General features: G+C 42.7%; 1 protein-coding gene across 1 annotated transcript; it reads right to left on the reverse strand.

Moving 5' to 3' along the window:
- Window positions 1–10,608: 10,608 nt before the first annotated feature.
- YTHDF3 (YTH N6-methyladenosine RNA binding protein F3) lies at window positions 10,609–44,048 on the reverse strand. The gene is made up of 5 exons (XM_074987136.1): window positions 43,777–44,048; window positions 41,745–41,769; window positions 33,688–33,773; window positions 27,849–29,441; window positions 10,609–11,577 (listed from the first exon to the last, which is right to left on the reverse strand). Exons 1-5 carry the CDS (start codon window positions 43,798–43,800, stop codon window positions 11,554–11,556), a joined length of 1,752 nt encoding a protein of 583 aa, XP_074843237.1. The 5' UTR covers window positions 43,801–44,048; the 3' UTR covers window positions 10,609–11,553.
- Window positions 44,049–72,089: the final 28,041 nt, after the last annotated feature.

Consider the following 72,089-nt stretch of genomic DNA (forward strand, 5'->3'; position numbering starts at 1 on the left):
TGTGCTATGGTCAGGTCCCTGGCATTTCTTCCCTCAGCACAAAAGTTTTGTTCTTTTCTCTCTTCAAAAGAGACTGATTTGTTACTATGAGGTTAATAAGACCCAGAACTAGGACAAGATTTGAATTCAGTTTCTGCTTTCTCTGTATAGTTTCTCTCACTTTGTCTCACCTATTTCAATTAAAAGCTACATACTTATTTCAAGACCACGAACAAATTGCATCAGCTAGAAGAGCTGTTCACTTACATCCCATATCCTAGGAACTGAAGGAGACTGAACTCTGTATGTTCCATCATTGACTCAGATGCCACTGCCCTCCTCCTGTTTTTTTGTGCTAAGACCACCTTCGGTCAAAAAATCTTATTTTCCAAGCAGATGCCGCTTCATTTTACACAGCTTAAGGCACAGCAAGCTAGCACCATGATGGTTCCGCCCATTTTTGTAATGCTCAAACATCCTGTTTTTTCCTCAGTTCTTGAAGCTATTACAGTGGTTCCTCATGGGAAAACCTAAAGGGATAATTAAGCTCCTTCTCCTGCTTACATTACTGTTTTAAGTACAAGGAAATGCAACAGCATCCCTATTACACACTCTTACTTACCACCTTTAACAAAGACCATGTAGCGATGTGTCCCCCCCAGCATAATACAATGGTAAGGTGTGGGGAGAAAAATAGACAAGCAGCTCAGATTACAGCCAGTGGTTAAGCATGCATGAAATTTGTGATGTCACCTTACAGAAAACTAAGGTACATAAATGGCTGACAGCAAAAGAATGTGTGTCTGAAAGGCAAAACTTCAGAGCAAAAGAAATAGCACTGTTAAAAGATTGCAAGGATTTAAAAATATATACTAATACCTGGGGCCTGATCGAGAAATTCCAAAAAAGCTTTTAGGATCTACCTTGCCAAACTATACAATAGCGTAGGACAGGGACGTAGACATATATAATTAGGCCAGTTGCACAAGTCCCCTAATACACAGTGCACAAGACTGGTGAAGCAGACCCTTAAGACTGATGGAAAAAACCTTCAGAATTCATTTTTTCCATACATCTTGTTGGTTGGATTCTCTGTGATTGTCAATTCTTCTCACATAGGCCGTGCAGTAGCTAGACAATAACAGCTGTGTCCAAAGAGCCAGTATTTCATGTTCCTAGGCTGAGGGATAATCCAAACCTTAGAAAAGGTCCATTGCACAGTAACCAATTACTACCGTCCACAATGATTAGTCTGTGTGTCAGTGGAAGTGTTGTACTAAGGCTTGTAAATGGACTCCCAAGCCTCCAAACCCTATTTTTGTTTGCTCAGAACAATTTGGCTGAAATTTCATAAAAGGGTTTTTTTAAAAGCAAATTCCCTTATGCTTGTTTCAAAGCAAACAATAAAAAAAGTCTTCCATACTGACAATTCAATATTAGAGAGTCCTATGAAAAGCATGTTTAAAAAGTTACCATATTGGAAGAAAAAAATCTAAAAACCTTGGTACCCTTAAAGAATGGCTTCAACAGTAGCATGAAGCAAGCTTATACAGAGCACACAGCAGTACCATGAACTGCATCTTCTGTCTGCCTACTTTATCTTTCTCTATTGAGATTGGTGGAGGGAGGGGGATTTTACCCATAAAAATGGAGGAAAAGCTTGGAACCCTGATCTCCCCTCTTTCAATTTGAGCATTTTAGTTTTCTGCTTGTTTTAGTAGCTTTCAATTCAGCTAACTTATTATTTGCTTGAATTATAAGTAACTTGGCTCTATACTGAAGTAACAGTGTTCACAAAATGCAGAGTAGCATTGCATGGTACATATGAAGAGAATTCTTTATTGTGGGCTTGGAGGTTACTTTTCAGTTTATTGCAGGTACATGGATCATAAGATTCCACCAGTTTTAATTCCTCTTGAACGGTTTCTTGTTGGCCCACAACCTGCTAATCCAACAGTTGGGTTTATTTATTTATTCTTTGCTTGGCATAATAGTGTTCAATGCAACTGCGAGGAGAAAAATTAAAAGATGAGATACAAAAAAAAGCAGAAAAAAACCCCGATGGCCACTTCAGGCGAGGGAGATCAGATGCACATAGAATGATGTTTAATGGGTGCGTTATGTTATCTGAAGTTCAACATTCATGTCAAATTAAAAGTCAGCTCTGCAGAAAGCTACCACTGTTCATAAGAAGGTCCATCAGGGAGTCTCTAATATAACCAGGTGTAGATGGATGATAACTGTTTAACTAAAGGCACAATCTGTTTTTCTAAATAAATAAATAAAGGAACGGACCCAGATATATAGCATAATGGAAGCTAACCAAAACCTGCAATGCTTACACCACTGTCAAACAGTCAAGGTGTGTTCAAACTGAGCAAAGAAATTACTGGATACAATAAAGTTCCCACATTTGCGAACTTCAGGTTTGCGAATTCAATAATTTGCGAGCCCAAGGCTCCAGAGTGGGGAGTGCCGGTGGCTGCCCCTTCCCTGAGGTGGGGAGTGCCCACAACCAGGGCCCCGGGGCAGGTAGCGCTGGTGGCTGCAGCTTCCCCATATTTACAAAATTCAGCATTTGTGAGGGCTCACAACACTGATCTCTTGCGAATGTTGAGACCCTACTGTGCTCACATAACTGTTCATAATCTATCCCAGTTTTTTGCTCAGAAAAAATTCCCAATATCCATTAGTGTCACTGTGAATTACTGAACCACTGTCATGTATCAGCGGGGTAGCCGTGTTAGTCTGGATCTGTAACAGCAACGAAGGGTCCTGTGGCACCTTATAGACTAACAGAAAAGTTTTGAGCATGAGCTTTCGTGAGCACAGACTCACTTCATCAGATGCTGGTCTTGGAAATCTTGGATCCAAGATTTCCAAGACCAGCATCTGGTGAAGTGAGTCTGTGCTCACGAAAGCTCATGCTCAAAACTTTTCTGTTAGTCTATAAGGTGCCACAGGACCCTTTGCTGCTGAACCACTGGCAAGTCTCTCAGAGTCTACTGCTCTTACATGTTCCTACTTTGCACTACAATAGACCACTTACAAAGGGGTTGCATTCTCACAACCCCCAGTTAAGTCAAATTTCCTGCACAACTTGGGGGAGTGAGGAAATTGATGAGAGCACCAGCCTTGGTCAATTTCCTGGCTCCAGAGAGTGGAGGGGACTCCTGGCTCCCCTCCACTTGCAGAGCTGGGAAACTGACCTGGGCTGGTGCCCCCCTCAGCTTCCCTACTCCTGTCAGTGGTGACAGCTGAGAACCTGACTCTTAGCATTTGATTTTGTAACTCCATTTTTCAAGAAGCTATGAACACTAAACAGTAATCTACAAAGTTAGACACAGTAAATATTTATTAATATTTTAAAAAGCATAGATTTAAAGAACTAAAAGTTTTTCTGCATTATTCTGCTGGCCATTCAGTGTGGTCACATTAACTTCTCCATATTAAAATCATTGGAGGAAAATTAATACAAGTTAAAGATCTTGAATTACCATAAAAATCTGAATTTGAATGGAATACACAATTCAGGTTAATAGCAACTGTTTAAAAAATTTACTTGAAGAAATTATATGCACAATTTTACACATTTCCAGAAGAAAACAGCACAATCACAACTCCTAATGAATATGGCATGAGAAAAACTGTGAACCAGTTCAGCCCATGGAAAACAAACCGGCAAGGCAATCTGAGGTCAGAAAATTCACATTAAGTATGTATGTAATAGCAGCAGTGTTCTCTAGGCATAGGAGGATTGTTTTAACACATATTCCAGTCATGCAGCACAAATGGACATCTAAATTATAACCAACTTATTTAACAATTCTGTAGAAGTTGGGAGGTTCAACCCTTTTTACCTTCTATATCTAAAGGCAATAAACATCATTGCATTGTTGCTTCTCTGAACGGTTGCAATGTTCAGATGTTGAATGGAAATGGCATAAGCAAATAATATCTACAAAGCAGACATTTTATATAGTTGGAAAACCAGAACCTAGAAACTGCATTCTCCCACTTTTTCTAGAATGCTACAGCTGAGGCTTGTAAATGGACTCCAGGTCTCCAATTCCGAGTTTTGTTTGCTCAGAATGATTTGGCTGAAACTTCATACAAGGAGATTTAAAAAAAAAAAAAAAAAAAAAAAAAAGCAAAAGTTTTCAAGAAATTCCCTTATGCTTATTTCATAGTTAACAAGGAAGAAAACTTACATAACAACAATTCAATATTAAAACATAAGTTTACAGTGAGCTCATCTCTCAGTGAGGAAGTTGCTGCAAATCTGACAAATACTTAAGTTCCAAGTCAAATACTTATATCGCTTTAGTCAATGAAGTTACAGCATTGCTTTATATAAATAGCCTAAAGAGCTACAGAATTGCTCAGAAAGTTATGCAAGTATTAACATTTTCTAGACATGCCTGTGAGTCTCTACCAAGCAGGTGAATTTAAAACCAATCAAGCTGAATAGTTGTACAGTGGTACAACGCAGGTCTTTTTTCCTCCTTTTTGTTTGCTGATGAAAAGATACATAAACTGCCAGTGCAACTTTTAAGGCTAGGTCTACACTTACAGCTGAGTCACTATAGCACCGTAGTGTAGAAGCTTCCTAATGCAATAGAAGGGCTTTTTCTGTTGATGTAATAAAGTCAACTCCCCAAGACGCAGCAGGTAAAACAAAGAACAAATTCTTCCATCAAGCTAGCTGCACCTTCAATTGGGGGTGGGGGGTCTTAGTTGACATAACTACAATACTTAAGGCACAAAAATTTTTGACAGCCCTGAGCAAAGCACCAAGGTTAAGCTAATTTTTAAGTGTATGCCAGGCTAAAGAGTACAATCACAGAATTAATTCGAGCATTAACTTACTCACATGCTCTGTATTAGGAAGTTACCACCAGAATTACACTCAATGCAATTTTCCACACTTTTTTCTCCCCAAAAGCTATTGGGTCCCCAAACCTCATAATAAAAGCCACCATCTTAATTAAAAAAGAAAACCACTCACTCTTCCCACCTTTCTATCAAAACATCGTAGTCCCAACTGAAACAAATGGATGTTGTATGGTACTTTACACGAGCCTGAGTTTACATAAGTAGCTGAAGGAATGCTTCTCTACCGATGAGGAATAAGTCCTGGAGAAAAAAGGAAGAGCTTCTGTGCTGCTACAGGGCTGGAAAGAAGCAGATTCTATTCGTCCTCAAAAGGAGTATGCCAGGAGGAGCTGGTAATCTAACTGCACAACATGAATACCAGAGTCAGTGCTGTGCTTCTCTTGTCAGGGTCTAAACAAGGCAGTTGACAGGGATAGGAAGAGACGACCTCTTTCTCTGGAGTCCCCCATTATTTGGCACTGGGGCACAGCAGAAACTGAAGCATCTCATTCTGTCCCCATCTTAGCTGGACAAGGCCCCAGCCAACCTTAGGGATCCTGTTGTAACTAATTCAGGGAGGAGGGCTAGCTCCATGGTTTACGCATTGGCCAGCTAAACCCAGGGTTGAGAGTTCAATCCTCTAGGGGGCAAACAGACTTTTAAAGGAAAAAAAACAAAAAAACAAAAACAAAAAACCCTCAGTGATGGTGGTAGGCTCTGCTGAGTGCAGGGGACTGGACTTGATGACCTCTTAAAGACCCTTCCAGTTCTATGAGAAAAGTATATCTCCATATATTCCTTTTAATAAAACTCTTGAAGCTCGTGAATAAGTGCTATTAAAAGTCAGAGCGAGATTGTGGGTGTAATTTGCATATAAACACATGCAGCCTGCACAGCAAATAGAGGAATTTTTAAAAAAGTAACTTGCTTACCTAAAATTCTTTATGATTGTGACAATTTTCCTCGTTTTTTGGAATCTGACAGTAATGTTGCACTAAAAGCAAACATTGATATCAGGGTGCACATAACACTTCTGTAAACTGAGAAAAACAGCCAGCCACATGAACAGATTCTTTTTATTGAAACACTTGCAAGGATTAAAAAGGGCCAAACGGTGAGTTTTCATGAAAAACAGACATCCTCAACCTAATTAACTGCATTCGAATTCACATGATGGAACAAAATTCAAAACACCCATATTCTGCTGTGAATGAACTTTAATGAACAGTTCTCCCTTAAGCCTTACCTCAGTACCCAGAAAAATCATGGAGATCCTCAAGAAATCCATTTTGGAGCATTCGGAAGAGAGTGAGTGATCAAGAGTAGTTAACATGGATTCATCAAGTGCAAGTCCTGCCTGACCAATCTGATTAGCTTCCGTAATGAGGTAACTAGCTCTGTGAACATGAGGAAGTCAGTGAATGTGATATACCTCAACTTTAGCAAAGCTTTTGATACAGTCTCCCACAACATTCTTACTCATAAGTTAACGAAGTATGGATTGGATACACAGCCTGTAAAATGGATAGAAAGTTGGCTTGATGGATGGGCCCAACGGGTAATGGTCAATAGCTCAATGCTTGGTTGGTGGCTGGTTTCAAGTGGAGTGCCCCTTCAAGGATTGCTTCTAGGATCAGTACTGTTCACCTTTATTAATGACCTGGATAAGGGGATGGATTGCACCCTCAGCAAATTTGCAGATGACACTAAGCTAAGGGATCAGGTAGATACATTGGAGGGTAGGGATAGAGCCCAGAGTGACCTAGAAAAATCAGAGGATTGGGCCAAAAGAAATCTGATGAGGTTCAACAAGGAGAGGTGCAGAGTCCTTTACTTGGGACAGAAGAATCCCAAGCATTGTTACAGGCTGGGGACCAACTGGCTAAGTAGCAGTGCAGCAAAAAATGACCTGGGGATTACAGTAGATGAGAGGCTGGATATGAGTAAACAGTGTGCCCTTGTAGCCAAGACTAATGGCATAGTGGGGTACATTAGGAGAAGCATTTCCAACAGATCTAGAGAAGTTATTATTTGCCTCTATTCAGCACTGGTGAAGCCACATCTCGAGTATTAAGTCCAGTTCTGGGATCCCCAGTATAGAAAGGATGTGGATGCATTGGAGAGGGTTCAGCAGAGGGCAACAAAAATGATTACTTGTTAATTAAGAGGCATGGAGCACACAACCTATGACAAGAGGCTGAGAGATCTGGGCTTATTTAGCTTGCAGAAAGGAAGACTGAGGGGTGATTTAATAGCATCCTTCAACTTCCTGAAAAGGGGGCTCTAAAGAAGATGGAGAGAGACTGTTCTCAATGGTGACAGATGACAGAACAAGGCGCAATGGTCTGAAGTTACAGAGGGAGAGGTGTAGGAAAAACTATTTCACCAAGAGAATGGAGAAGCACTGAAATGCATTACCAAGAGAGGTGATGAAATCTTCATCCCTAGAGGTTTTAAAGTCTTGGTTTGACATAGTCATGGCCGGGATGATTTAGATGGGGTGATCCTGTTTCAGGTGTGGACTGGACTAGATAACCTCCTGAGGTCCCTTCCAGTCCTAGGATTCTATGATTCTTTACTTAAATTTTACCAGAAAAACAGATGAAGGATCTACACACAGAAAAAGAATACAAGATGTTACTGTACACAGGTGCATCTTATTTCCTTAAAATGAAAATGGAAGTAAAATGAGTTGAGATGATGAAACTGCTTATATTATTTTCTAAAAATTTTTCTAATCACTATTGCCCCACAAACAATGTTAGGTATTTGAATGCCTCTTAATTAACAAGTATCCATTTTAAAAGCCTAATGCCACAAAAAAACCCAAAACATTGCCCCCCATCTTCCTGCAACACACACACACATGCCAGGTCTGCAATGGATATTCAAATGGTTAGTAACATCTGGAGAACCATTTAAACATCGTTCTTGCTGCAGAGATAGTAACATTGAAAGCCTAGCCTTCAAAAGGACCAAAATAAGGCAGCTAGCACTGCACTGAAATTTACAAGGCAGTATTTAAATTAAATTTCTGCTGGGAAAGATCAACCAGCTTCCATATATAGAAATGTGGTATATTTATTTTTGAATTTTTGAAATTTGAAGAGTGAGTATTCCCAATTATTAAAAAACCTCATGAAGAGACATAAAAGACTTGATGAAAACATCTCAGCTTCATTATTTCAGTTATCTGCATTAGACCTAACACTCTCCTCATCTCAATTTTCTGTTTGATTCCCCAGATTTGGGCTTTGAGATCCATTTTTTTTCCCTTATCAATTTTGGAAATACTGAAGTCATGGATTCAGCATGACGTCACTGCTACAGAATCGAGCAGGAGGAAGAGACCAGCTCTAAAAAGAGCAAACCTGATCAAATGTAAAAACATAGTAAGCAGCAAAAGGATATAAGAAACCTAAGAAGAGCTGAAATTTGCTTAAGTGGTATTAGGTGAGTCTGCTCTAAAACAGAAATCCCTCAAAGGAAAATAGTACTGCATTTTGCTAGACCAGCAGTCTGAGCATTCAAGTGACTAAATGCATTTCTCAGTAAAAAAAACAAGTTAAAATTGCAGCCAAGCAATGCTCAGATGCTAAAGAATGACAGAATTATGGCTGTCCAAGCAAACTTAACATGTCCCATTTGTATGACAATCTTTAGTTACAGAATCACTTGGGCTTTGTGTATCCTAGACTAAGAAGGTTGACCACAGATACACAATTCTAGCTACACCAACTACATTGCTAAAAATCGTCATATCTGCGCTCGCCTAACCTGGCTATCTCTGCGTGAGAAGGTCAATGGGAGAGTTTCTCCTGTCAACCTCCCTTACTCTTCAAGTCTTGAAAAGTGTACATGGATCGACTGCAACCCGAGAGATGATTTTGCATGTCCAAACTAAATGTGCAAAACCAAACCCCGGAAGATCAACCCTGAGCAGGTCGATCTTCTGGGGTAGTGTGGACATAGCCTTCCTCTATTTTCTACCAGGGTAGATTATGCTCACTGAATTGGTAACTATTTCAAGATTTCATTTCATTCTAATTTTGTGTCAGACCTTGAGCCTTACCTACCATTGCACACCATCCAAACCCTGCATTAACCACAGAATTAATATTTTCTGCATGGGCTTTTCAATGCTCTTGTGAGATAGGTAGGATTTGTCATCCCCTTTTAAAGATGCAATAACAAAAGTTAAAGGCCAATAATGTCAAATACTCATGAACTGTGTGTGCACTCAACACCATTCAGGCTCTCATTTTATAGGGTATTTAGTATTTTTTACAGCACTTTCTATATTAAAAAATATACCAACTTCAATTTTAGGAGTTAATGCTCAAAAATTCTGCAAAATCAAACCATGTGTCCTAATTTGGGAACCCAAAAAGATAGAACTCACACAGTTAGTGGCCACCTGTGAAAAGTTTTTGACTTAAATTACTTGCCAGCACCACACAGGAACTCTACGGCAAATGTTCATTCTGTGACCGAATCAGGCTGCACCCTTGTGGAAAAGAATAGCATGTGATCATATAATTAAAGGTTAACAAAGGCTATCAATACATAGAATCTGAATTAAGGAGTTCACAAGTAAACTGTATTCTGGCACTTCATAATTTTTGAATGTTTGACTTGAAAATGTAACAGTCCTTCACTGTAGTCCTCCTGTAATATACATTGTTTTAAAAAGAAAAAGGAAAACTCAAATTCCATCTTGTGAAAACACCGTGATGCCTTCATGGGTCACCAGAAAGATTAAATCCGTTGAGATGCTAAGCATCACTATTGAACACTTAAGCTAAGTTGGTAGGAGTGTTTGGCTACTTTTCTCTGTAGATTAGCCAGTAAGAAATGAAAGATTTTGCAACCATTTTCTAGCTATTTGCTATAAAAATGCTGGGATTCAAGACTCCAAATCCAGACACTGTAGCGAATGTGCTCACTAGTTTTAGCTCCTTCTGCCATAGTCCCCTAGCACAAAACTCCATGTCACAAATGCTGCTTGCCCCTTTTATCTATGTCCTTGGCTCCTGGCCCCTTCCTGTAACCTTCCGCATGAGTTGAGCTGCTCTCTCCTCCACACTGCTGGGTGCCTTTTGAACTTTCAAAATATTGGGACAAGGTAACATTTGTATTCATAACTCTTTATAATCCATGTTCAAGCATTCTTAATTAAATTTTTACCGGGGAAAGAGTGTGTGTAGAGAAAAAAGGTAGTGCATATCTAGTAAAATAGCCCAAATGTCTAAGTTTTAAAACTCAGCGGACAAGAAGCTGTTGTAAATGCAAAAGATTCCAAACACACTGTAAACATTTTTGTTGGATAAGAAGATACACCAAAGGCATTCAAATCTGCAGTATTGCTATTTTAAGCTTTAACATATCTGTCTTCTTTACATGGCTGTTCTAAAAAGAGAATGCAATCTCTGGAGTCTGTACAGAGCGTTCAATATTATGTGTCATTCATACAGCTGCTTGACATTTTTATCATGCAAACTCTTCTATCAGGAAAAATTCATGTTGCTAAAAACAGGTTATCATAAAAAGTAACTTCAAAAGGTGGCTTACAATTTAACATAGAAATATTCAGATTAATATAGTATCTTAAACACTGTTAGAGTTCATACCAATAAGAGGTACACATGGATGTGAACACAGACTTGATCCACTGATCAGTCTTTTTCCAGAAGTACTTTGAATAGAGAGGACACCTGAATATAAAATAGGAGAAAAAAGTTGAGAAACAGTATATGCTTGCTAAACAAGAATTATGTTTATTTAGCTAGTGAATCACCTAGAGGAGTAAATTTCACTTCCATGATAGCAATCTGTCAGGCTTGCAAACACCCAGAAATAGGAATTAAAGGTTTTAAATGTAGTTATAAAGGTCATAAAAAGTCTGATTTAGACTGAGGTACATTTACTCAAAACTGAGATTCATTGAGTGGTAGCAAACAAACAGTTCCTCAGACAAATGCACTTTTTTCAGTATACATATTACAGAAAAAATAAAGAAGTGTGCATTACTGGTGCTGTCCACCAAGCTGCATATTAATATTCTCTTACACCAAACAGTTTGAAACAAGGGAAATGTCATTCTAATATAATTTTATGTTACGTTTCATTTGGCTAAACTGCATCTTAAAGTTGCTTTGCCATATTAAAAGTTTACTACAATAATTTTCACATGAACATTTAGACTTGAGTTTTACTCCAGAACTAAATATGGCATGATTTAGCTTTTAATCAGTTGAATAGCTAAAAACTGACAATTAAAAAAAAACTACAAAGAAAAAAATAAGTTTAAGCAATGTGAATCTCACATCATTGAATCACTTCTAATGGTTAATTGTTAGTATTTAACAAATTCAAAGAGTTAATGAATCCTTGCATTCGTTCCGTCTCCTGTGCCTTAGCTAGGATGCATAAATACAAAAGACAGCAGATACTGGTAAAAGCTTCAGGACAGAAAGTGCTTGACGAAATTACAGTTCTCAAGTGTGTTTGGTGAGAGAGTATAAGGGCAGATGCACTGATGAGAACCATTACAAGAAGAGTCAATTTTGTGTTAAAGTGTTCAAAGATGTCACCTTAAGCAGGAAAAAAAAAGCTTTAATAACGTCTTCTTAGACATATTAGGCATTTCCAGAGTCTACGTCATTAGTGTTGTAATTCTAGCAGAACATCGCCATATAGTTATTGTTTGTTTCTATTTCTCTCCTGAAAGAAAAAAAAAAAGAAACGCAGTTAAAATAAGCATGTTCACCTTCATTCTTATACTCCTCATTAGAACAAGGTTGATAATAAGTATGTCAACATAAAAAATAGAGGATACTTTCTAGGAAATGAAATCCGTGTTCTGTATCTTTATTCAGGCAAATGGAATGCTTAGTTTAGGATAACTGTTTAAAAGTTTATACATCCCCTTTACCAGCAAAAGTGGAGGACAAAGCAAAAGTCCAATTTGTGTAACTGACAATTAACAGTTGAAAGGAACATCTTCCACTGTTACATTTTGGCACCATACTTGAGAAATTTGCTTCCACTAAGACAATGCTATACTGACTGACCACAGAAGGAAAAAAAATGGCACTACAGGTTGCACCTCCCAAAACCAGGATTCTCTGGTCCGGCACTGTGTGTGGTCCATCAGGACCACAGATGTTACTGGACCAGAGTGCCTCAGGCTGGGAGGCTGAGGGCTGGTGACTGAGAGCCATGCCGGGTTAAAGCCCAAAAACAGGAAATCTGGCATCTCTGTGCAGGGAAGCCCAGCAGAACCTTTTTCCCCTGGGTTGGGGCCACACTGGCAGCCTGATGCACCTACTTGGGCAGCCCAGCAGGGGCTGGAGCCAGCACTGGAGCCGCATCTGGAAGCCCAGCCAAGGCTGAAGCTGACACCCCCACGACCAGGCTAGGGCTGCATCTTGCAGCCCCACTGGGACTGGAGCCAACGTCTGAGGGCCAGAGTCTAGGGGTGCATCCTGGATCACGGCTGTGGTCCAGAGCCTGGCCAGAGATACGAAAGCTGCTTGGACTGGAGATGGTGGTACCAGAGGCAGGGAAGAAGTGGAGCTGGTGACAGGATGGGGAAGCAGGCTGGGGAACCAGAGGCAGGGGGATCTTCCTTCCAACAGCAAATTCCCTCACTCAGGACTGGCCAGGTGCCCAGGGTGATGGACAAGGGAGGTTTTACCTCTGTTCAGCATTCATGTAAGAAAAAGCAATACCCTATATTTGAGGCCTAAAATTGGCAGCAAAAGGGACCACATAAGTACAGTTTTGAAGTTTCCCTGAAGGTTTTTTTGTTTGCTACCAGTCCTGGAGTCTGAAAGTGTTACTGATAAGGCCTTACCAAATTCAGAGCCATGAAAAATACATCACAGACCACAGAAATCTCCCCCCCACCCCACCCCACCCCAATGTGCATGCTTTTACCCCATAGGACAGGTTTCTCAGAGAAGACCAGCACTTCTCAAATTGGAAGTCCTGATCCAAAAGGAAATTGCAGGGAAGCCACAGGGTTTTTTTGGGGTGGGGGTGGAGGGTGTCCTGATATTGTCACCCTTACTTCTGAGCTGCCTTCAGAACTGCACAGCCAGAGAGCAGCAGCTGTTGGGCAGACACCCAGCTCTGAAGGCCACACTCTGCCAACAGCAGCTCAACTATAAGGCTGACATCAGCTTAACATTCTGAATTTACTTCTGCACTGCTGACTTCAGAGCTGTGTGGCCAGACAGTGGTGGCTCCTTACTGAAGGCCAAGCTCTGCAGGAAGCAGTACAAAGGAAGGGCTGCAATATCATACCATGCCATCTTTACTTCTGTGCCACTGCTGGCAAAAGCTCTGACTTCGACACTTGGCTCCTGGCCAGCCACCCTGCTCTCCATCTTCTCATCTCTGAAGACAAAGCTGCCAGAAGCAGAATAGCAACCCCTGCTCCCCCCTCAATAATTTGCAATGTCCCACAACAATAACTAGCACCCTACCAAATTCATGGTCCATGAGAAGAAATCTGATGGCTTACTACCATCTCCCCTCACCCTTCCTTAGGGACAGGATTAATTTCCCACAGAGGCAATATTAGATACAGAACTGACACTACACTAGATGCTAACAAAAAGACATCACTTCTAGGACCAAAGTGAAAGATGTCATCTATTTAATACAAAATACCCAATGGCTTAATTTGTTAATTGTTCTGCAGCTCTGCCAGCTTACAAGCTAAACTCCTTCCTCCAGACTGATGTAGAAGGAACAAATTTCAAGTGATCTATTTCAGTAGTTCCCAATCTTTTCACTAGTGCAGACCCCCAATCACCTGCTCCAACCCCTTTGTGGACCCCCTCCAAAGCCAATTCTAGCTGCTGTGTACACATCATGAAATGAAAAAGGAAACCACAACCGATTTACAGACAGCAATTATTACTGAAAGATATTCATTTTTAAATATAGTTTGTAACTTTGCAATATATTTAAAACTTGTTTTCTATGATCGTTTTCATTTACCTTTTTTTTTCCCTATGGACCTCCTGCACTGCTCTTGCGGACCCCTGGGCTGGGAACCACTGCTCTGTTTCTAATATTATACGTAATGAAGCATGACATACACAAACAGCCACATACCTAAATATACAGAATTTTCAAAAGAAATCTACTACTACTACTGTTTCAAATAAGTATTTCTTAGTGAGATGGGTTTGAATAAGGATTTCTTTTCACATGGAAATCAGACGCAGCGGCTGTTTTCTGTGACTGACATTTCATCTTAGTGTTTGCATATACACCTAAATTTTTATACATGTATTACCTAATATGTAATTGAGTGAAATACCATGAAAGTATTTTCAATATTTTACATACTTTTCTGGAAAAGTCCACATGTCAAAGGGTTTCTGCCATACTCACAGGTAATTTTCATTACAATTAAAAGAAGAGTAAACTACTAACTTTGCTACATTATTGGTATTAAACAAAAAAGCACAATGCTAGAATGAGTAACAAGGAATCTCTTACATCTGAAGAATGATTGCCTCATAACATGCAGAAGTGTTTCTGAAATTAACAAAAAAGGTAGGAAAGAACTGATTGTCTTGAACAAATGCTTCCAGGAAAACAGATTACAAGAAAGAAGATACGTATTAGCTATATATGATTAAAGCTGTTCTTATTAAAGTTCAGAATGGTTGAGGCACAGAATGAATGATGAACAAAAAAAAAATCAAGACCCTGGTATTTGGCATAATGGATGGTTCAAATAAGAGAAGCAGACCCCACAGAGAATGGGTAGATGATATGGTAGATTGGTGCTAGTCTACAAAAACTAAGCCACTCCACACTGGACAGGGAAAGATGGAAGGAAATAGCGAGAGAAGCATCAGACACCAACGGGCACTGAGCCTATGGTGGTTGATGATGATGGCTGAGGACCTGGACTGTTCAAAAATAATTTGGTACCTTGATGCAACACCTTTGTAGTAGCTCAGTGATGCATAATTAGACCTTCACTAGGGATGTTAAAGTTCAATAGGTTAGTCAGTAAGCCTGACTCTAAAAAGACGAGACTAACTGGTTACGGCTTGAGAAGCCCCCAACCTGCCACAGACATGGGTTCATCCAGCCCTGCTAGGCCACAACAGGCAGAGGTGCTCCAGCTGGGTGGCAGCGGAGGAGAGGCAGCTTGGAAGGTTGCTTCAGCCCAGCCAGGCTGGAGCAGCCCACCTGACACAGACAGAGGCTGCTGCAGCCGGATTGGAGTGCCCTGCCCACAGCCATCACAGATGGAGACTGCTCCAGCTCAACTCAAGTGCCCATGGCATGCCCAGGTGGGCCCAGCAGACACACCGGAGTGTTGCTCCATTCCCCCCACCCCATTTAATCAGTTAACATGTTACATTTAACATTTAACTGGTTAACTAAACAAACAGATTTTACATCCTTAAGCCTGACCACCCAAAATACAACCACAGCACACTGGGCCAGATTCTCATCCCCAAAGACTTGATCCACGCTACTCTGACTGTGAAAATAATTTGTATTGCAATAGCGCTTGGAGTCAATCTGGATTCCGCTGTGTTGAATGCTGCGTGCACACATGCACACAAGCAAAAAAACTATCCCAAAAATTATAATCTGAACAAGTATTTTAACTGTCCCCCGCCTTTTTTTTTTTTAAATTAGGAGCTACTTTTAAAGCAAATGAATACACTGCATTAAAGCCTGCAAAGGAAAGGATTTTTTTTTTTTAAAAGAAGAGGGACACGAGATAGTCACGTGTATTAGTCTGCCAACGGTACATTTTTCAGCTGACTGAAAGTGCTTGAGATCTTTGGCTTCAGATCTATTTTGCCTCACTATATTGCTGTATCATTAGCAGATTTCCACTGAAAGAACAATACTGGAATGTGACACACTGAAAGAGAGACAGAAGCACAAGTTATTTCCATGTAGGTAAGGGTGTTCAAGCAATATTTCACTTTTGAAATACTTCATACTTTCAAGTATTATGGAAGAGCTAACTCAAGGGGAAATAATGTCAAGTACATATTTGCTCCAAAGTGTCTCCTATTTCCACCCAACCCCAGAATATCAATCACAGACCACCCTGAAACTCATTTGTAACTTTTATTCATAATCTCTAGATGCAAAAGTACACTTAAATACTGCCCTTCGTGTCCAAGATATTTTTTTCTAATGAAAGGCCCTCTGAAGATATTTGTTGCTTTAAGAAGACTGAAGTTACAAATTTGGAAGCTGCCCCTCTCTCAGGCAAATCAGTCTTCAATTCCATTTGAACACAAAAGGATGCAGTATTTAAAAGCCTTCCTTTCCCAGTTCCATACTACTACCTGAATATTTTCAATTCCCAAAAAGAAGTGCATAGAAAAGTATGTGGGTCAAACGAGTTCGGAAAGGTCTTTAGAACAAGATGAAAGAACAGAAAGACAACAGTAAATTATATTGATTTTCTTCCCAAAACACACAAATAAAATTCCATTTCATATCAATTCCCTTCTCCCATCTTGACAGCCAGACTGGAGAATCAAAATGAATATCCAGGTTTCAGCATGTGTTTTGGCTTTTAAACAAGGCAGACAGAAGAAACAATAGAACACCTTTATCCCAGGCTTTTCACAATTGGAACAGACCATCTTCACATAGGAAAATTTTCCAGTGTACAATCTGAGTTCTTTTCCAGTTCCCATTCTACTCCCTATATTTTTTTCTTTATTTCTCAAAAATCTATCAGAATCTTTGCCAAATCTATCCCAACACTCCCGTTCCTTCAATCAATTCAAGTTTTTTGCGAAAGGAAAACAGCGCAATCTGTTTCATTTTAGAATTTATCTTGAGCAGTGATATTAACTGGGCTTTGGGTGGAGTTTATCAACAACACATGGAGAGCAATTAGCATGTGAGTTAAAGCTATATGAGAATGCAACAGCTGGTTAATGATAACTGCTAACTATAGACCACATGGTGAGCAGATTTTGTGCATGCAGACAGAATTTGCTACAAATGCTAGCAAAATAAAGTTAAGGGGATGAAATTGGAAAATCTCCAGGCTGGGGAAATGCATGCATCAATCCAGCATATACAAACATGTAAGAAACAACAATATAGAAACTTGTGTTCAGCTCTTCCATATTGCCCCATTTCATGCAATTTCAGTTCATTCTAAATTCAAGATACCAAGTAAAGGATCATCAGATTAAAACACATTCTGCAGGAAATTGTCCTCAGAATTATAAATTCAGTGATGTACCAAAAAGGGATTTTAAGCTTCCCTCCTTTCCCAAACATTTTTCCCAATCTAAAGCCATGAAAATTAGTAGCTGCTTTAGCCTGAAACTGCTTCCTATTTTGAAATTAAAATAGTCAATGAAAGAAATGGGTATTGCACCTTTTTATGCTTTTTAGTGGAAGGAGGAAGAAAAAAGTCAAACAGGCAATTTTGAGGAAAAATTTAAGTCAGCAGTTTACATTGTGGTGACTTTTTAATCAAACAAAAAAATTTTTATTATTCAGACAATGGCTACATCTACACTAGAGAGTTTTGTCAACAAAATTTGGAGCATCCGTATTACAAATGCGTTGTGTCAAGAGTAAGTCAACAGAATACAGCACTTTTGTTGATAGATTTCTGCCATTCCCCCAGGAGACAAAAGACCTCTCTCGACAGAATTGGTCTACAGAAAGCAAGCGTGGACATACTGGGAAGGGAGGCGCCTTCTGTCGACAGATAAGTCCTCCATGGCACTGGCCAGCTGCCCCTAGGAAATGCCCTGTCCACAGCAATCACAAATCTATGCTCACCACCTCCAGCTGTTCTTAAAACTGCTGGGAACCGTGGAATCCCCATGGCAGAAGCTGAGTGTGCGGCAGCAGCACAGGAGCATGCTGCTTCTGCCAACACTACACAGCCATTTCTTTGACTGCATTGCCACCTGATGGCCTAATGCCAGCAGGCCTGCAACCTCCCGGGGCCCTGCAGGGAGCTGCTGGAGCCATCCCAGGAAGCCCCCCAGGCACAAAACATCGGGCCGCATCCTGGACCAGGCGCAAGCTCCAGGACCACCTCAGCCTCTGGGCTGAGGAGGTGATACTCTTGGGACTCCTTGGCCAAGAACAGGAATGACCCAGCACATACGCAGTTGGCCACCAACCTGGCAGCATGGGGCCACCCTACCTAGACAGTGGAGCAGGTCTGGGCAAAGGTCATGGATCTGAGGTAGGGGTACACTTGGGCCTACAAAGCTGCCGGGAAGTCAGGGGCAGGACTCTCAACCTGCCCCTATCATCAGTAGCTCCACAACCTCTTGATGTGCGAGGACTCCTCCCCCTCCTCCAACAGCTGCCATGGACATGGCCGAGGGCTTCCCCTGCCCCCTCCCCGGCATGCCGCCAGAGCCAAGGGAGGAGCAGCAGCAGCCTGGGACCCAGCTGGAGTCGGAGGAGGACATGGGGTCTGAGGTCAGCGAAGGCACACTGGTGTTCATCCTGGACTCAGGGCCCCTCCAACCAGGCCATGTCCAAGGCATTCCCAGACCTCTTTGTGGGACCCTCCAGTAAAAACCCTGCCTGTCACATACCTCTGGGGGGTGGGGGGGGAGGCGGGAAGGGGAGGAGGAGGCCCGACACAGCTGAAAATGGGCCAGCCACATGGACACTAGCCTAACCCCAGACACATCAAGGAGTGCAGCTCCCAGCAAGTGGGCACACCCACAGGTGACAGTCAATGCTTGCTGCCATGGTCAGCCTGGTCCCCAACACGGCAGGGCCTACTGTGCTGGGCACATGTGCCAGTGCTCCTGGGACATCCCCATCCCTTAGCCTGGAGGGTGGTGGCTGCTGCTCACAGTGGGTAGGGGGCAGGATCTTAGGGGCCGTGTTGCAGGAATGACTCACCATCCCTCTGCCTTGTTTTCCTTATAACTGCACAATCCAAGGGCCGAGCCAGCCCCACCTCCCAACTAGGGCCAGCCAGCCCCACCCCAGAACTGGAGCAAGGAAGCCCAGGACTGGAGCTAGGCAACCTAGTGTCCACCGGCAAGGGCCAGCCCGCAGCCAGAGGGGCCACTGATGGGAGAACAACCACCTCCAGGAGGGCTCACACCACTGTCCTCTGGAGGCTCACTGACCCAGACCCACCTGGTCTCCTGAGGGGGTGAGCGCAGGTGGGCCCATGCAACAGCCATGGGGTGCTGCTCAAAGACAATGCCGGGCTCATCCCCGCGAGAGAAAGAGAGGGTGGCCAGGATGAGGTACAGCAGAAGCTGCAGTACCTGTGCATGGGGCCCGCAGAAGCCCCCTGGGGATGCTCTGGCACCATGGCTATCTGAAAAGCGCAAACCTTCACAGAAAGCATGAGTGCCTTGCATTAGCTATATTGTACTTCAGCAAGGTAGGTAAGCCTCAGCACGGGCAGGGAAGGTGGGAGGGGGGATTCCATTTAAGGGCATACCAGGCTGGGGCTCCCAACAAGTCTTGCCAGCCATATGACCCTTTCTGATGGAGTTCCAGGACCCATTCTGTTGAGAAAACAGTGAGGCAGTCTGGTCATTCTCTGTCGAGTGGTCTGCTCTGCTGTCTAGACATGATCTGTCGACAGAAGTTTTGTTGGAAAACATCTTCCGGCAGTGACTTCTGTTGGCAGACTGCTGTAGTGTAGACTTAGCCAAAAAGATCAGTACAAGTTCAAGAGGATGGGGAATTTGCAAAACTCTATTAATGGGAATTGTGAACATGTATTTACAGAGGCCTGTAAATGTGCCAGTATCCATGGCCTGTGTTTGCAGATTGTGGATTGCATGTGGATAAAATCTTTGTATTTGTGCAGTGTTCTACAGATTTAATTTTTTTTAATTTGAATATTTACTGAGATGTTGAAAATGCAAGCAGTGACAACAGGCTAACAGACAGCTTTGCTGGTATAGATCTACTAGTAAGCTTCACCAACAAAATTGTGTGAGCCTTTTGCTGACAGCTATTTTGCTCATAAAAATCACTCCTTGTCACACACACATCCACCACAGCCATGTCTTGAAAAGTTTGTAGTGTAGACCTGGCCAGCATGTATGAGGATAGAGTGAAACTGAGGAAACTAATGAACCAAATGTAAACATATAACCTATATCATTATTTAAAATGTCATCTGAAAATGAGAACAGGTATTCACATGGCATTCTTGTAAATAAGCAGCAGGATGTAATATCCCCAGTAAAGATAAGCAAACATGTTTGTCTTAGAGACCACCTAAACACAAGATGTAGGACTGTGTGGATATATAGGCTCTAAAGTTTTACATTGTTTTGTATTTGAGTCCAGCTATGTAAAACAAAAATATACATTTGTGAGTTGTATTTTCATGATAAAACAGACTGCACTGCCATCTCAGCATAAAATGAATAAAAAAAAATTCTTTTACAGTGCAAACACTTGTAATCAAAAATAAAGTGAACACTGTACACTCTCTATTTTGTCTTGTAACTGAAATGTATTTGAAAACATGGAAAAACATACAATGTATTTTTATACATGGTATTCTATTAACAGCGTTATTAATCGTGATTTTTTTCCTCTCAGGAGTATTTTAAACAGCACTAGTAATCATGCCCCTCAAATCTATTAAAATTATTTGAAGCTATCAGTAAGAATGTGAGTAAGTGTGATCCAATTTATACTAGAATCTGTGCTGTTCAACACATTCATAGGACTCTTATTTACATTAACAATTAGTAATCAGAACAGAAACAGCAGGGAACATCCCCGGGTTTAGTAAATTCTCTCGTTCAGACCCAGTCAGACCCTGACCATACCAGGGAGGTGCAACCTGTATCGGAAAGCTTAAACATGGGGCTCCAATCTTATACTTTCCCAATTACAAAGACCACATGCCAATGTACATTTCTTCTGTACTATATATACACAAGTGTTTACATTACAACCTCATTGGTGCACAGATTATTTTTTCTGCAATTTTTTCTACTGTACATTGATGTGTAAACCTAGATGATTATATAAATACACCTTGCATGCATAAGAAAGTTACGACTTGCAATGAGAAATTCTCTTAGACTACTCAGCAGTATTAGCAAACACACACTTCAAACATGCTTAATGAGAAAAAATTCTGCTTTCCCAAGAACAGATTTACTAAAACAATCAACATTTATAGTAAATCAGTTACTTTAGAAGTTGCGTGTGTGAAGTCTGATGACATTTCCATTCTATTCCTGCCACTACACAAATCCAAGCTGTGTGAAAATACAATCTATCCCTTAGCTGAAAAGCTGTACCTAGGAGGTTTTTTCTGACCTACTTGAAACTTTCTTAAGCACCTTCTTGCACGACAAAATTTCTCATGTTTTGCTACAGGGTAAAGTTTTATTTTTAACAAACAACTAAAATCTTTTGCCCCATGTTTATCTCCTACTATGTATAGCAGTTTTCCTATTTCAAATTCATTACTGATTACACTTAATTGTTAAATTAAATTTTTGAAACCAATTATTCTAAAATAAGTTAGTTGAAATGGTCAGTTATAATTAAATCCATAAATAAGTTGCTTTGTTTAAGATAACTAAAAAAATTTTACATATACACAATAAAACCCCAACTGAACAGCAAGAAGTGTTCAACTATTATTTAATCTATTTAATATTTTAACAGCAAAGACCAGCATTCTTATGAAAAGTACATATGCTTAAAAATAAAATGAAATTATCACAGCTGCTATAGAAAACAGGCATGTACTTACAACCATAAAATATTAGAACTAGAAGGGACCTCAGAGGTCATCAAGTCCAGTTCCCCATCCTCAGGGCAGGACCAAGCAACATATAGATCACCCGTTAGATATCTAACCAGTTATCAAATATCTCTAATGATGGAGATTCTGCAACCACCCTAGGCAATTTATTCCAGTAATTAACCAGCCTGACAGGAAAATTTTCTTAATGTCCAATTTAATTCCATAGCTTCTTGTTCTATTATCCAAGGATAAGGAGAAATTTTTTTTCTCCCTCCTCCTCAAAACCCCCTTTTTAGGTATTTGAAAGCATCTATCACGTTCTCTCCTAGCTTTTTCTTTTCCAAACTGAACAAATCCAATTCTTTTAATCTTCTCTCATAGGTCACATTTTCTAGATCTTTCATCATTTTAGCTGCTCTTCTCAGGACCCTTTAAACCATAATAGTCAAAATACATAGTTCTCTCAGTTTTACAGAACATAGCGATTTAGGTATGATACCATAAAAAAGCCCAACAACCCAACACTAGAATGAAAAGGCTTACCCAAATATCTATAAACTGCACAGAGTTTTGGAGGAACAAATTACTTCATTTCTGAAACTGTTTTCCAATTATAAATATACAGTCTATTTCTTTATAATTTAAATATGAAAAAGACTGTCATGGAAATAAATTTAAAAAAAAAATCTATCAATTTGAAGGCAAAGTTCTGTTTGCTTTCCAAAAGATCCAAGCTCTTGATCATTAGCTTAACTGGGCAATGTTATAGTTTCATTAGACAGCCTACTATATTTTAAGTATATACTAAATCCATTTTAACCATACTTCAAATGCACAAGCAATGAAGAATTAGTGAAATATTTATGCAGTTCTAAACTTGTTGCTAAACTGTCATCTCTAAAACACTTTGCAGAGAGCTGTAAAAATGAATGCAGAATTCAAAAAAAATTTGAAAATAAAAATATCATTACAAATATTTAGTTCTCTCAATTAGACAGTCAGAAAAATACCACTGAAAAACTAAATTATTTACCACACTAAAATTACACATGCCAGTATGAACCATGCAGATACTGCACATTTCCTAAAGGCGATTAAAGCCAAACTGGAAAATATCAGTTATGCTAAATACATGCAAAAAAAAAAAAAAAAAAAAAAAAAAAAAATCACAAAATTACAGAAAAGTCTATATTAAAACTGTAGAACTCAGTGGTTTGGCTTTTAAGCTGCAACACACAGACTCTCCCTTTTTTGGAGATGAGCCCAAGCTGCCCTGAACTGTATAAAAATATCTGCACAGTACAAGCTAGAGTAGCTAAAAATCAATTTAAACAAAGCAGTTTTAATTTTTTTCAATTAATAAAATACTGGTTCTAATTTAAAAATAAATATTACAATTAAATCTCATCATAAACACAGCACACTTACACTCACAGTTTCATAAAAAATGAATTAATGGCTCTAGTAGTCTGCCCAGCTTATTAGCTCTTATTTCTTCAGAGTCCCAGACTTTCAATTTCTGTTTCTCAACAAATTAACAAGTAGCATGTGCAAAAAGAGAGACAACCTGGATACGTTTGGTTTTGTTCTATGTGTATGTAGTCGTGGACCCGGGCCAAGCAGTGCAAAGGAGTTAATTAAGACATTATCTTAACGACAGACGATAGGAGGAGGTCAGAGGCAGCATAAAAAAGAACAGTGGAGTGGACTGGAAAGAATGGGAAGACAAGATCAGCACGCACGCACGCACGCACGCCCTTCCAGTAGTCCCATACATTTAAGCCACAGAAAAAGTGTCAGATCTGCTGGGTGTAAGAAACCCTATATTAGACTATTTTGAAGAAATTCATTCCCTGGGTAAAAAAAGAAGGAAAACATGTAAAGTGTAAGCAGTACAAAACGATGATGCTGGGCCTAGTTGCAAGAATGAAATTTCTTAGAGAAAACTGTTCATTGGGCAAAAATGATGTGGATATTTCTGAGGAATAATGTGGTTCAACTGGTTAGTAACTTAAATAATTCACTTTGTAATGCATATTCAAGACTCTATGCCTCTTATTTAAGAAGTAAATTCTCAAGCTCTTTGCTATGTTGGATGTTACTAGAGGAAAAATGTTTCACTTATCTTATCCTTACAACTTCTTTAATTAAACTAAGTTTAGAAGCTACCACCCAGGTATATGGTACAGAAAGCTGCAGTAAGAGAAATCTAGAATTGCCAGTTGCCACTGAGTGCCATTATCTTGTTTTATATTGCATAATATATGTCCACAGACCATAGGGGTGATGCTGTAAGTCTACCCCTTCTTTTATTTCAATGTAGCTGAGCTTTCCCAAGGAACTCCATCTTATACTTGGACTCTTAAAAAACATAACTGACAGTGAATTCAATGGCGCTTACTCCAAAATTAAGTGCACTCTAAGCACAGCCGATCTTAGCTTTTTGGTAACTTGGAACTGAATCTGCATCCTTGCTGAAAAACGGTAAGTGATTAACTGAATAATGGAGTGAGAAGAACGACTATTCAAAATCATTTTTGAATTTTGTTTCAGAATCCCATCTAAACATAAGAGACAGACTGTATCTGCAACAACTTCAGAGTCATCCACCGGTACTGTTGGCAGCAGTGCTGTGAGTAAATATATTTTAAACAACGAAGTATCAGCAGCAGGCAAAAGATTTCAATCATCCAGTAAAACCACTACCAGCACTGTCTGTCTTTACAAGACATCACAGATGAAAAAATTGCTCAGTTCATTTATGCCACAAATTCTCCTTTTAACATGGTTAACAATAAGCACCTTCATTGGCATGGTTTAGTCCTAGCAGTCAGGCTACACCGCACCTGGTAGAGCATACATTGGTGAAGGGTTGCTAGATACAATGTATGAGAAGGAACTTGAACAGTGTGCAGGAAACACTGAGGGGAAATTTGACAATATAAGCCTTGATAGGTAGAGGATGTACACAGCAATCCAGTAATGTGCCTGTATGACAACAGAAGATGTGATTGCATACCTTTCAGGAACAGATAATTAGAAAATGCCCATGCTGAATATTTAAAAGAAGTGGCAATGAAAGTTGTATTAAACTGTGATCAAAAACTCAATTGTCACGTGTGCAGTTTTGTCACAGACAATGCTGCAAAACTCACAAAGATGAGAAGATAATAGAAGTACATGCTCTTTATAAACATATGGCTGCAGTGACCATTTAATGTATTTTTAGCCAAAGTACATCCTCTCCAGGAACAAAAGAAAATGTTGAAGTTGTAAAATATTTCTGTAACAACCATTTTGTTTCAGTGTCAATGACGACAGTAGTGGGATCCAAACTAGTTCTCCCTCAAAATTTTGATGAAATTCTGTGGTTGATTGTTTTGAACAGTCTATCAAGAATTTGCCTGTTCTCATAAAACTGTAACAAAAACAGTGATTAAAACAGATGGAAGCATCTAAACCAAAGTATTGAATGCTGGATGATAGAGGAATGTAGAGGACACGCTCAGCGTACTGAAGCCTATTTATCCAAAGCCTTAAACAAACTTCACAGAAAATGTGGCTGTACTGCTGATGCTATCAAAATTTGGAAGAGTCTTCAAGCGACACTGATGAAAGAAATACCGCACCAGAAAGTTAAACTAGCTACAATAAAGAAGGGAATGGATCAAACACTAATTCCACCTCATTTTCTTGTGAGCATTCTTCACCCTAATATAAGGTAGATGCCTACTTCCGAAGATGCTGCTGTTGCAATGGCCCAAGCACCTCAAAATGGCTGGAGCGAGACCACACAGCCTGTACATATTTACTGATGTTTTGCGGGGGGGTGGGGGGGGAGGATCACTCCCCTGAATTGGTGGCAACCATCAGCCAGGCACCTTGAAACTTAAGTCCTTTCAGTTACTAAGTCACCTTTCACAGCATTAGCTGGACACGCTTCCAATCTGGACCAAACTTTCTATCCCCAGGTCACTTTTCCTTCCAGGTCATCTCTTTTGGTGGGAAGGCAGAGGAGAACACAATGACATCACTTCCCTGCCTTATATAGCTCTTGTGTAAGGTAGAAACCCTTTGTCTTCCAATGGAAAAAACACTCCAGTTTTAGATTGTTAATACTGGATTAACTATATGTTAACATGCTTTATTTTAAGCAAACATTACTGAGTTACACAATACATAGCTTCCAAAAAAGTATAACCCATCAGAAGGTATTAATGGATTTCTGTAGACCTCTATCACCTTAAATTTGTGCATGCCTACAGCAAATAGTCTTAAAGAAGCAACACAACTGGGAAGTGCAGTCAAGATAAATTCATGTTTGAAAAAGTAACCTGGAGTTTATCCTAGCAAATGATAGGCTATAAACCATTAAATTCTGCCTAAGTTAAAAACTTGCATTATAAAAAAAAAAGTGTGTACACTCTTTTGGGCCTAAGAAAATTATTCCAAATATGAACTAAATGTATGTCAATGCAGTGTCATTTTTGTGGGTCTTTACACTAGTACAGTGCCTCTGCTGTCGCTCCCAGCTCCGGTAAGCAGAACTAGAGTGAAGTTAGCAAGACTACAGCTGCACTATTGCTCTTTCAGAAACATATGGGTAGCAGTGAAACGGTCAAGAATCACCGTCGCATTGAAAGTGGCATGACTGATTAAAGCTACCAGAAGCGGAAGCACGGCAGCAGAGGCCTCCTTCTGACAACAGCTTGGTGGCCAATGAAAAGGGGGTAGGGTATTCATCTTATATTTAAATGGAAATCCTACTTCGCAGCTGCCAGGTGAGTGGACAAAAACATATGAGAATACTAAGCAAACAGGGTGAGGCCATAACTTCAAAAATTCTTAGTAGCTAAGGGCAGTTACAAAAGACTGAGCCAGAGAATACCTTGGTATGTGTTCCAGAACCAGCCTTTTGGCCCAGCAGCAGACAATAGCAGAGTGTTATGGCTTCAGACCAGAACCACATCCCCAAACATCATTGATGCAGAGCCTCACTATCTTCCCAGGTTATTATACCAGCACCCAACCCTTCGATATCTGAGCACATGAGCTAATGTTTTTATAGTAATATTCTGGCTGGTAGCTCTGGTAAATTTTTTCAAGCCACGAGATGAACCTTTCATATATCCAAATACTACTTAGCTTTGACAGGGATATGTATCTTCAGAGAAAATACATCTAGTTGCCTCATAGTGGTTTTCAACCTGTTTACCACTGTGAGCCACATGCAGGACCCACAATGTATGTGTGGTGGTCACATGGACTGCAGCTGTGGGCTGACTGGGCTGCAGGTTGGAAACCACTCTAGCAACGGGACTGGAAGACCCTCACTTGAAAAAGAAAACCCACTATGGTTGGAAAAGAATCTTTCCTAAAAATGCAAAAAACAGTTACAAAAGATGGCAAGGAAAGGACAGGAAAGGCAAAATAAGCAAAGAAATTAAAGCAATTTTAAAAAGGAAAAGTCATGTCAAGTATTTTTCAAGAAAATTTTCTGAAATTCAACCACCATCAAAAAGCAATTTGTAGAAATTCTGCCCAGTGAAGTTATTTTGCTGTAGGCACACATTTCCTCTACATGCAACAAAAGTTTACATGTATTTGAGACAGTGGTAATATTAAAGACATAAGAGTATTTCTAACACTGTGAAGGAAACCACTGTGCTGCTTCCACATTTTAGAACTTTAACAGCTAAGACAGAAAACCAAACGGATCTAAGAACACGTTTTCAGATTACTATTCTGCTAGAATCTTGATTAAAATAATTTTACTTAATGTAATTATCTGATGCAGCATTAAATATCTTTGTCTTATAATTCAGTGCCCTAAATTGACTGTTGCACCCAATTTCAATACAGAACTAAAAGTTATCAAAGAAATGTTAACCTTACACTAAAAATGGAACAGAATTTAGAATGTTATATTCCACTGATAGTTTCTATCCCCTCCCACCTTCGTAACAGTAAGTAAAATGTTTTTAAAGTCTTCTTTAAAAAAAATTGTATTGGCATTGTTCCGTTCACACTAACCCACAAATAGTTTTGGTTTAACCACAAGGATTAAAAAACACTCATAATATCTTGTCACACCAACTACCAAAACATAATAACCAGTCTGGGACAAAGAAGCATTTCTTTCTGCTTTCCTATAGACTGCAAACTGAATAGTAAAAAGGAACCAGGTAACCAAAAAAGACACTACAGAAACCTTACTATAATGAAATTGGATTCTTACCCTACGCATGGCTTCCTCATCCTCTTGACGCTTTTCATAGTGTGCAAAGTCATCAAAGATTGAGGTGGTATGCTTGAAAGTAGCAATTATTTTAAGCACTTGCTTGGCTTTTTCTAGGGGTACCTCTTGAGTGTCCCTCGAATTGGTAACTGGCTTGTTGTCGTTGTTTTCCAAACGAATGTGCCGCAGCTGGTTATTGGGAACGTCTTTGACAAAGATCCACTTAACATCAAACTTCCCCTTCCACTTATCCTGAGACCAGACTCCAGCATAAGCATTGTAGTCCACAACAGACTTCATCTCTGCCACTCCACAAAAGTGCCCACTGCCATTCACGCTGAAGAGTAAATAGAGTGGACCTTTTCCATTCAGGGAACGGTAAGCAGCATCCAAGCGTTTATTACCATGTTCAGTACTACACCAGATAGAGTATTTAATGGAGCGGTGTATATCGTCCTCCGAATAGCTTTTGATTATAAACACACGTCCATTCTTCAGGTTCCAATCAAAGTCTTTGGGATTATAGTTGTTTATGGCCTTTAGTTTCTCCAGTACTGGGTGCACCTCTACACCAGAAGGTGAAGAGCTGACAGGTACAACACCTAAGCCAAAGTTTTCACTGCCAGATCCTCCATTGTTCTGGCTGAAGCCCACACCTCTGTTACGAGGAGCTACCCAGCGGTTCTGCAGCTGCTGTTGCTGCTGCAACTGGTGGGGCTGAGCCTGCTGCTGAGGTCCTTGCTGCTGTTGTGGTGGCTGAGGCTGCTGTTGAGGCAGTTGGCTTTGCACCAATGGTGGTGGTTGAATTAATGGCTGAGGCTGCTGTATTATAGTCTGAGGAGGCAGTATTGGCTGGGAAGGGGGTGCTTTTACCACTGACCCTTTGTCATCCCAAGTTCCAATGTTCATGTTGTGTTTTATAGGAGGTGGTGGTACAGCAGGGCCCCCAATTCCCACATTACCCTTAGGTTTAAGTTTCGGCTGAGGTTTAGCAGGCTTCCGAGCAATGGCAGCCCAAGAGGTTGGCTTAGGTGCTGAACTGCTAACTGGGGGCACACTATTTGCTGCAATGCTTGTCATACCTGTACTGCTCAGAGCTGAACCTACAGTTTTTGTCACTGCAGCTGTCATATCCCCACCAATTTTCAGTCCAGTCATGCCTTGTTCAATGCTGCTAATCCCAGGCACCTTGCTCAAAGTATCATTGCCAAATCCAGCCTGTCCATCTGCTATGGCTCTACCAAGAGAGCTAGGTGGATAGCCATAATTGCTGCTATATGCAGAGCTTTGTGTTGATTGTCCCTGAGATCCACTTGTCCCCCATGTAGAGAAATCTGCATTCCCAGGAAAAAAATTAAATCCATGTTGACCAAGGAATGGAGGGGTATTTCCTAAAGCCCCAGGTTGACTAAACACACCATCAGGTATATAGTGATGTTCACCATTGCTCATCTGTCCATAGGTTGTCAAGTATGGCATTGGAGGGTCACCTGCAGTGGACCACGCTGCTTCACTTAGAGAATATGGAAATCCAATGGATGGAGCATAATAACTAGGCATGTACGGGTCTGACATTGGTGGATAGCTGTTACTCTGCAAGAAAATACAGGAAAATCAGCAGTGGAACTTTCCATTATCAATGTAGTTCAAGACAAAATGGCAGGCATCAGACAACAAATAGTGCTGATGCCCTGTTTACAGTGTTCACTTTTCCTTTAGGGTTACGGAAGTCTGGAACAGATTTGGATCTGAAGCTACACCTACACTGCCCAGAAGATCAGCCCACTCAGGGTCGATCGTCCAAGGTTCAGTTTCACACCTCTAGTATGGACACGCGAAATCAACATCTCAGGGCTCGCCAGTGACCCCTTTACTCCTTTCAAGATGCAAGTAGTAATGGAGACTAGTTGGAGAGACTCTCCTGTCAACCTCCCTCAGTAGGGACAGCCAAGTTAGCCGAGGGCAGATACGCAATTGTAGCTACAGCAATTGCATAGCTAGAATTGACGTATCTGTGGTTGACTAACTTTGCCTAATGCAGACGTAGCCTCAGAGCTTCATATGCATCATTACACTTGCTTTTTCGAAGCAGATGCAAGCATAAATCAACCCGTTTCTCTAATTAAAAAAGTTAGATGCAGTAGAACCTGAATTATGAAAACCTCGGAAATGGAAGTGGTTTCTAACCCTCAAACTTTTGTATCTCTGAACAAAACTTTTTCTTACAAAGGTTTAAAAAATGAACTTTACAGCTCTGCAGCTTTAACCTGCAAAAGTAAAATGCTTTTAATCTTAATTTAAAATGAAAAAAGCATAGAGTTTCCTTACCTTGTCCATTTTTTTAAAATTACTTTACATTTAACTGTACAGGAGCATATTTGCTTTTTTATCTGTCTCTGCTGCTAACTGAATGCATTCTTCAATTTGCAAATGAGCTGTGGTTGACTGGTCAGTTCATAACTCTGGTAATTGTAATATCAAACCAGTGATTAAACATCTTCCTAAAGACTACCTTCATGGTTAACAGTGTGTTTTAACGTTTATAAAGCTTTAACTCTTTTAATATCAAGATCTCATGTCATAAAATAGTCTGATACTATCAGTATGACACTCCCAATGTTATGCCATATCTAAAGTATTAAAAACAAAACACTTCTCTCAAAATTTAAAAACAAAACTGCACACTGCTACACCTAGTTACAGGATGAAAAAAACCTCAAGAAATGTGGTTTTAGCTACTTGTAGTGTAGACATAGCCCAATTGTCAAGAAGTAGATCTTCAACAGAAATGGAAATGCTCCATGCAAATGCTGTGAAACTATTATAATGTAGGTTCATATAATTTGCAAAACTCATAGCTTGTTATTTTAGCTCTATTTGTTATAAGCAGTTGTTTCTCATCTACAAACCCAGTCTTAACCATCCATGAAACCATTTAACTTTTTTCTGAAAATCCAACTGATAGCAAGAGAGATCTCAGAACATTCAGTGCTTTACCAACATTTTCAGTAACACGTTCCAACACCTGGCCACGCATTACTGCACTTAAACTGTATGCTTTTCTAATTTTTTTTAAGTTCATGGTGTTTTAGAAGATAAGTTTCAAACAAGAGCCCCATCCAGTCCTTAGAATTACAACCATGCTACAGGCTGAACCTCTTTAGTCCGGCACTTTCTGGTCCTGCAAAAGCGGTGGTCTAGCTTAATTTTAGTTAGCCAATAATCCACTTACCATGGGTACGACCTACTTTCCCATGGTCCTATAAAGTCGTTTATAACCATCAGTCCTGACAGTGTTCTGTGCAGTCATTTAGTGCCTATTTACCACTAAATGTCTTTTAAGAGCCCAGTAAGCAGTGGAAGTGTTAACACTACTAGACTGGGGTGAGGAACTGTTTTTGGCTGGGGTGTCACTGATCCATAGATATCAGCTGGGGACTTCACAAGATAGAAGTAAAAACCTCCTCACTGACATGGTCCTTGACTGAAAAACCAAAAAGAGAGAGAGTCCCCTCATTTCCCTTGCATACCAGACCAGAGTCTGGTGGGCCAGGGCTAGTACATTTTGTGGGCCCCTCTAGATTCTGGGGAGGGGCCAAAAACAAGGGGTTCAGTGTGGGAGGGGACTGCAGCCTTTGGGTTGGAATCTGGATGGGAGGGAGGATGCATGATCAGGCTGAGGGTGGGCTATCTGGGTGAGAGTAGGGCACAGAAGCTGACTGTTTTGGGGGCCTTGATGGGAGGGAGGGTGCAGAAGTAGGCTGGGTGATAACCAGGACAGGGTGGGCTGTGGTGTGAAGTATTGGGGAGGGCGGAAGGACACAGGAGCAGCTGAGAGGCACAGTGTCTGGGTAGCAAACATGAAGCTTACCTGGGAAGCAGCCCTGGATGCTTACGGCTCTGTGCCCTCCCCACACTGCTCCCAGGCACCACCCTCCACTGCTGATTGCCCAGAATTCCAGCCAATCAGCAGGGCAGGATAAACCCCCAGGCAGCCATGCCCCCTTCCCTTTCCTTAGCTAAGGGTAGAGCAGTGATTTCCTGTTCCTCCACCAAGCTCAAGGGTGGAATTTGGCTCCAGCTTACCTGGCTCCTGACTGAAAGGTTCAGGGTTCCACGCCCCACACCCTGTCGCTCACTAGATGCTGGGGAGGGGAGCCCTGAGGTCTGGATCCAGGCAAGCAGCAGTCCCAATCTAAACTGCAGACCAGGATCTCCCCCATTCCTGTACTATACAATATTAACCTCTTGTGGTTTGGCAAGTTCTCTGGTTCAGCACCAGTCAGTTCCTGAGGGTGCTGGACTAGTAAATATCTGTATTATATATACACACCATGTAAATTTAGAAGTTCAAAACTGGGCATGCACAGTATACTATCAAATCAAATTCACTAGTCAGTCAGTAGCACAGGGACTGAACTGAGATTTAAAAAAAAAAAAGTCGCTCACCAAACCTCAGGTTAGTAAATGACAACATAATTTGCAAACACGTGATTTTCTTATATTTGTTTTTTTAAGAGGCTCATTACTACTAAAAGAAAATTGATTTTCAGTTCTTCATGGGAGGACACAAGAGTCTCTATCTGTTCTGGATAAGTAATAGAGCATCTCATAACAGTGTCACAGTATTTAAAAAGTGGATAACATCAAACACATGATTCAATTCAATGGTCTAGAAAAATATGTAGAATTTGCATGCTAAGTTCACTCTCAAATCTCAGGGCTCTTGGAATGAAGGTGCTGAGGAAGCAAAGCATTCAACCTTTTGAAAAGTCACTTTAAAAGACTCCCTCCACAGAACTCAAGTGGCATTTATTGGTTTGCAAAAATTCCACCTCTCATGTTCCTCCAACAGAAGACAGATCAGTGTTCTGATAGTAAAGAAAATGGGTATACACCTAAAATTCCAAAAGCCATTTCAACCACATTCGTTCTCTTTTCCCCCCCAAAAACAGAATCCTGGAACATTCAGGTTTATCTTAATTATTGAATTAAATGTTCAAAAAAACATCTGAATTTACTACTAGAAAAGATGGAGGACTACTCATCCAGAAAGTGAAATAATCCATTTACTGGCACAAATCTTACACAGCAGGCAATATGAAAAATCAAGGGCCTTGATTATGCTATCAAACATGTATAAACAACTCCTAGTGACTTCAGCGGAAATCACGTGCACTCAATTTCCACTACCCAGTGACCATGGAACCATAGACCATGGGTATACTGAATGCCCTGAAAATTACAAGGCAAAAGAAAGTCCTTTGAAAGTAAAATATACTTTGCATCTGGAATGCCTATCTGTTAGGCATGAAGAACTGATTAAACTTAAATCCGCTCTTTACTTGAAGTTTCACAAGAATGTTGGGGCAAGTCTACAGTACAGAAGGTCAAATGTAAGTATGCAATTAGTTACATTAATTATGTAGCTGGAATCGATGCACCTTAGTTCGGGCTTCTGTGCCATCTCCACTAAGGGGGTGGGGGGGGGCAATGGAAGCACACACACACCCATCAACTTCCCTTACTCCCAAAGGGGGGGGGGGGGGCGGGCATGCTGATGGAGGTGCCCTGTAAGTTTGATTTAGCATGTCCCCACTACACGTTCTAAATCGAACACAAAGATCACCTATGGCAGGGTTGATCTTCCCTGTAGTGAAGACATATCCTTGCTACTAAAAAGATGAAATATTTTAGAAGAGTTCTATCCTATCCATTAAGTTATTTGTCAAACATGCAAGCAGATACAAAATAAACTTTACTGGTTTAGGGTAAGGAAAAATTAACTGGACAATTTAACTCTGAATATACTTCAAAACAGCAACAAATTCTCACTTACCTGATTTGTCTGGCTACTCAGATATGGCTCAAAATCATCATCATTTACAGCATCCTTTTGATGAATCGAACCGTTTTGTACTGCAACTGAAAAGTGAGCTTGTATTAGGCACTCTTCTTAGAATTACTGGGTTGTGATTTTAATTCAAAACAAAACACAGTTCAGTCTCATTTTCTATTACCTTGCCCTCTGTATGGTAAACTACCTGTTCTCTATTTCTGTTTTTTTTTTTTTTTTTTTTTTTTTAAATGGGGCATCTTGTACTGACTCAATTACCAGAACTTTTAAACACTTTGGAGAGCTAAAACATAACAAAGCCAATACATGATACTGCTCTTTGTAACATTATATAAAGCCAAGGGCATTGAATCGAATGAGATAACAGTTTGATGACAGATCTATATATCCAGTATTCACAAAAAGACAGCAATAAGTTTCTCTTGTAAGAGTTCACTTCATAATAATCCCTTCTTATTCTTTAAAGAACTATATATTATAATATATTCATTACAAGTAGACAGGTTTTCTTCCTTCTGTTTAAGCTTACAATGTACTGATGCATCAGTTTTAATGAATACTTAGATGACAACTGTCATTAAAAAGTACTCCAGTGAAGAACAGTGTTTTATAGCTCACCTCGTGCTTTACAAATACTTGTTAAAACAGAAAAAACTAATGTTTCATGAAAAGAGGCCTGATGGTTTACAATTCTCACTTTTTTTTCTGTGAGAATAAAGCACCTGCAGACACTCCCACTTGGCATAATTTCACAATGCAGGAGTGTGTCATAGCAAACCATTTTTCCTGCAGTCATAAGGGGGAAAAAATAAAATGAAGTCAGCAGTGTTGTCTGCAGAAAGCATATACAATACAGTACCAACCAAACTGCCATGTCACAGCACAGTTAGCCTACAACCCTACTAAACTTCTTTATTTAAGTACTCCACATCTTCACATTTATGCTATCATGGTCATGGTGCTATTTCCACTTTTTTTGAGAAATGAGTTTATTAACATAGCCACTTTCACTACAAGAGGAAATTTGACATACCAAGTTTGCATAACAATTTTAAAAAGTGTTTACTGAGTACTTGCATTATGCTATACATTATACAAAGACATAGGAAGGCAAGTTTCATAACCTTGGGAAGTCCACAATCTGAGACCAACATCCTCTGGGAAACACATGCAACTATTTGGGAGGAACAAATACATCTCCCAGTTCTTTCCAGTCATCCACAGCTTAGAACTAGTGCAACATGAGTGCTTCAATAAGTGAGTGAAAAGTTTATATAAGTGAGCTTCTTACCCACCCATTGTGGCTTCTTCTCTTCTACCCCCTGCAATCCTGCAGTACCACATGTGATGATTAAATAGGAGAAAGAAAAGCAGGAGCTAAATACCTTAAGTGATGTTACCCTCCCTTCCCATATGCTTCTGTAACACTTTGGGATATCCTTCTCCCCTTTCATCTGGGATATTCTAAAAATAAGGAGGAGGAAACAATGCTTTCATATTACCTAATCTCTCCTGCACAAATGCCAGATTAAAAAAAAAAAAAATGAAATTCGGAACACATTTTGCTTGAAATAACAAATGTTATAAAATGTCCACCCTTTCCAATGGGAGACAATTCTGGAGTTTACTACTTTCATTTTCTCTTTCTGCATCAAGCTATCACTTGGGACTTCCATGTGAAAGGTGGGCAGACCTTCCATAATACTCAACAGCCTCATAACATTAAAGTACAATATTTATGCACAACACTTCTCCAATGTTACACTCAAAGCCAGAGTTATGTCCCATTCACCAGATAGATGTTAGGTAGCTGTAGTGCCTAACAAAGTCACCCTCCAGTGGATGGTAATTTGGACAAGTATCTTTCCTCACAATAACAATACTGCTGTCCAAGCAAGTTGTCTTACAGTTTTGGCTGAGTTCCATGAACAGACTATGGACTGAAATTAAACAAGCAGGACAACATAACAGTCCAGTCTCAAAGCTGTGTAGGTGCTTTCCTAAAAACAAATATTTCTCTGATTATTTACCATCCACAGACTAAGTAAAAGAGACATGTTTTAAGGTGGTCAATTGGTGTACTATGACAAAAAATGTTCTAAGCATAAAGAATGGAATTTTTTGTCAAGCTGACGCCAGAAAGCAAAGTAGTTTTCCCATTATTTCCCTTTTTTGGCAAAAACCTCTGAGCAGCATATACAGCATGAAACTAAACAGCTGAGAATTTACAGCTTATGTTTAGTGAAAGCTAATAAGTTTAAGTTCACAAACTAGCAGGTGCCTATGCCCAATAATTTTGCAATTTTTTAATAATTTTTGTCACATGTAATACCTTAAAGAGACTTATGCTGAGGACAAACAATTTAACAGACATACTCCTAATTAAATCAAGTACATAGACAACGAAAATGTTTTGATAACCTATAGAGTGCATTCCTTCTTATGTTAAGCTCAGTCATATTTTGTTAGTCTTTAATGTGCTGTATGACTTCTGTTTTGTTTGTTAGAATGCAAACTAACACTTCTACCTCTCTGTTACTATTCACATTGGATAGTAATCCACAAGTCTACTGCTGCTGTCCCCTAAAAGGAAGGGTTCATTGCCTGATCATAGCTAAATGGAATGGAAGATAAATTCTCAGGTACAACTTTTATAAAGAAAAAGCATACTGAGAAAACAAGAAAACAGGTGCATCTGATGAACCGGGTCTTTGCCCATGAAAGCTTATGGCCCAAAATATCTGTTATTCTATAATGTGCCACAAGACTTCTTGTTGTTCTTGAAGTTACGGACTAACATGGCTACCTCTCTCCCACTGAGAAACAAATTCCTCAAAAAACCTACTATACCAATAACTGGGGAAATAAGATACATAATATACCCAGAGTAGAATCCATCCATCCATGAGGAATAAATTCACTTATAAATAGCAATTTGCATAAAGCTAAATCTACAGAAGTGGCATTTATTGGATTCCAGAGGTATTTTAAGGATAAATCAAACCATTTGCAACAGTTTTATGACGCCAATCAATTTCTAGCTCAGATTTATTTTTAAATACATGTGCTTTCCTTCTTATTGTTTCCATCTATACTGTAAAACCATTATACCAAATAGTTCTAAACTGCCACATTGACAATTTTCCTTTGATAAAGCATTCCAGCCTTGAAAATAAGGTTTTATTCTGACTTGTCACTAACTTGAACAGGCTTATTACAAATAGCATGTTTTTAGCATCACACATTTAATCAAATCCTTTTAAAAAATTAAGATAAATGTTATTCCAAAAGCTCACTAGTATCCTTCCTTCACTTGCACCTTGCTTAAAATAACAGTTCCCGAAAGCACCACTGCCTTAATGCTACCCTCAAAATAAAATTCTGTTGTCTACTTCCATAACTATTCAACAACCCACTAACTATCAAATTTACAATGATTTTTACTATTCTGCTGCACTGAATTGTGTCATTTTTCTCCAGTGATGGACACAAAAAATGTGACCGTGAAATCCTCATGAAGAGTGAAACTGAGTTTTCTTGTTTAATTCCCAAAGCACTCAAGAAGTGTCCTACACTTCATTCTAGTTTGAGACACCATCATTAAATTTAACAGATGTGGGATAAGAAATCATCAAACTACAATGGAATATAATAAGAAAATACTGACATCTGAATGTGTTGTAGCTCTTATACATGAGAATATGCAAATTGAGAAAAAAAATTGGAAAGAGAAATAATCACTTTGATAAGCAAAAACATCTTTTATTTGTTGAAATCAGTTCCTACCAACAAGCTCTCTTAACTGTCTACAGTTGACAACTGTAAGGAATAACACCTTCAGGAGAAAACTATTTTATTTATTCAGTTCTTGCAGCAACACATTAACTCTTGGTTCTTTCACATAAACTTGAATTATATATTACTACTCTGCTACGTATAGATCTTCCTGGATTTCTATTTCTGGTTGTCATGATGTATTGTTTTCCCTCAATTCATAATTAATTATCAATAAAACGTCAGAACAGAGAAGTCTCACAAGACCACATAATTTAGCTACCTTAAAAGTACTGTTAACTTTAAAAATGTAAAATATCTTTTAACTGCTCTCATATAATATTGTTCCTACTTATCCTCTTATACCTTATTGCACTACTTTCTTCCTTTTTCCATTTGTCAAAGACACCACCCACCACTCCTCTTTTTTCCATTTTCTTTCATGTATGGAAATACACACACTCCTCAAACTAATCTTCCAGCTCACTACTTTATCTTGTTCCAAAGACTACTTCAAGTAGAACCTTATCATGATCCCTCCAGATTACCAACTGTTAATGTATACCCAAGTAGGGATCACCAATATCTACTTTATTTATACCCATGAAATAAGTAAAATCTCTGAATGACTCAAAATGTTCTAATTGCGCATACACACTGATCTACGTAACTAAGCATTCCTATCACCCTTACCCTCATTCTGCCTCCCCATTCCCTTTATCATCTGTCATATTTTTGTCAGAGCTATTTAAAGCAGGGACTCCTTTACTACATGTTTACATTGTGCCAGGTGCCACATCTGATTGGGACCTCTGAGAGTAACTAATACAAATAAACCCTTTTCACTAACAACTAGTTACATACAATTAATACATTTGACAGGATGCAATCTAAAATAGTCTATAGCCAGTAAGTTCGGCGCAACATTTAGGTTTTGGAAAAAGATTTTACTTTAGAGCTTTATTTGGATTTTAACACCATGTAGCATTCATAATAAATCTACCACAGAATTATGCTAATGTACATAAATCAACATAACATTTACTAGTCTGTTATTAAATAATTACTGGAAATCCATGCACTAAAATGTTTACATTCTAATTCAAGTACAAATAATACAGATCTAACAAAACACTGACTGCAACTCATACTGATGCAGATCTTTGAGAGATCACCTTGACATAGCTTAGAAATAATGTACTTTTAGTTGACGATACAGGCCTCATCATAAAAAGAACAAGAGGTAATGCCATGCTCTGGATAACAAGAAAAGTGTAGAAAAAGAAAGAAAAGCAGGTGGTTGTAAGCCAGGCTTAAAAGAGTGTAATATGAGCGCCAAAAGAATATGCCTGAGAACAAAATGGAGGAAGGCATGGAGGTGTGCATGGCTTTGACAGCCAAGGAGAGAGGATATAGGAGTAAAGTTCACTCTTTCACCACAGAGGCTGAGGTTATGATTCAACATTTTCAGAGAGGCCAAAGTGAAGAAGGTAGATTTGGGAAGCACCTGTATGGAGCTGTGTTGATGAAATGGTAGGAAAGGATAAACACTGCCCACGGAAAGAGCCAATATGTAACATGAGACTCAGAACAATATATTTAAAACATGATGGTTTATAGTTTAACATTTGATAAATTGAATGCACTGAATAAGAAATTCACATTGCACACAAGTGATACAAATCCTCTATCTTCAGTAATAAATATGACAAATATAAATTTGATGGTATCTTTTTTAAACACATTACAAAATATAAAACTTACAGCTTAATGATCTATGTTTTTAAGTAACATCCATCAATCCATATTAGGTAGTTCTTATGCTATGTGTGATGATACCAGTGAGAATGCAGATTACAATCACGCAGACTGTATGTGTGTTATAGTATAATAATTGCTGATCTTCCAGGAAAAAATGAACAACATGAGAAAACGGGGGACGAGATTTTGGATCACAGAACAAAATTTGATTACTATAATAGACAAAAGGTTATAAATTGACAGAGAGAATTGCTGATCATCTGAAAAGTCATTTAGGCACAGGCTTTTCCTAGGGTATTATTTTTGTGGGGGAGGGAAAGGATTATTAAGAAAAGTGATTAGAGCTGTGGAATTTAAAGAGCATACATTGGGTGTTAACTGATAATGGGGGGAAAACGTACACCGATAAACTGGATAATTGCTAGGGGAGCTATTCTGTACTGGATTCTGAAATGAGTAAGACTCCAGTTACTCCTTTGCCCAAGGAAGCTTATGCTCCAAAATATGTTAGTCTGTAAAGGTGCCCCAGGACTTCTTGTTCTTGAAGATACAGACTAACGCGGCTATCTCTCTGGTACGCCAGTGAAGATTTCTCTCAAAAGGAGTGACAATGTGTTCTGTTCATGGGTATGAGTAAGAAACTAAATGAACTCACAATCATTCTTTAGCTCAAAACACCCTCATTAGACATTAATAAGCAACAATAGGGCTGGTGTAGATGCCTATGTTGTCCTCAAGGATACCATGCCAACATTTTGGCTGCATCTTGACTAACAAGACCTTTTGAAAAATTTTCAAAAAATGGGGCTCTTTTGAAAGATCTAGTGGAGTGTCTATACACAAAAAGCATTCTTTCAAAAGTAAACCAAAAGAATGCAGCACTCCTTTTGAAATCCCTCTTCCTTCCCATTTCAGGGAGAGCATCTCCTTTCGAAAGCTTCTTTAGAAAGATAACACATGTAGACGATCCACAGGTCCTTTTTTTCGCTGAAAGAGCAGTCCTCTCGGGGTATGATTTTTCAGCCCATGCCCATTCTTTTGAAAGAGCAGATCACTCTTTTGATCCACTTTTTTGTGCGAGGAGACACGTTTGAAATTTTCCTGCATCTGATGCAGCAGGTCTTTGCCCACGAAAGCTTATGCTCCAAAACATCTGTTACATCTATAAGGTGCCACAGGACTTCTTGTTGTTCTCAAAGATACAGCTACCTCTCCGATACTTTTGAAAGAATTTCTTTCAGAAGAAATCTTCTGGAAGAGCTTATTTCGAAAGATCAGTGTAGTGCAGACATAGCCTTTCACTGAAAGGCCGTGTCTACACTAGCCCCAAACTTCGAAATGGCCACGCAAATGGCCATTTTGAAGTTTACTAATGAAACGCGGAAATGCATATTCAGCACTTCATTAGTGTGTGGGCGGCCGCAGCGCTTCGAAATTGATGCGCCTCGCAGCTTGTCCCAACAGGGCTCCTTTTCGAAAGGACCCCGCCTACTTCAAAGTCCCCTTATTCCCATCATTAGTAAACTTCGAAATGGCCATTTGCGTGGCCATTTCGAAGTTTGGGGCTAGTGTAGACGTAGCCAAAGAGAGCTAAACAGAAACAGCTACATCTTTTCCCTTGATTATGCATGACACTGATTATTTAGGTCAGCAAATTAAAGCATTTTCATAATGATGTATCATGTTTAAAATACTGGAAAATATGCTCTTAGTACACCATTTCTAATCACGTTGCTAGGATAAACCCCAGTGGCATGATATTTACCGGGGTGGTTTTTACCAGGTAAAATGACGACTTTTACTGCCCTGGGAAAACCTAATAAGTCCAAATATCTATTTTAAAACTGCTTCCTTATTACACACCACAGTATATCTAGTTTTAGTTACATGCTCTAATTACATAAAGCAGTTAACGGCAGGGAGCATAATACTAATATGTCAGTATAATAAGTAACATGAGAATGGTTGTACAATTTGGTTTGTTTTGGTATTTCCTCAAGCAAGTTGTAAGTCATGACTCACATTTTAGTTTTCAATTTCAATATTACATAAACAGAAGTCCAAGACATATCATTACATGCAAACGACAATAAGAATGTGAAGCATTAATCAGTTATGAGCTGCTAGTCTGAAACTAAGTCCATTTGACCATACAGCACGCTGTAAAAGAGGATCAACTTTGATGCATAGGACAGACCAAACTTATCCTTTAGCTTTGAATGGATGTTTTCAAAGTCTTGAAAGATTCATTCTATGCCTGCTGAACTTGGTGGCCACTGAAACCATTCTGTTTCCCAGTTTCTACTCTAAAACCAGGTTAAGCTGATATTTACCAACATCCTGTTAATTTTTTTTCCCCCAAGGCCATTTCCAACTCTGGAAAAAATGGATTTGTAAAATACATTATATTTATATTCATTTTATGGTGGTGGTTGAGGACACCTCTTTCATATATTGCAGGACCACAGCCTCAGATATTGTATATGATAAAGATATCATCTTACCTTTACTTCCTTGTCCTTTAGGTCTCTGTATAAAAAAGGTAAACAATAAGAGTAAAATATTAATAGAAAAATTAGCAAAAATTAAAATCCTTGAATTATCTATTCATACTGGTTTTATGTTCACTGATTTTATCATTTAAAGGAACAAATGAAATTACACTCAAAATGTAAAATATTTTAAAAATACATTTACTCAAAATCCAATACAAACAGAAATGTTTCCATGTCTAAGAAGTTTCAGCAAAAACTGCATGGTTATTTTTAATCAAAACCATCCCTCTGTAGTGTTTGAAACCTAAAAGCTATGAAATGCATCTACAAAGTAAACTGGTTTTGTTTTGTTGGTTTTGACTTGTTCATTGTGCAAGGTGAAGGAAAAGTACTAAATAAAATATAAGTAAAATAAAATTTTAAGAACATTTTCCTTTTTAATAGACTAAGGCTATTGCAAATAAAGAAACTTGTTTACAGCATGTATCATTTAAACTGTCACAGGAGTACTACTGCTAATGAATGGACCAAAATTTACAAACATGTAACTCAACAGAACATGTTTTAATGTTTTCGGATATGCAAAGGAACGTACAGTAATAAGGCAACACATCTTATGGACTGATCATTGGACAGGGCATAAGACAGTTATGTATGCTCAGTCCTGTAGTCATGTTCACTTCCACAAAAAATATCCAGAGATAATGCAATACATAAGTGTTGTGATGATTAGTAAAATAAAGTACTTTTAATCTGTCAGGCACTAGAAACTGTTATAGAGAAATTTATAATATCTCAACATCTTGTATTATAAAATTGTTTGGAAAAAACAAAGAACTAAAAAGTTCTGATGCACCCACTGCCCCTCCCCGGCCACATACACTTCACTATGCTACAGTGGGTCCCTCCTGACTCCATCACCCTTTAATGACTTGCTCATTTATTATTCACACTGTGAATCCACAAAAAAAAATGGAAGAAACCTTAGCTCTTTAAAACAAATTTTTCATATCCTAGCACATAGCAACCACAGCCACCCCACACACAGGGGCCCAGGGGGAAACAGCCCTCCACCCTAAGATGATGGAAGAGAGGATGCAATGAAAGAAAAGACACAGGCAAATAGGAATGAAGACCAGAGAAAACATATGAGTAGGAAGCAATATGGCAGCCCTCACAGACACAGATGTACAGAAGGAACTCAGGAGGATCTAGTGCAGATACAAAGAGGCACAGACAGGATTTTAGGGAAAGATGAATCTGTAGGGGAGTGACAGAAGCCCAAAAAAAGAGGCAAAAACCTAGAAGTGGTGGGAGCAAGAGATAAGGAGGCAAGAGGCCCAGTTAAGAAAAAGTCAAGAAGGGACAAACGAGGCCCAGAGTAGGTAAGTACAGGAGACAAGGAAGCAGAATCCACAGAAGGGGAAAGCAGCAGCTACGCAGGAGAGAGCTTTGAGGAAAGGGAGAAGGCAAAGGCCCAAAGAGGAGGAAAAGAAGCCTAAGGACAGAAGGAAAAGGACATACCATTATAGACTAGAAGAGAATTTGTGGTATGTACGAAGATAGAGAAGCCTGCAAACGTGACCTAAAGTTTGGGTGGCTGAAAAAGGGGAAGCAGAAAGCCAGAAATAAGGAGATTTATTGTTGAGGACACCAGGCCAAAGAGAGGGACAAAAACGACTCTGCAGCCGAGGAGGACGCATCACAACACAAGATGTTGGGGAGCAGAAGGCAGAGGCCCGCTGACGGCGGAAGGGGGTGCAAGGATGCTCAGAGCGGGGGTGGGGGGGGAGTTAGCAGGCTCTAGACGCGGCTATAAATAGGGGGCTGCGGCTGTCTGCATCCCGGTGGAGAGGTGGAGCCGAGGACGCTGAGCCCAGACGGCGCTAAGCAGAGCTGCCACAGCAGCGAGGCTGAAGCCCGGGAAGCCGCATTGGTAGCCCGGCGGCGGAAAGGGCCCGGCGGGATTGCGAGCCGCCCAGGCCCTTCCGCCTAGGGCCCGCTTCCTCCAGCCCTGCGCACGGGCCGCGGCGGCCCGTACCTGGTCAACGCTGGTGGCTGACATTCTTCACGGGGAGCCGCGATCCCCTCGCTCGGCCTGGGCCCGGAGTGACTCCCGCACACACGGAGCGCGCCGTTCCCCGGCTGCCGCCTGATTGTCTCCGCCGCTGCCACCCGGGCTGGCCGCCGCAAATCGGGTTCCCGCGGGAAGGAGCCGGCCGGACGCAGCGCTGCTTCCCCCCTGCTCTGGGCTCCGCTTCCCCACAATGGCGGACAGACTCCGGCTCCCACTTCCGCTCCCGCCCTGACCTTCCGCTCCCCCTCGCCAACGTCGCCGCTGACCTTTCCCTTCCTCTCCCCGCCTCCATGTCACGTGACAGTGTAAACGGCCCCGCGTGCGCACCATGCTAGGGACTCCAAGAGCGGGGGGGAGGGGAAAAGTGGCGCCGATAGCGACTGCGCGTGGGCGAACAGCCGCTTCTCCGGCTCTCGGGGAGGCGCATGCGCATGAGACAGGAGGCTCGTGGAGAATGACAGAACTCTGAAGGAAGACGGGGGGGGGGGTCGCCATTTCTTCCAATACGCATGCGGTGAGTTTAAAGTGACAGCCTCCAAGCGTCCCCAAGCTGCGCATGCTCATGCAAGAAGCATCGTCTTTAAAGAGGTTTCAGCCATCTGGTTCTTTGCGGGAGTGTGTAGTTACTTATTTGCACGTGCTGCTTGACGGGCTGGGGGTTTTAGTACTACTGCTGTGGTGGTTTGCTATAGAGCTGAGTTATTCCCCTGGTAACTCTAACGGCTCCCGAAGAGCAATGGAGAAAGGTGAAGGGGACAACATATCAACATGTGCTGAACTTTCTGTTGTGTTTATGCACAAATACAGGCGTCCCTGTGGGTGCGCGCACAGTTAATGTTGGTGCAAGCTCTCTGTGTATCGGGATGCTGGTGTGCCCTCCCGCATAATCACGCGTGTAACCCCGCTGAGCAAATTTGCACCCTGGTAAGTGCATATGCAATATTTGCGTTGTCTTTGTGTAGCCTATTGATGGGAGGGGAGCTTCGTGTAACTACATATGATCCCTTTTTCTGTGCATCTCACTAATACTACATGTAATCACTGAACCTGGTTAACTGTATGTATAATCCCTTTGTGCATGTGTCTTATAAATGTGTAGTCAGAACCCTTGCATCTGTGCCGAGGTAATGATATGTGCATATGTGAAGGTACTGAACCCATGGTTACATAGATACTTGACACCTGAGAAATGTATGTGAACACCATATGCTTACATTGGGCATGCCATTCTTGTGTACATTCATATATAGTTAGTGCAATTTAGCTCCCAAAGTTTTAAAAATAGGACCCTCGTTGTGTATTTGGTTAGTAGAGGGGTTTGATCATGACCTGTATAATATGGACTGTGGGCATTTGTGCTTCTAATAAGGACCTATGCAGTGTTGGAGCTGTGTGTGTCCAAGAATATTAGAGGGCCAAGTTGAGCTACACAGCTTGAAGAGATTACAAATCTAAATTGCAGTGCAGCATCTGCCACAAAATGCCCTTATGGGCTAATCTTGCCAACTGTGATTTTTTTTTTTACCATGATTATTACAACAGTAGGCATATTTCCTGACTCGCCCACCTCTTGGAACCACGTCATTGTTATCAGTATCAACTTTTATTTAAAAAAGCACCTTGTTAGCCCTCATGATTGTGGACAAATGCTCAGAAAGAAGCAATTTACAGTCTCAAGAATTAAAAGGCAAACACCAGACTCCCACATTTACTATTTTTAAAAATTTCATCATTTTAAGCCAATTTCATTATGGGGGGGAGGAGGGCTGTCTGACTGGTCATTTTTGAATACTGGTGGTTGCAAATATTCCTGCTGTTTGTAATTTGTCATTGGTTGCATGTATATGTTCTTTCTGTGTGCTGTCTCAGCTCTGTGCAGATAGCCAACCCAGCAGATCTCAATAGAACTACCCACAAGGACAACAAGAATCTCTTGTAGCAAAGGAACCTGAACGGGTTTATTGTAGATGAAGCACAGTCCATGCTCCCTGGATCAATGCCCACAGTTACATTACCTTAGGTATGCCCATAACAATGGATTAGCTCAGTGAATGGCAGGAAAATAGAAATTCCTATCGGATGGATGAAAATACCATCTGTGACTCTTCTTTTATACACTGAAAAGAACAAGTAACTTATTGCTCCTTTAACGTGGTTAGTTACCAGTCTTGTACATGCTGGTTTGATCAAAACATCTCTAGTCACCACCCTAACCATATCTTATAAGGGGGCATCACTGTGTCCTAGTATCAGCTTTGGGAAAAGTGTTTCTACAATACTTGGTATTGGGCACAGGCAGTAAGTCATTGGGCTTAAAATCTGTAGGCCCCATGACTATTGAAACCCGGGGGCTTGGCTCCAGCAATGTTAACTGCAACACAACTTGACCAACTGTGATAAATTCAGGCGTGGCATAGACTTTGGGGCAGGGAGGTTAATATAGCAAAAGGCTTGTCATTAAAGTTGATTAAGAATTATTAGATTATCTCAAAGGTATTATCAGGTACACCAGTCAAAAGATAAGAAATGAAAGGTGGGCTAAGGAGAGTTTTGCAATGGAGTTTATAGACGGAGTATGAGGGGCGTCATCCAGAAAGTTGGTGGAATGGGAATAATCAATGGAACACTGAAGTATCGGGGTACAAAATATATTGGAAGGACAAAACAGGTCATGCTGGTAGGGGAGTGGCACTATCTGTGAAAGAAAGCATAGAATCAAATGAAGTAGAAATCTCAAGTGAACCAAATTGTACCATAGAATTTATATGACTAGTAATTTCATGCTCTAATAATAAGAATATAGCAGTAGTGATATATTGTCCACCTGACCAAGATCATGATATGGACTGTGAAATACTAAGGAAGATTAGAGAGAGAGAGAGAGAGAGAGAGAGAGAGAGACTATAAAAATGCAGTATTAATGGGGGATTTCAACTGCCCCCATATTTACTGGGCATATGTGACAAGAGGATGAGATGCAGAGATTGTTTATTGACACCTCAAATGTCTGCTTAGTTGGAGCAGCTGGTTCTGGAATTCACAAAAGAAGAGGCTGGTCCTAAGTGGAGCACAGGATTTTGTTCAAGAGGTGACTATAGCTGGACAGATTGGAAATAGTGAATTAATTAAATTTAACATCCCTGTGATGGGAAAATGCCAGAACAGCCCCAGAACTATGACATTTAATTTCAAAAAGGTGAACTACACACAATAAGGAGATTAGTTACACTGAAACTAAAAGGTACGGTGTGAAAAGTGAAATCTTTGCAAGCTGCATGGAAACTTTACAAAGACAACATAATAGAGGCTCACCTTAAGTGCATGCCCCCAAACTTTTTTTTTTTTTTTAAAAAAAAAAAAAGCTAAACAAAGTAAGAGAACCAAAAAAGCACCACAGTGGCTCAACAACCAAGTATAAGAAGCAGTGCAAAGTAAAAAGGAACTGTTTGCTTTTATTTAAAAAAAGTTAAAACCTGGTGAGACGAATAGAAAGAAGAATACTCTCTGTCAAATGAAAAGTAAAAATATAATTAGGAAGGTGGAAAAACAATTTGAAGAACAGCTATACAAAAAACCTCTAGGAAGGAGTAGAGTTTGAATAGGAGAGCGGTTGGGGTCTGGGTATTCTGGGCACCACCAAAATTTCTGCAAACCTACTACCTCTGGTATTCGGGTGTTCTGATACACTCTTGTAGAACATCTTTGTGTGAATATCCTGTGCCAACTACTTGTCAGGAGGCAGATGTTTTTGTAATACCATTTTTATTCTTGCCAGGTTCTGTGAACTTGTAAACAGATACGTTTGTAATAGCCTAACTTCTGCTCAGTACAACTGATAGTTTTGTATCAGCACTCACAGAGGTAGCTGTGTTAGTCTGTATCTTCACAAAACAAAAAAGCAGTCATGTAGCACATTAGAGACTAACAAAATAATTTTTAGGTGATGAGCTTTTGTGGGACAGACCCACTTCCCAGATCTGAAGACATTATCCAGATGGAGCACTGTTCAGTGATACCTGTTCACTGCGATGCTACCATGAGAGGATAAGCGAAAATGGTAGAGGCCTTAGATATAAAAACAAACAAAAACCCTTTAAACAATTAATTTGGCTTCTGTGAAACTAGTCACGTTCCCAAGGCTGTAATGTGTTGGTGGGTTGGAGGCTGTGGTAGGAAGTAAATTCTGCACCCCTCCTGATGTAAATCAGTAAGAATGTGGTAGAGTGAAAATTATCCTTTCGAAGAATGCAAGTTCAGCAGGATTCCAATCTGTACTGCAAGCTTTAAAGCGTCTTAGGCTCAAATGAACTTTTTTGATGGGAATATTATAAGACTCTGAGGACTCACTGGAATGCTCTGTGACAATTAGTCTGTAATATAATAGTCAAGCTGGAGCATTAGGTAACTCTAGAGATTTTTGCAGATATCATTGTTTGAAGTGCATTAGGCCTATGTGTAAACTCATTTCTCTACACCAGTATAATTGTTTCATTAAGAAAATTGACTTTAGGTGTGGTGTGAACTATTATACAGTAAACTCTTTCTTATCTGGCGTTCTATCATCCATAACTTTCAAATAATCAGCATTTTAACCACAGGTAAATTTTAGTTACATTTTCCTGAAGTACAGTAAAGTGAAAGTAAATACAAATAAATACAGCAGATACCATATACATTTACGGTGTACAATACTGCTGTTTAGTAAATAAAGTACTCTGCATACACTTTTTTTATATATATCTAACCTTTTTTTCTTTAGTATTATGCATTGCAAGGTACACCTCTTTATCCTCCAGAATATTTTAATATCTGGCAACCCCCAGTCCCAGGGCTGCTGGATATGAAAGAGTTTACGGTACTTTGATTCCAATATATACCTGTATTATACTGTAGCCACTGCCCGCATTGTCAGGGGCTCCTCCCCACCCTACACTCAGAGTGCAGAAAGTGAGACCCCATGGAAATCTAAAAAAAAAAACCAAACCATGATTAAGCCAAGTATGCCAAAGAGCCCCTATAATGTCCCAGAAAGTTTGCATCCCGGTTCAGAAATCTGAAGGTGTCCAACTATACGTTGCCCCTTGTACTTACACCCCATGGCTGATTTGTGAATTCAGTTTCCTGGGAGTCCTCTCCTCTCTGGGTCTTTCCCCCTGTGGTATGCAGAGACCTGCAGTTGTTCTCAGTTTAAACAGAATTACTTCACTTCCATTGAATAGTAACAGATAGGTAGCCCTGTTAGTCTATATTCTATCAAAAAAAAAAAAAAGTCCAGTAGCACTTTAAAGACTAACAAAATAATTTATTAGGTGGTGAGCTTTCATTGGCTCACCTGGGATTCAGGCTACTTTAGAAGGTTAACCACTTTTCTGCACTCATTCATGGCAGTAGTGTATAAGATTTGCATTATAGATGTCCATAATGTACACATTCAGTACAAGTGTAGTCCAGTAGTCAGCCAGAAAGCCCAGGAAAAGAACAGTTCCCTTTACTGAGTCATGAAATCACTAAATTATCAAAATCTTTCCTCTTGGATTTTGCTTTTGCAACTGTCAGTGGCACTATAAGGGCTGATTTTTTCATTTACAGATTAAAATTTTTCTAAATTAGTCTCAAGTAACATTTTTTTCCATTCAGTGCTCAAAGACCACAAGAGAAAAAACATGCTGTATTTTAAAAACAACTAGGTTTTAGAATAGTAGTTAAGCTTTCATAGAACATGATGATGAGTATGGTATAAATGCTTCGATCAATAGATTTGCTCAGTTGGTCAAAGATGAAACATGCATGCCAGAGAGTACATTAACATCCATTTTTAATACCCACATATAGTCAATGTGCTACAGAACCAAGGGAAAAATATGCTCAAAAGTGAGGTATTCTCTTTCATTCCTTTGCTTAAAAACAAGGACATCTAGTCATGTAACTGTGCAAGTTCATACAAAAAGACTGTATAAAGCAATCTGAAATGTGACTTGTGAAAAGTGCAATTCAATGTAATTAAGAAATATTTATCATTAGTGGGAAATATAGATAGTGTCAGTATAAAATTAAATAGATAAGTAGGTAGATTTTACAAAAATGAAATAATTGAAAGATGCTTTTTAATTGTTACTTTAGATTAGTTAATAGTCATAGTTTTGCAGATTTTAAAAGCCAGGAGGAATCATGATTATGATTATTTACTCTGACCCTTTGCATGCAATAGAAAAGAGACTGTCACCTTGTAATTATTGCATCAAGCCCATAACTTCTGATTTTACTCTAGCATATCCTTTAGAAAGTCCTCCAATCTTGATTTAAAAACTTCAGATAATGGAGAATCCATCACCTATCTAGGGAAATTCTTCCATGGTTAGTTACCTTTACTATTATTTTATACAACCTTATTGTAGGGAGAACTGATTTTTTTTTTTTTTTTTTTTTTTTTTTATTATTATTATTCCTTTGGGATTTGAGAAGTTTCAAATACAAACTTCTCAATGCAGGAGTGAGAGATTCTACAGGTCCTTTAACCTGCCTTTTTAGTGTACTTTTGGGTGCATCTCCTTTACTTTGTTTAGTTTTTAATAAGTCATATCTGAACTAAAACTGACAACTCAAGATCTCTTCACTGAGGTTTTCACCATTTGGTACTTCCTGTACATATTGAAGTGGCAAATCTGTATTTTTTTTTTGTAGTCAAATCACGAGCTATCAAAGTTGCACAATTTCCTAAATCTTTAAAGGTCAAAGTGATAGGGGCACCCTTTCAGACTGGGGGTGGGAGGGTATGCAACCTCTGCATGCGGGGAGGAGAATGAGAGCACGAGTGACGGAGACTTCATGAAGACAGTGGCTTTAGCGGTGTTGTTGTACTGAGCATGCTCAAATCAGCAGCAAATTATGAGGATAGGAGGGAGGAAGACTGATCCTATCTGTGCTTCCCCCCCACCTGCCACACCTGTTTCAAGGATCTACGAAAGCACTGGAAAGCTCTAGTTTTTTGGCAGATAGGTTGTCAATTAACTGACAGGAGCACTGTATCTAATTCCTATATAAAATAATGAAAATTAAATGTGAGACTCACTCAGCTTTCATACTAACATGCTCTGGCATCTTATGGCAAGTCATTTAAGGAACACTGGTTAGCCTTAAAATTTTCATATATATTCTCACTTTGTTATTAACTCTGTGGAGAGAGTGAACGTCTGGATTCCTGGGTTCTGTCTCCGCTCTGGAAAGGGAGTGAGGTCTAGTGGGCTACAGCAGGGAGTAGATAGGTTTGGGCAATATATATAACAACATTAGAATGACCATACTGGGTCAGACCAATGGTCCATCCAGCCCGGTGTCTCATCTTCCAACAGTGACCAAAGCCAGGTGCATCAGAAGGTATGAACAAAAAAGGCAATCCTGAAATGAAATGTCCCCATTCCTACCCTCTGGCAAACACCCTCCCTTCCCATTCTGGCTTGTAGGCATTGATGGACCTATACACCTTGAACGTATGCCATTCTTATTGGAACCCTGTTATAATTTGGGCCTTTCCACCTTTCCCAGGCAAGGAGTTCCACAGATTGATAGTGAAGAAATTATTTATTTTGTTTGTTTTAAATCTCTGCCTATAAATTTCATTGGATGAGTTGCTTGTGTTAAGTTAGTGGAGAAATAAATAACATTCCTTATTCTACTTTTTCACATAACTCTCTTGATTTTCTCGATCTGTAACAGATCTCCGTCCTTTACTCATTTCTTTTCCAAGCTGAAAAGTCCTGGTCTTCTTAATCTCTCCTCTATATTGAAGCTGTTCCTTACCCCTTCATCATTTCTGTTCCCCTTTCTGAACTGTTTCCAAATCCAATATATCTCTTTTTTTATATAGAGTGGACAGCTATGCATGCAATTTTCAAGCTGTGGGCATACCATGAGTTTATATAGAGGCAATATGTTTTCTGTTTATCTATTCCTCTCCTAATGATTCTCAACATTCTGTTAGCTGTTTAGATTGCCACTGCATATTGAGCAGATGTTTCCAGGAAACTATCCACAATGGTTCCAAAAATCTCCTCCTTGAGTGGTAACAGTTATTTTTAGGCCTCCTCACTTTTGTATGTATCATTAGGATGATATTTTTCTGTATGCATTACTTTGCATTTATCAACACTGAATTCCATTTGCCTTTGTGTTGCCTAATCACCCAGTTTTGTGTGATCCATTTGTAACTGCTTACAGTTAGCTTTGGACTTACCCATTTTGAGTAATTTTGTGTCATTTGCAAATTTTGCCACTTCTCTGTTTTGCTCCTTTTTCCAAGACCATTTATGAAGAAATTTAACAGCAGTGGTCCAGATGCAGACCCCTGGAACTCGCAACTATTTATTCATACTCTTTCCTCCCCTGTCTTTTAAGTGGTGTACTGGGCAATGTTTACATGCTCATCTAATGATCCTTCAATTACTTGAATGACAAGCCTTTTGTTATCTTAATTGCCCCACCTCTCTCTGTTTATAAACAGACTCCCTCCCCCAAAAGCAAAGCTGGAGGCAGCACAAGCTCTGTTGCAGTTAAGAGCTGCCAAAGGAGCGGGTCTGCTCCATGGTGGAGGAGCTGCACCAGGGGGTACTTCAGGACCACAGACATGGGCAGGAGGTCAGAGGCAGGACCCTCCACCTGCCCTTTCTACAAGAAGCTTTGCAGCCTCCTCAGGGATGACAACAGCTCCGCCACTCACACCCTCCTTGACACAGTGGTGGAGGAGCCCCCGGCCGAGCTGGATCTGGGCCCCGAGGTGGAGGAGGAGCAGCTGGGACCATCCAACCGGACCACCCTGCTGGAGCCGGAGGTGCCCTCCGACTCGGAGTCAAGTGACAGTACACTAGTGATCACTGTGGATTGTGCACCCTGGGACATGGGGGCGGGGGGCGCCTGCCCCTGCTAAGGCTGGAAGCGGCCCAACCACACGGCTGCCAGCCCCAGTCCAGACACACCCTGGAAAGCAGTGGCTCCTGGCACGTGGACATGGCCATACGTGACAGTCAGCACCACTTCTGTGGATAGCTCCATGAACCACACACACATGGAGAGGGGGTTGGGGAGGCTCAGACCATGCCCAGCACGTGCCCCACCCATGTGGGGACCCCTCAGTGCCCGAGATCCCCCAGGACTGCTAGGCCATCAGACAGCTGACATGGGGGGCTGCTGCCAATAGAGGGTGAGAGGCACAGCCCTCAGATCTGTGGTGCAGGACTGACTTTCTGTCTCCCCATCCATCCTTACAGCTATACCATCCAGGGACCAGGAGAGCCCAGCCATGCCACCCGTCCAGGTCCTGGTGCCAGGAAATCCAGGAGCAGTGGAGGAGAGGGCTGTGGCAGCACCACAACCACTGGTGCCTGGGAGGGCCTTTGGTGTGCCAGGATGATGCCTCAGCCTACACGGCTGCCCTGAGATGCCAGACTAAGCTGGTGGAGTGGCAGCTGCAGGTTGAGTAGGCAGACCTGGCATGGTGGCGGGAAGCTCAGGCCAAGCTTATGTCCCACTTGGGAAGAATCACTGGCATCCTGAGGGAGCAGTCAGCCCACTCCTGCCCGAACTCCCCCCCAGCCTTCATGATGGGCTTCATCAGCTGGCTGATGGCCATGGTGGGTGCCGCTGTGCCAGCCCTCCCCCACCAAGCCCGAGCCTACTGCCCCCTTCCCATGGCCTACCTCCCTGTGATCTTGGCCCCATCCTAGCTCCAACAGGCATCCTGAACCCAGGGTGGGAAGGGATCCTGCGTCTGCTGTGGCTTGCAGTTCTCCTGCATCCTGTGAGGACTAAGGCCCCTCACCCCTGTTCCAAGTTCAGATGCCCCCACCCCCTGTCTCAAGCCGCCCCCATGTATGTGGTTACCCCTCATTCCACAATGTACATAGTTATCACCATACTTTTTATTTTGCACAAAGCTTCTATTTTAAACTAAACAGTTTATTTTTTCACCAGCCCCATGTCTGTCATTATTGCAGGGGTGAGGGGTAGATGGGTGGGAGGGGTTGTGGTGGGAATGGGTTGGGACTGCAGGCTGAGGACCCTGCAGAGAGTGCCCTGGGGATGGTCAGAGGGACCCATAGGCAAAGTTCTCCTGGAGGGCCGCCTTGATCCACACCCCGTCATGGTGGGCTTGGTGGTCAGGGTCCACGCCCGGCTGTTTGTACCCAGGGCCAGCCTGAGCTGGCCACCCTGGGAGGAGGGCCTCCTTGCCTTCCACAATGTTGTGGAGGGCACAGCATTCCCCCACAACCTGGGGGATATTGTGCACCCAACATCCAAGCAGGTGAGGAAACACTTAAACCGAGCCTTCAGGCAGACAAAGGCACACTCCGTGGAGTAGTGTGCCTGGCTGAGGCGGCTGTTGAACAGGTCCTGGGTGTGGTCTGGGTGATCTGTGTACAGCTGCATGAGCCCCAGCTGCAGAGGGTAGGCTGTGTCCCCCACTGTGCATAACGGAATGGTGATGTCTCCAACTGTGAGCTCCCAGTGGGGGATGTATGTCCTCTCCTCTATCCGCTAGCAGGGGCTGGAATTCTGGAAGGCCTGCACATCATGGGCTCGGCCCGACCAGCCCAGCCCATACAGATGTCCATAAAATGGCCCTTGTGGTCCACCAGCGCCTGCAGCGCAACCAAGTGGTAGCCCTTACAGTTAATATAGCAGGCCTGGCTGTGGTCTGGGGCACAGATGGTGATGCAGGTGTCATTGATGGTGCCAATGCAGTGGGAGAAGCCAAGGGCAGTGAATCCGGCAACAGCCATGTCCTGGTCCCAAATGTGGACGACTCTCCAGAGCAGGATGACATTGATTGATTGCCCTCGTGAGATGGAGAGCAGACACACTCGTGAGTGCGTGAAAGGGTGCTCCCCTGCCCCCTCCTGGACACCACCCCATGAGGCCACCACTCCAGCAGTGTGTGGGGGTGGGGTGGTACAGTCCCCAGTGATAGGTGTCCCTGAGGGCCCCCCCGCCCAGGAATCCCCTCCCCATGCCAGGTCTGCAAGCCAAGCATGCCTTACCCTCATGAGGACAGTCCCAACGGTTGACTTGCCCACCCTGAATTGCTGTCCCACAGACCTGCTCGATAGGGAGGGCAGGCCGCATCCGGGTGTCTTGGCATCGGAGGGTGGGGGCAAGCCAGGTGCAGAGCTCCAGAAACACCTCCTTCCTCATTCAGAAGTTCTGGAGCCATTGCATGTCCTCCCACTTGCCCGTCACCAGCTGGTAGGGTAGCTCCTAATGTGCCTAATCACCCAGGAGGGTGCCTGGCCAGGGCCCTGGGTGGGTTGTTCTACAGCCTTTGTAGTCAGAGGAACTGGTGGGTGGCTGAAATCACCGTGGCCAGCAGCTTACCAGGGTGCTTGCCTGGGAACTGCTGTAAGTCTATAGCTGTGAGCTGCCAGCTTCTGGTCCCTGCACCAGTTTGTGCAGCAAGGCAGGCCTCAGTGTGTGCAAGGAGGGCACGTTTAGGAGACGCCCTTTAAGGGAGCACCTGGCTGGAGCTCCTGGAAGGGCATGCTGGCCATGCAACCCCATCAGTGGTGTTTCCTGGCCCATTCTTTTGAAAGAGCTGCTAGGGCTGTGTAGCCACTCTCTGTAGAAAGAGCGGATCGATTTTTTTTTTTTTCAATCCACTTTTTATGTATGTCTGTGATCTTTTGAAAGGTTTTTCAGAAAAGATCTTCTGGAAGAACTTTCAAGTGACCACTGTAGTACAGATGTAGCCTTCCTGTATGAAACTCAGGGTTCAAGCTTTGGCAGGGGAGCACTGCAGATCCCCTGAATCTTCCATAAATGGGATCCTTGCAACCTGAGCTAAGTATATGTTGACTTAAATATTTTGAAGATTATCAAGGTTACAGACAAACATAAGTATTCTGAACAGAAGATCCACAGCTTGGTGGTGAAGCAATAAGAGTTTGTTGCCATAAAAATCACACTATCCTACCCTTAGAAAATCCTTCATCCTCAAGCTACTACACATACACATGCAGTAAATGAATTTACTGGCTTCTCTTAAAGAAATACATGAATAAAAGCAATACATGTCATACAAGGGAGGAAACAGTACTCCTCTAATACATGAAACAAAGTAGTCATTGAGGAGATAATAAATAGTACTAGTTTATAGACCACTAAGTTAAATTCCAGCAAAAATATGCTGAGGTGTATCCTCAGCTTTTACATTTTTGCCATGCTATATTTGTCAATGGGTATCATTTCATCTTCCTATGTTTCTTCCATCCATAATCTTAGAAAAAGCACTCAGAAGGCTTTAACACTGTAAACCAGATAGGAAAATTAATAAACTCATTTCAATAGGCTTGATTTAATTATGTATTACTTCTTTCCTTGGATTTAGCTTTAATGATCTAGAGCTAAATGACACCCTCTAAAACTTTGCATTCATGGAAAACTATACATAAATTTGATAAGATTCCTCTGCTACAGCCCACTAGTTTTCCTTAGATCATCTAGAAGACTCTTTGTGTGGTGGTCAGATGAGTGGAAGGGGACAAAGTGAAGGGGTGTTTCACAGTTTAGTCCTCACTGCCAAACAGGTGCCTCCTCTTGGTCATTCTGGGGATCCATTCAAGGCAGGATCAGCAGTCTACACACTGTCACTCCATTTCTGTTTCTGCCAATGGTTCATCTCTCAGCTGCTGTATCCTCTATGCCACTCAGCCCTCTGCATAAGCTGCCATCCATCTTTCCCACTTTGGGGGGGTACATGGGTGTGTAACACAGTCCCATTGTCCAGCCACTCCCCCAGGTACCTCTGCTGTTCCTCCTAGGAGCAGGGCAGGGCACAGTAAATGCTTCCAATATCTGTGCAGGGTAGGCACATGTACCTCCAGGGAGATGAATGCCTCCCATCCTATATCTACTGCAGCTGAGCTTGTATGTCATCTTCTCATTCTGCACGTTGCAATGGGAAACATATGTTGACTTTGCCCTGGGTAGCGTGCTGAGCCTGGTCTTTCTGGAACTCAGAGTTCCCCCATCCCCCTTGCTGGGCCCACTCAATTGCTGCCAAGTTATCCTACACCTCTTTCACCTGCCCCTCAGGATTCCCCAATCCCTTTTCCCCCAGAGTCTGAGTCCTTACAGTTCTCTCTCCTGGAACACATTCCTTATTCCCTGGGCACCCAGCAGCAACTGATTGTACCCTACCCTGAGCCTGCTGGGCATGGTTTGGTTGTTCCCTGCAAATCCTCCCTAATTCACTGTACTTCGCACAATTTCTCTGGGCTGCTCAGGGGACTCGCCTCCATTGCTCCTTCCAAGGTAGGGCAAGGTAAGCACCCAGGGAACTTCCCATTTTTAAATAAACGGGGCACATTGTTGAGCTTCTCATAACTTTCCTCCCAAATCTTTTAGTTGAACATGGACAACAACAAAAAAAAAAAGGGTGGGGGTGGTGATTTAAAAAGGAGATGGCTAATTTTGGGCTCGTAAGTGGCCTGATTGTCAAAACTACTGATTATCCAACAATACATTCAGAAGCTGACTTTAGACACGACTTCAAATTTTGGCCCCAGATTTTAATTCCCCTCTTAATTACTTTGGTTTTACATCCTTGTTAGTTATGATGCTGAAATCCTCCCGCTTCTTCAGCTAGCCACTCCATAGTCCAGGAGAGACGGAACCTCATTTTCTTTGCAAAAGCAGAAACATCTTTTTTTTTTTTTTTTAAAAAGTACACCAAATTTTCAGGGTGTCCTCATGAAGAAAGGAAGGCAAAAAAACATTTCCACTCATAAGAACATAACATAACATAAGAATGGCCATTACTGAGTCAGACCAAAGGTCCATCTAGCCCAGCATCCCATCTGCCGACTGTGGCCAGTGCCAGGTGCCCCAGAGGGGACGGACCGAAGACAGTGATCAAGCGACTTGTCTCCTGACATCCATCTCCAGCCTCTGAGAAACAGAGGTCAGGGACACCATTCCTACCTCCTGGCTAATAGCCTTTTAGGGACCTAACCTCCATGAATTTATCTAGCTCTTTGAACCCTCATTCTTTATGCTGGAGGCCACCTTGAAAACTAGACTGAAGAAAACACTGCAGAATTGAACGTAGATATCTTAATTTAAGGTGAGTAATGTACAGTAGGCCCCCAACTTATGCATAGATTGCATTCCAGGGCATCCAGGCATAAGTCAAATTTTGCACAGGTCAGGACTGCGTGGGGGAGGAGCCCTGCCACCTTTGAGTCCCCCAGTCCTGGTTGTGCCTGGCCCCCTACTCCTGTGAGTAGTGGACAGCTGGGAGCCAGATGCAGGAGTGCTGGTCAATTTCCCAGCTCCCCTGCCACTTGTGGGAGCCAGGAAACTGACCAGCTCTGTGGAAGGGAACCAGGCTGCCACCAGATTCCCAGCTCCTGGGAGTGGTGGGGAGCCCAGACCCAGGTGCAGTAATGCTGGTCAGTTTCCCAGCTCCTGCAAGTGGTGGGGAGCTGGGGAACAGCCTGGCACTGCTGTATCTGGCTCCCAGCTTCCTGCCACTTTCAAGAACCAGGAAACTGACCAGCACTGCAGCTGCTGCCTGGTTCCCAACAGTCACAGGAGCCAGGAAACTGGTCAGTTTCCCATTTTCCCAGCTACTGCAAGCAAAGGGAAGTAGGAAGCCAGGCTCCTGCCTGGTTCCCATCCCCCTGCCACTCATGATTTTGACTCTCATTATTGCAAGAAATGCATAAGAGAAAATCATGTAAGTCAGGGGTCTAATGTACTACATTATTTGCCTACTTTTTTGTATCCTTTAGTAGCAAAAGTTTCTTCAGCTTTGTTTCCTACTGACATTTGGCACTCCTGCACAGCAGCCTAGGATTTAAATTCATGTCCAAGTAACATTTTGTTTTAAAGAACTACAGGTAATTGGAGGCAGGTCTGGTCACATTTGGGTGCCTCATTCCCTAGGGTCCTTTGAAAATCCCAGCCTAAGGTGGTGATGTGTTTTCCTGAGAAAAGTCTTCAAGTCCCAGCTCAGAAAGAAGCATAACCTGAGTTTAGTATTTCTTTTGTTACTTGTAAACGATGTCAGATGTTAACTTTCACGATCAACTCAAAGAAGATCTGTCTGAACTCTCTTTCTCTAACTTCTGAATCAAAGCTATTCCTGTAGTTATAGGCAAATTTGCTACTGCAAACTGGAAAACAGTCCCAAATGGCTAGTTAAACTTACCATGGTGTTTATTTCACAAAAAAAGTTTCACAATTAGCAAGTAGATAAATGTTTGAGTGAATAAATATTTCTACCCTTAATAGTTCCTCATCAAGCACTATCAGACAGGCAAATTGATTAATTTCATGTGCAGGAGACTTCCATTCTTTTCCATTCATGCCTCCTTTGTCCATTCCTGCCCTTGAGTACCACAAGGACAGTCCATGGTAGAATAATGATTTTGGCTTGGTTCCCAGCATCTATTCCTCCTCCTATTGCATTAAGCTAATTTCTAAACTTGGAAGAGGTGTATCAGTTTTATAACCTTGTAAAACTTATTAAAAAGCTGTTGCCCCTGTGCTTCTCATTTTCTTAGGTACTTTAGCTTGTTGGTGGTCAGATTCACAGGTCATATGTTGAACTAGATGTGCTATATAAAATAATCTATCAGGTAACTGGTAGGACATCAGATCTAAAGAAAGCATCACATTATCTTGCTGTGACTAATACTTGAAAACTAAAAATAATGTCTCATCCCACACTTTCTCCCTATTTATAGACACTTATCTGTGCGGGAGATCTGATTTCATAGGGGTGTTTTATTAAAGTTCTGAGTAAGTCAAATCTATTTTGTAATTATAGGATTAGTGTTTAGAACCTTGTTAAAGGTGCATTCTGATTACCTCATAATTCCTTTTTATTTATAGACATGTGCAGTATCTACAAGACCGCTCTTAAAATTTATTCCAGCCTAAATAAATCCCAGTCCAGAAGCAATCTTTTTGCAGTTATAGTTGCTTTCTTGAGAGAGGAAAGGAGGACAGGTTAGAAATATCAGTCATACAAGTGACAAAACAAATAAAAATAGGTCAAGAAAAATATTTCCCATTTGAGCATGTCCTTGAAAATATTCATATATTCCACCATTGTCTAGGTATTTATACTCTGCTCAGCAAGTACTTAAGCATACACATGCAGTGTGTTTGTAAAGATTAAATGTATATGATGTAAAAGCCCTTCAAGCTCAACAAAGACGATTACTGCCCAATTTCTCTGGATTGCACTGTGGCAACTTTTGTATTGGAGAACATGCTGGAAGGCACACATCCCCTGATAGCTAGTACTCCCAGGGAAATTGGCTAATAGATCCTGATCTGGATTCTAACCAGGGTTTCTGAACTCTTGGGAGCACAATTGCAGATGAGCAGATGTTTGTCCCTCTGTCATTTGACAAGGACTGGGAGGTTCTCTCCGGCTGTGGCCGCAGTAGCCCCTCCTTTCGAAGGAGCTGTGTTAATGTGGCACTTCAGGATATACTAATGAGGCATTATCATGAATATGCAGTGCCTCATTAGCATAATGGTGGTCATACGTGCTTCAAAACTGCCGATTTCAAAATGCAGCTCCCTGTGTAGCTGGGGAACCTTTCGAAATGGACTCCTGATTTTGAAAGCCCCTTACTCCCAAAACCAGATGGGAAGAAGGGGCTTTTGAAATCAGGGGATCATTTCAAAAGGCCCCCTGGCTATATGGGGAGCTGCATTTTGAAACCAGCAGTTTTGAAGCACATGGTGCCACTGTTATGCTAATGAGTGCTGCATATTCATGAAGCCTCATTAGCATATCCCAAAGTGCCACATTACCATATCCCCCCAAAAGGAGGGGCTAGTGTAGCCACAGCCTCACTGTATAAAACAAGGCATTTAAGCAGTCAAGTAGCACTTTAAAGACTAACAAAATAATTTATTAGGTGAGCTTTTGTGGGACAGACCCAGTCTGAAGAAGTGGGTCTGTCCTACGAAGGCCTTTAAGGGACTGTTTCCCCTTTTTGACCCAAGTGGAAAATCAAAGGTCAGTTTCTGGTGATGCTCCCAGGAGGAGGAGAAATTGGTGGTAGTCAGAAATTTCTTTAATGAAATGTTGTTTGTTTACAGGGAATGTATGAAGTCCTGTGGCTTTGAACACAGAAGGAATCACATAGCAGAATACATCTTCTTTGTCTTATAACACCAAGAACTCATTTCAGCCTACACCCTGATCCAAAAACCACTCTCCAGGTTTCTTCCACGATGAGAAACAATGAGCTCATCTGCTCTTTCTAGGTAACTGTCTTTCCCTGTTTTTGTTCTGGCTGTCCCGGCCACACTTAGTCATAGGACAGGTCTATAGTAGCAGAATAGATAAAATGTAGTAAGCTTGACTTTTTACCACCCATGTTTACAAAGTCAAAGGTGCCTGTTCTCGATGGGTATACGAGGTGGACGGAGTGCATCCCAAATAGCATAGCTTCCTTCAAAGTTAATAGTGATGCATTATGGGTATCCATCCCACAGTTCCTCCCACCTCTTTGTATTGTGGGTTATGCTCCCACTGCCTCGTGTGTCCAAAACGTTGCAGTGGATAATTCTGGGTACATGTCAACCTTCCATAATACACTTATCTTCTCCTTCCCTCCCTGTTTGAAAGCAATGGCCAACCATCTTTTTGCACCGTTTTTTCCTCTGGTTATGCACATGGACACCATAGCATAACAAGCATGGACCCTGCTAAGCTGCAGACACCTTGCAGATTATGCTGCGGTTTCTTCAGAGCCTAGCAAGGAACCAGCAGAGTAAGGAAGAATGTGAGGAGGCCACGAACACAGAGAGGCAGGAACCCACAGAGTGGAGCGCTAGGCATATGCTGTCAGTAGTCAAGCCTGCTGCCACACTGGAACACCAGCTCTAGTCCCGTGAGACAGGAACAGACTGGTGGGACTGCATAGTTATGCAGTTAAGGAATGATGAACAGCAGCTGCAAAGCTTTCATGTACATGAGGCCACGTTAATAGATCTTCGTAAATTGCTTTCCTCTGCCTTGAAGTACAGCAATACCAGAATGAGACCTGCTCTGACAGGTGAGAAGTGAGTGGCAATAGCCCCGTGGGAGTTGGCAATGCCAGACTGTGACTGATAAATTGGGAATCAATTTGGAATGGGTAAAAACTACAGCAGGGACTGTTGTGATCCCAGTAACCAGGGCAATCAATACGTCCTGCTAGGAACCATAGTTACTCCGGGAAACATGCAGGACACATGGATGGCTTTGCCACAGTGGGGCTCCCTAACTGTTGTGGAGCGATAGCTGGAACATATATCCCTAACTTGGCACAAGCCCACCTTGCTAAAGAGTCCAGAAACCACCAGTGGTACTTCTTGATGATGATGCAGGCTCTGAGGGATCACAAAGGCTGTTTTACTGATATCCGTGTGGGATGGTTGGGATAGGTGCATGACGCACCTGTTAAGAACTCCAGTCTCTTCAGAAAGCTGCAAGATGGAGCTTTTCTGCCCGGATCAGAAAATCACCACTGGAGATGTTGAAATGCCAATAGTGATCTTTGGTCTACCCCTTACTCCTGTGGTTCATGAAGCCCTACACAGGAAACCTGGACAGCAGTAAGGAGCAGTTCAATTACAGGCTGAGCAAGTGCAAAATGGTGGTAGAATGTACTTTTGGCCATCTAAAGGTACTTTCAGAGTATTGACTGAGTTAGACCTCAGCGAAAGGAATGTTCCCATTGTTGTGTGCTCCACAATACCCATTAAAGTAATGGAGAGAAATTTTATGGGGCAGGGGACTGGAGGAAGATCACCTGGCCACTACTTGGCTGTGTCTACATGTGCCCCAAACTTCGAAATGGCCATGCAAATGTACTTTGATTAAATATCACATCACTGCCTGGTGTTTTATGAAACTGGTTTTCAAAGCCTCTCTGATTTGTGATGTCCCTCAATGTGCTCTCCTTATTGCCTTGGTGTCTGGCTGCTGTCTACACGTGCCCCAAACTTCGAAATGGCCATGCAAATGGCCATTTCGAAGTTTACTAATGAAGCGCTGAAATGCATATTCAGCGCTTCATTAGCATGCGGGCGGCAGCGGCGTTTCGAAATTGACGCTCCTCGCCGCCGCGCGGCGCGTCCAGACGGGGCTCCTTTTCGAAAGGGCCCCGCCTACTTCGAAGTCCCCTTATTCCCATGAATAAGGGGACTTCGAAGTAGGCGGGGCCCTTTCGAAAAGGAGCCCCGTCTGGACGCGCCGCGCGGCGGCGAGGAGCGTCAATTTCGAAGCGCCGCTGCCGCCCGCGGCTGCGTCTACACGTGCACGCTACTTCGAAGTAGCGGCAGTAACTTCGAAATAGCGCCCGTCACGTCTACACGTGTTGGGCGCTATTTCGAAGTTGAAATCGACGTTAGGCGGCGAGACGTCGAAGTCGCTAACCCCATGAGCGGATGGGAATAGCGCCCTACTTCGACGTTCAACATCGAAGTAGGGACGTGTAGACGATCCGCGTCCCGCAACATCGAAATAGTGGGGTCCTCCATGGCGGCCATCAGCTGGGGGGTTGAGAGATACTCTCTCTCCAGCCCTTGCGGGGCTCTGTGGTCACCGTGGGCAGCAGCCCTTAGCCCAGGGCTTCTGGCTGCTGCTGCTGCAGCTGGGGGTCCGTGCTGCATATACAGGGTCTGCAACTAGTTGTTGGCTCTGTGTATCTTGCACTGTTTAATGAAAGTGTGTCTGGGAGGGGCCCTTTAAGGGAGCGACTTGCTGTTGAGTCCGCCCTGTGACCCTGTCTGCAGCTGTGCCTGGCTCCCTTATTTCGATGTGTGCTACTTTGCCGTGTAGACGTTCCCTCGCTGTGCCTATTTCGATGTTGGGCTGAGCAACGTCGAAGTTGAACATCGACGTTGCCAGCCCTGGAGGACGTGTAGACGTTATTCATCGAAATAGCCTATTTCGATGTCGCAACATCGAAATAAGCTATTTCGAAGTTGGGTGCACGTGTAGACGTAGCCCGCATGAGCGGGACTTCGAATAAGGGGACTTCGAAGTAGGCGGGGCCCTTTCGAAAAGGAGCCCCGTCTGGACGCGCCGCGCGGCGGCAAGGAGCGTCAATTTCGAAGCGCCGCTGCCGCCCGCATGCTAATGAAGCGCTGAATATGCATTTCAGCGCTTCATTAGTAAACTTCGAAATGGCCATTTGCATGGCCATTTCGAAGTTTGGGGCACGTGTAGACGTACTTATGAGCAGCCAGACCCCAAGGCAATAAGGAGAGCACATTGAGGGACATCACAAATCAGAGAGGCTTTGAAAACCAGTTTCATAAAACACCAGGCAGTGATGTGATATTTAGGTATATTACTCTTAACAAAGTGGGCTGTGCAGTATTTGTTCTGACCTGGAGAGCACCCTGGCCCCAAACACAGTTGACTCAAGTAGTAAAGATCCTGTTGTTCTGAAATCATGTATGTTTTTTATTTAGGAAACACAGGGAGTAGAGACAGGGAGGAGTTCGTGGTGTGAGCTCTGTTGTGGGGTGACGGGGAGGGTGAGCAATCAAAGCTGTGGGAAGGAAAGTCCTCTGTTCTAGGAGACATCTTTGGGAGTTGAGTGATAGGCAACCCTCCAACACAACCATTCTAGGGCGCCTGGGAGAGGAGGCTGTGGAACTTGGTATGGAGGGCTGGTGCTTTATCACAGGGTTCAGGGGGACTCTGCTCCAGGTGCTTTTCCTGCACCTCTGCCAGGCCTCTCATCAGCTCTCTTTGCTCTTCCACAAGACTCAACATCTCACCCTGCATCATATGCTCACATTCCCTGCATGCTCTTCTCTCCTTGTGTTCAGCGTGTGTGATTTGGAACATCATTCTGCATGTGTTCAGTTATGCTCTGTCGGCGCAGGTAGATTGCGTTTGCTTATTAAACATTTCATCTCACGTGTGTGTTTCTTCCACCTTCTGATCTGTGTTAACTGCAGGGCTGGAGGAGTGGGTAACAGAATCACTGATGCAGCTGCATTGGTGAAAATATCAAGGGGAGACTTTAGAGAAGATACATTGTAAAACACACAGGGTTAATTCTTTGGCTCAAGCTATAGTGCCACCCGCACTAAGCATCAGAGGTCCGAGGTTCAAGTCTGTCTGTGAGCAATTACATTGGCAACGTGTGGGCTCAGAGGGGAGGTTCTGGGTGCAGGCACTGCAGAAGCATGGGGAGGGGACAGATGGGGGAGCAGTTCCTATGCGGTGACTTCTCCTTTGACTGAAGGGAAATGGGGACAGGAGCTGGAAGAGGATGTGGCAATTCCTTCAGCCTGGGGAGGCTTCTGGGGGTGGGTCTGACCTGCCCCAGACGCTCCTTACAGGTGAAGAGAAGTTGCATCTGGTGCAGTGTAGGAGCCACCAGCCCCTTTACCCTAAAGATTTACCTCTCTGCAATCTTCTCCAAAATGACATGCCCACTCTGCTGGGGAGGGGGGTGTTGCTGCTCTTTGCTTCCCCGTCAAAACGTCATTTTTCTTTCAGAAAGCAAAGCAAAGTGCAGGGGATGTGAATCCTGTATGGGCACAAAACTCCCCCAGGCGCATTACATGCTTTTCACTAATAAAATAAATTCCAGCAATCCCAGTATTCTCCCATTGTCTCTAGTTTTAAAAGAACTTTTAGATGAACTCAGAATTGCTCATTACATTTTTAATGTTTGGGACACTGAGTGGGAAGGGGGACATTTTATTTTGAGATCCAGTGTGAAACATTGCAAATATTTGGCACGCTGAATATCTCAAATATATTCATTTTATTATTCTTTTACTAGTATTTGTAAGGACTGGCTTGATGTTTCATACCATCGCAGGGTCCCAAAAAAAAAAAAAAATTGCCCAGGCTCACGCCTGGAGAGTTACTCCAGCATCGCTTAACAGCGTTGAACCAACACGGGAGGTAACAGATGCCGGTTATAAGCTCTTGCTCGATTGGCGTAGAGAACGAGAGCCAGGGGTTGCCTTCAACGCTGGGAGAGATCATTGCATCTCACTGGACAGTCACTGCCCACCTCAAGCTGGGCAGCCCCCAGCCAGTAGGGTACTGTCCCGCCACAGTTCACCTGCCTCGCTGGGTGCGTGAGGCTCAGGGTTCCCAAACCTGACAAGTGACTGAAATTTGAGCAACAGGCAAACCAATAAGAAAATCAACAAGAAAAGGAAACCATCAAAGTTTTAAGCTTGCTTGCTGGAATGTGCAGACCATGCTGACCAGTTTGACTGAAGATCTTCAGGACATCAGCAACACCTGAAAGACCGCTGCCATCAATGAGGAACTGAAGAGGCTCCAATTTGACATTGCTGCTCTGCAAGAAATGCGACTCACAGATTCGGGCTCTCTAAAGGAAAAGGACTACACCTTTTTCTGGCAGGGTAAAGCCCAAGAAGAACCCAGGGAGCATGGTGTTGGCTTCGCCATCAGAAACACCCTTCTACATTAGTCATGGGAATTAGTCATGGGCGGATCAGAAAGACTCCTTCAGGTCATACTTCAAACTTGCGCCAGTCCTGTCCACCTGATCAGCACTTATGCTCCAACCCTGTATGCTGCACCAGAAGTAAAAGACAAGTTCTCTGACGTGCTTAGTGCTGCCATAGCGCAAATACCTGCTCGTGAACAACTGTACATTTTGGGTGACTTCAATGCAAGAGTTGAAGCCGATTGTGACTCATGGCCTTCCTGCTTAGGCCACTTCGGTGTGGCAAAAATGAATGAAAATGGACAGCGTCTTCTCGAACTTTGCACGTACCACAATCTGTGCATCACAAACACATTTTTCCAAACCAAGCCACAGCACAGAGTGTCGTGGAGACACCCACACTCAAAACACTGGCATGAACTAAACGAGGTCATCACTAGATGTGATAACCTCAAAAACGTCCTTCTGACACGCAGCTATCATAGTGCCGACTGCGATACAGATCACTCGCTAGTTTGCTCCAAACTCAAGGTGAGACCAAGAAGCTGTACCACTCTAAACCAACTGGAAGGCCCCGCATTGATGCCAGAAAGACAGCAAACTCAGAGAGAGAGCTGAAAAGTTCAGAGGGACCCTTGAGGAGAATCTGTGCAGCAGCCCTGGGGGTGCCAATGTGACATCCAGGTGGCAGCATCTGAGGGATACAATTTACAACATGGCCTTGTCGGTGTTTGGAAGAAGAGCTAGAAATACAAATGACTGGTTCGAAGCTAACTCCGATGAGAAGATTCCAGCCATCGAAAAGAAGCGCGCTGCACTCCTGGAGTACAAATGCTCACTGAGCCAGAGTACACTGCAAGCACTCAGAGCAGCCAGAAAAACAGTACAACAGACAGCCAGGCACTGCGCCAACAACTACTGGCTCGAGCTATGCAGCAACATCCAGACCAGTGCTGACTCTGGTAATCTCAGGAGAATGTACAAGGGCATCAAGAAGGCATTAGGACCCACCCAGATGAAGATGGCACCTCTGACATCCAAATCTGGTGAAGTCATCACTGACAAAGCCAAACAGATGGAGCGCTGGGTTCAGCACTACTCTGAGCTGTACTCACGAGAGAACATTGTGGTTGATACAGCCCTCAATGCCGTCGAGCTCCTACCAGTAATGGACAAACTGGATCAGGAACCAACTGTGGACAAACTGAAGAAAGCCATGGACAGCATTGCAGTAGGAAAGGCCCCAGGCCAGGATGGTATACCACCAGAGGTAATCAAGTGTGCCACGGACACCTTCCTGGAACCCCTACATGAGCTACTGTGCCTGTGCTGGACAGAGGGAGAGGTTCCACAGGATATGTGCGACGCCAACATTGTAACCTTGTATAAGAACAAAGAAGACAGAAGCGACTGCAACAATTACCGTGGAATCTCCCTCCTAAGCATCATTGGTAAACTGTTTGCTCGCGTCATCCTCAGTAGACTCCAGAAGATTGCTGAGAGGGTATATCCTGAATCACAGTGCGGATTCTGTGCAGAGAGATCTACCATTGACATGGTCTTCTCTCTGAGGCAGCTGCAGGAGAAATGCAGGGAGCAGAGGAAGCCACTCTATATTGCCTTCATCGACCTGACCAAGGCCTTTGACTTGGTCAGCAGGGATGGATTGTTCAAACTGTTCCACAAGATAGGCTGTCCACCATGGTTACTCAAGATGATCCAGTCTTTCCACGAAGACATGAGAGGAACCATCCAATATGACGGCACATTATCAGATGTTTTCAGCATCAGGAGCGGCGTCAAACAAGGATGCATCCTTGTTCCGACAGTGTTTGGGATCTTCCTTGCGCTCCTCCTGAAGCATGCCTTTGGATCTTCAACGGAGGGCATCTTTTTGCACACAAGATCTGACAGGAAACTGTTTAATCTTGCAAGGCTGAAAGCTAAATCTAAGGTGCAGGAAGTCCTCATCAGAGATATGCTGTTCGCAGATGATGCTGCTGTAGTGTCACACACAGAATACCAGCTTTAGAAACTGCTGGATCAGTTCTCCAAAGCATGCAAGGACTTCGGGCTTTCCATCAGCCTAACGAAGACAAACGTACTTGGTCAGGACATTGCTGAACCTCCATCAATCAGCATTGATAACTATACGTTAGAGGTTGTCCATGAGTTCATTCACCTCGGGTCCACCATCACTGACACCTTGTCACTGGAGTCTGAGCTAAATAGGAGAATCGGAAAAGCAGCCACAACTCTGTCCAGACTCAGCAAGAGAGTGTGGAATAACATCAAGTTGTACACCCACACCAAAATGCAAGTCTACAGAGCCTGCATCCTCAGCACCCTCCTTTACGGCAACGAGTCTTGGACCCTGTACAGCCACCAGGAAAAGAGGCTGAACATCTTCCACTTGCACTGCCTCAGGCGCATCCTTGGAATATCATGGAAGGACAGAGTGTCCAACACCGCTGTCCTTGAGCGAGCTGGAATCCCAACCATGCACACGCTCCTCAGGCAGCGGTGGCTGCGCTGGCTTGGCCACATCCACAGGATGAATGATGGAAGGATCCCAAAAGACATCCTGTATGGCGAGCTACCCTCTGGCAAAAGACCTCCTGGATGCACCCAATTGCACTGCAGACATGTTTGCAAGAGGGACCTCAGGGAGGTAGACATCAAGCTGGACAGCTGGGAGGAGCTGGCAGACGATGGCAGCAGATGGAGGCAGGAACTACACAAGGGCCTTCAGAAGTGTGAGATGAGGATCAGACAGCTGGCAGAGGAGAAGCAAGCCCACAGAAAGCACAGTAAGGACCTGCCAGACACCCATTACACATGCAACAGATGCAGCAAGGACTGTCACTCTCGTGTGGGCCTTCACAGTCACAGTCAATGCTGCAAATGATGATCCCAAATGGAGCTATGAAGGGTGCGATCCATAGTCTACGTAGAGTGAAGGATGCCTACTAGAACTAGTAGGTGTTTCATACAGGGCTGATCACACTAGATAAAGATAACAGTGAATTAATTATAATAATGTTCAGGGGTAAGAACTGACAGCTGCTGTGACTGGCTTTATGAACTAACATGATCTTTTCATGCCAATTTTTTTATTTTCCTAAAGAGATCCACTAGGTGGTGCTTCACACAAACTACTCTAGTTCTTCTTGTTTCAAATTGCCAGGTCCAGCTCAGTCAACAGTAAACTGAACTTTGATGCTAAATAATAAATAATAATAAGTAATAAAGTTAACCCATTAAAGGTCCGTATGTCCTACTGCTCCATTCCTGATTTTAACTTTAAAGATGAAAGCCTGGTTCTATTTAAGTTAGTGGGAAAATCCTCACAATGATTTCAGTGAGACTAGGATTTTACCCTGAGTCAACAAATGCATGCATAGTTGGGAAGGTGTCGTTTAAAATGCGTTTCCCATTGCTGAGAACACTTGGGTCGTGGCCACACTAGGAGGTAGATTCAAAGTGGTTTTGAAAGGTGAGGCGACTTTGAAAGGAGCAGCAGAGTGACTACATGCAAATTGCTTGTTTCAAAATCAACATGGAACTAAAAAGGCGGTCATTTCGAAAGCATTGTTCCACTCCCACCTTGGGAACAGCGCATCATTTCGACGTGAGGTTCGAAAGGAAACGTGTGTAGCCGCTCCCCTGGCCGCCATTTTGAAATTATGAGTCCTCCATGGTGCCAGCCCCCACCTCCCCCAGAGCACAGAGACAGCCTGGCCAATACCCAGGGCTCTTTCGTTGCCAGCTCTGGCTGCCTTATAGCTGCAGGGACACAGAAACCCCGTGCGGGAAGCTGAGTGTGCCGGCAGCCATAGGAGCATGTTCTCTCAGCTGCATACTCCCCAGCACTCCCCTGAATGGCAGAAAACCAGCCAGCCAGAGCCATGGCCAACAGGCAAGACCCCCGGGGACCCAAGACACCAGGTGGCAGGGCTTGCAGAACCCTGGGCAGCCACCAAGCAGAGGGGTGCTCTGTGGCTGGAGGCTGAGGTCTGGGATCTCCTGGCCATCTGGGAGGACAAAGACGTCCTGGTCCATGTGGAGGGGCAGAATGTGGCCACTTTTGCCTGGCTGGCTGACAACCTTGCTGAAAGGGGCCACCCCACTCCCCAGACCCCTAACCAGGTGCACTCCAAAGTAGAGGATCTGTGCCAGAGCTGTGCAAGGGCCAAGAACTCAGCCAGGTGGTAGGGAGCAACGCTTGCCAGATGCCTCTAATTCCATGAGCTGGACCACCTCCTCAGCTCCAGGGAGGCAGGACCCCTGGAACGGGCCCTTGACACTGCCGAGCTGGAGGAGGGGGGAGGCATAGCTGGAACCCTCCACATCACCCCCCACCCTACGTCTGAAGCCCCAGGGTGACAACGGGGACAGCAATGGAGAGTGCGGCAGCGAGGGCACACTCTTCATCGTCATGCCCTCAGAGGATACAAGCTGGGCCACCTCTGCCTGGGCCTCTCCTGAGCCTCCCAAGGCACCCTCAGGTAGGACTGAGTGTGTTGGGCACCCCAGGCCTTCCGGGGGGCAGTCCCTGCCGCTGCCAGCACAGGGCCAGGCACACAGCCAGTGGCCTCAGGCCAGGGTGCTGGGGATGGCCACAGTCACTGTCAGGGAGAAGCCTGCACATGGGGATCTCCACACGGGGCCATGGACAGCCATGCAGGGCACATGGCACAGGAGGGTGGCCAACGAAGCCCCACACATGGCCCAGCAGTGGATGGACTCCACTGTAGCCGGGACATGCCAGGGCTCCCCCACACATAGGCAGGGGGTGTGGCTGATGGGGATGTGGCCATCGACCCACAGTACTCAGTTGCATAACTAATGGGGTGCTGTCCTCTCCCCTTATGTCTTCCCAACCTCATCATCTGCGAGCCACCCCAGTCTCCTCAACATGCTAGGGAGCCCTGCAGCAGCTGGTGAGGGGAAAGGTGCAGCGCCCCACAGGACCAGGTGCCACGCCGTGCGAGGCCGCCACCATTGCCGGGTGGATGACCTTGCAGCAGCCCACAAAACTGTCTGCTGGGGGACTGGCTGTTGATGGAGCAGGCAGCTTGGGACCAGGTGTCCAGGTACCTGGACACCCTCACCCAGGTCGTCGCCACACACCTGGCCCAGCCACCTGCTCCATCGATGGCCCCTCCCACCGCCCTGACGCTGCCACCCCTCCTGGTGCCCCTCCCACTGCCCCCACCCTCATTGCCTTGCTCCCACCCCGCCTGGCCACAGCCTAAAGGGAGAAGCTGGTGTGGTGGCTGCAGGCTGGGATGCCCACCCTGGCCATGGCTCCACCACTCCCCCCCCGCGAGCCTGACATCACCATACCCCCACTGTGCCCATACCTACCGGTGCTCCCACCACTGTCTCAGTCCCACAGGGGGCCCCGGACCAGGGGCGGTCATGTTACGGGGGTGCCATGGCTTCCATCCCCCCACCTCATGGACAGGTGAGGCTCCCCCATCTGTTCCTTGTAAATAGTTCGCCCCCTGGCCCCCCCCATAAATAGTTGTATTGAGGCTTGGTTGAGTTTGAACATTTAACAGTTAACTTTATTGAACAGTGTCAGTGACCTGCATTGGGTGGGGATGATGTGGGATGTGCATGCGAGCAGGGGTGCTGGTGCGGGGGAGGTGAGGGTTAGGTGTGGGGGGGAATTGTGCGGGGTGGGCTGGGGCCAACTCATGAGGACCTCCCACACACTCACCCCATCCCAGTGCACCTGGCAGCAGGGGACCACGCCCAGCTGCTCATACTCATACCCGCTCAGCACGCCACAAAAAGCTCATTTTTGCTCTC

The sequence above is a fragment of the Carettochelys insculpta genome, chromosome 2 (assembly GCF_033958435.1).
Source record: "Carettochelys insculpta isolate YL-2023 chromosome 2, ASM3395843v1, whole genome shotgun sequence".
NCBI lineage: Eukaryota > Metazoa > Chordata > Testudines > Carettochelyidae > Carettochelys > Carettochelys insculpta.

What these genes read in the sequence shown, in the direction of transcription:
- YTHDF3 (XM_074987136.1), bottom strand. Translation starts at nt 43,800, where the DNA reads ATGTCAGCCACCAGCGTTGACCAG. An exon ending in TGAGTAGCCAGACAAATCAG is followed by an intron (nt 29,442 to 33,687) that starts GTAAGTGAGAAT and finishes ATTTTCTTGCAG; the next exon opens with AGTAACAGCTATCCACCAAT. An exon ending in ATGAGGAAGCCATGCGTAGG is followed by an intron (nt 11,578 to 27,848) that starts GTAAGAATCCAA and finishes TTTTTCTTTCAG; the next exon opens with GAGAGAAATAGAAACAAACA.